This window comes from Cryptomeria japonica, chromosome 10 (genome assembly GCF_030272615.1).
Source record: "Cryptomeria japonica chromosome 10, Sugi_1.0, whole genome shotgun sequence".
Classification (NCBI taxonomy): domain Eukaryota; kingdom Viridiplantae; phylum Streptophyta; class Pinopsida; order Cupressales; family Cupressaceae; genus Cryptomeria; species Cryptomeria japonica.
Genome location: NC_081414.1, coordinates 816,383,840 through 816,455,928, shown reverse-complemented (window position 1 = coordinate 816,455,928; position 72,089 = coordinate 816,383,840). Strand labels below are relative to the sequence as shown.

Here is a 72,089-nt window from a genome sequence, read left to right as displayed (position 1 = left end):
TCGTTGACGGAGTCAGAAAGGTCAAAATTCATAAATTTCTTCAAAGATCGACAAATCAACTTTGCATGGTCATACGTAGATATGCCTGCATTAGATCCAGATTTAGTAATGCATCATTTGACGGTTAAACCGGGGGCAAAACCAGTGAAACAGAAATTAAGAAAGATGCATCCACAAGTCGCATTATTGGTCAAAGCAGAGCTTGAGAAATTATTGGACGTCGGATTCATACGCCCAATGGATTATCCTGAATGGATCTCCAACTTAGTGCCTGTCAGTAAACCAGATCACCACATCAGAATATGTACAGATTTCAGAGACATCAACAAATCTTGTCCTAAGGATGACTTCCCATTACCAAACATAGATTTGATTGTAGATCTTACAGTAGGTCATGAAATGTTATCGTTGATGGATGGATTCTCTGGTTATAATCAAATAAAGATCACATCTGAGGATCAACATAAAACATCATTCACTTGTCCTTGGGGAACCTTCTGCTGGAATGTCATGCCCTTTGGGCTAAAAAATGCAGGCGCTACATATCAAAGAGCCATGACTACTATCTTTCACGATCTCATGCACGTAACTGTGGAAGATTATGTTGATGACCTCTTGGGCAAATCAATAGACAGAAATACACATTTGGACATACTTTCAGTCGTCTTTGACCGGTTGGAAAAATACAAAGTAAGATTAAATCCCAAGAAATGTGTCTTTGGGGTAACCTCCGGGAAGCTCCTAGGATTCATTGTATCAAAAAGAGGAATAGAAGCTGATCCAGCAAAAGTCAAGGCCATCCTGGAGATGCAACCACCAAGAAATATCAGTCAACTTTGGTCTTTACAAGGGAGACTCCAGTCCATACAAAGATTCATAGCGCAACTTGCAGATAAGTGTAATCCTTTTCAGCACCTGCTACATAAAAACATCAAATTCAAATGGGATGATAACTGTCAACAGGCTTTCCAGATGCTCAAAGATTATCTTCTAAATCCGCTAGTTTTGATGCCACCAGTTCCAGATCAGCCTATGTTACTATACATATCAGCTACTCCAACAGCACTGGGGGCACTCTTAGCACAACAAATTGCTGAGGGCAAAGAAAAAGCAGTATACTATATCAGTCGCACCTTGGTGAGATATGAGCTAAACTACACACCAATTGAGCTTGCATGTCTCGCAGTGGTCTTTGCTTTGCAGAAATTATGACATTACATACTCACTCATAAGACTAAGTTGGTTGCAAGAATTGATCCATTGAAATACCTTCTTAATAAAGCAACGCTTACTGGGCGACTGGCCAAATGGGTAATGATCCTAAGTGAATTCGACATCGAGTATGTGGACAGAAAAGCAATAAAAGGACAAGCCATCGCAGATCAATTAGCAGATGCCCCCATGATCGATGATGTTCCTCTAAGTTCAGAATTTCCAGATGAATCCATTTTAACAATGTCACATGCAAAGCCATGGTAATTGTACTTCGATGGCTCATACACACAGCATGGGGCAGGAGCTGGCATCCTTTTTATAACTCCTCAAGGGGATTCTATACCAAAATCATACCGCTTATCCTTTCTTTGCACTAATAATATAGCGGAATATGAGGCATTAACAACTGAATTACGGGTTGCATTTCAGTGGAAGATCCAGAAACTTTGTGTTTTTGGGGACTCTCAACTTGTAATCCGTCAAGCAACTGATGATTATCAAACAAAGGATGAAAAATTAATGCCTTACAAAAAAATGGTGGATGACCTGAAACAACATTTCACAAAGATAGACTTTGAACAGATACCAAGAGAGTAGAATCGAGTCACAGATGCCATGGCTACAATTGCTTCACTGATCGATCTACCTCCAGATGAGACCCGCTATGAGTTCTTAGTGGATAACCTTTTGGTTCCTTCGTATGAAATCACTCCTACTGAGATGATATGTGTCGTCAGTCCTGAGTCCCAGTTATATGGTTCCATCTTCACATACCTTCGTGACAATACCCTATCTCCTGATCTATCCAATAACCAATGTCGCACTTTCATTCGCCAATCTTCTCGATATGTCATTTTAGCTGATATCCTATACCAGTGAGGTCTAGATGGCACTCTTCTTAGATATTTAGAAAGTGACGAAGCTCGGATTGCGTTACGTGAGGTACATGAAGGGATATGTGGTCCACATGCTAGTGGTCCTACCTTAGCCAAGAAACTCATCAGGACTGGATATTACTGGCCCAATATGGAAAAAGACTCATATCAGTTTGTCAAGAAATGTAAGCAATGTCAAATTCATGGAGACCTCATCCATGTGCCAGCGCAAGAACTTCAACCAATTGCGTCTCCTTGCCCCTTTTGTCAGTGGGGACTTGATTTGATAGGCAAGATTCACCCTCCTTCTTCCAATGGTCATAAATTCATTATCACTGCCACAAAGTATTTCACAAAATGGATTGAAGTCGTGCCTCTTACACAAGTCACTGGAAAACAGATTGCTACGTTCATCCTCAACTATATTATTTGTCGATACGGTATTCCTATTTCCATTATCACTGATAACGGGCATCCCTTCAAAAATCAGGATGTTCGTGAACTCTGTGATCGCTTCCATATTTCCCATTGTTTCTCCACACCATATTACCCCCAAGGTAACGGTCAAGCTGAGGTGTCTAATAAGACAATACTTAAAATCCTAAAAAAGATAGTCGATGACGCTGGCCGTAATTGGCATATCCAACTTAATCCTACACTTTGGGCATACCGCACAAGTGCCCGCACACCTACAAGAGCTACACCATATTCACTTGTCTACGGCGCTGAAGCCATCTTGCCTATTGAGGTTGAGCTACCCTCTTTACGAGTCTCTTTGCAAAACATTATCAGTGATGAAGAATATAGGGTCTCTCGCTTACAAGAACTTGAATCATTGGATGAATGAAGACAAACTGCTTTTAATCACCTCAAGGCTTATCAACAACGAATGAGTCGCAGCTGCAATCATAGGGTAAAGCCTCGCACATTTGAGGTAGGTGATTTGGTTCTCAGAGAAAACACCAAAAATCAGCAAGACAGAGAGAAGAAGAGCAAGTTCGAACCAAATTGGCTTGGTCCTTACATCATTACAACAGCATATGCATCTAGGGCATATCAACTCTCAACTACAGAAGGTGAACCTTTGGAGGATCCTATCAACAACATGCACCTTTACAGGTTTTACACATAACTCTTCAAAATATCCTAATTCAAAAAATACAAAAAAATCAAAAAATTCAAAAATATAAAAAAAATATAAAACAAAAAAAATCGTTACTTGGTGAAAACCTAGCAAACAGGCACCTTGTGACACAAAAAACATTGAAAAATCGAAAAAAGTAAAAAGAAATAATTTCGTCCAATGGTGAAAACCACTTCGGTGGCGCCCTAGGCAAGTACCATGGTGAAAACTCGGTCACCAGCGCTATGCATAGAGACATTGCTCCTCCCTCCTTCAGGATTCCATTTCATCCTGCACTTTGCACACACTCACATCATATACATTCATAATAAACTTACCCATTCCCATCGTGGCTTGTTATTGATCTACCCAAGATTGGTTAGCCATTCATAATAAACCTCCCTTTTCACCTCCCTTTCCATTCATAATAAATCAGATCCTATCTGTGGCTAAGGCACATCCTACGTCTAGTGATGGGTGTGGAACTGAAAACATCACATGTTTCGAGGAGTACAGTTTCTTACACTTCCTTCAGTCTATCCGCGCACAATTCGCAATAAAGCAACATTTGCATCGCCAGTTCGCAAAAAAGTTTCATCTTTTCCATAATAAAGTATCAGTTTCATGGATTCAGTCAGTTTCAGATGAGATACAGCAGCAACAATAGGCTTCAACAAAATCAAATCTTTCAACAGACTCAGACAACATATGGTTCAGTGCTATCTATCCTTTTTGTGAAAGTAAACATTGTAACCACAATCAAATAAGACTTATACAAGTGACAAGAGACACTAAATTTGAGGACTACAGTGGATGTTGGTGTCGAGTCTTGGTTTTCTTTTGATTTTATCTTTTGGTGACATGTCTTTTAGCTTTTTCATGATGTCTCTGACTAGAGATTCTATCTTCAGGATGTCTTTGACTAGAAAGGCGAGGATGGGGTATCGTCACCTATTTGTATTTGTTGTCTGTGGATTGTCTCTTAGTAATGCTATGACTTGTCCAAGGATATGAGAACACTGTCAGTCTACTGTGAACTGGGGCATTCCTTGTTTGTGATTGTCTTATCTCCATGCAAATAGGTACAATGACTTTCTGGGTCGAACATATGCCTCGATTGTCATAACCTACTTGCCATAATAAAGCTTAATGATGATAACGCACAAGAAGCTCTTTCACTTTCATATCTTCTATCTTTCATCCCCCTTTCTTGATTGACTTCCATCATCCTTCTCAAGTCCGCGTAGCCTGCTATCACATAACTGAGTATAATGACACACCAAAAACATTTGCATTTCATGTAGTTGCACTTGCATTACCACATATAAGCATTTCATACATACATATAGATATCACAACTGCATCACATCCTGCACACAACACCTGTTATCACAATTTACATTTGCATTATCATATTCATCTGCATTACATACATTCACATTTGTATCATGCATACACATATAAAACATAAAAGAACAAAAAAATATATTACATTGCATCATATACATATTTGCATCCATATCATAAGCATCACATAGAAACATACATCACATAGGTACGCATGCATATAGCTATCATAAAGAAGAATCATCTCATATATATATATATATATATATATATATATATATAGTGTCATGATACAATGATGTCAAAATCATATGGCTACAATCACCCAAAGGTGTCTACATAATCATACAAAAATGGTACAATACTGATACATAGGGAGCCCTCTACAGCTATGATGAATTCCCTCCCTTAGAGCCAGATGGCCTCGACGGAGTCTGAGCCCTAGAAGGACCCACCCCAAGATCATCTCTCTTGGCCCCTGTGTCCTCTGCAGCCAACCCTTGTGTCGCTCTATCCGGATAGAGGAACCCACTGATAACTCCTGCCAATACTGTCGGTAGTGCCAATCCTTTCCGTGTCATGGTATCCCATGCCACATGCCCTGCCCTCATCTCTAGTCCTGGGTCCCAGAACACTCATCTCAGGGCCTCCCGGTCTCCATCTCGATCATAGGGAATCGGCTCCCCATCGGTATCCTCAAGATCCTGTATACATCCTCCAGGGTGACTGTCATCTCACCCATCGGCAAATGAAACGTGCATGTCTCGGAGTGCCACCTCTCTGCCAGTGCAGTCAGCAGTCCCATCTTCGCCCGAAACTCAAGCACATACAGAATATGTCTCAGACCCATAGCCTTAATAGTAGCTCTGTCCTCGAACGTCAGCTCAGGTCGCAACCTCTGAGTCGATGGGAATCTCTCCCGTGACTCCAGCATAGACAAATACTCCTACAGTTAAGCAAATCAATCATGTCAGTCATAGTGGCATTCACTGTTCATCACAAAATGCTACTTTTTATCTAAGTGCATATGGTACTCTATCCTAGTGACACTCACTGTTCATCACAAAGTGTTGCTTCTATCCTAGTGACACTCACTGTTCATCACAAAGTGTTGCTTCTATCCTAGTGGTACTCCCTGTTCATCACAAAGTACTACGTGTTTTGCACTCCCTGTTCATCACAAAGTGCTGCCTATATTTTAGTACTCCATGTTCATCACAAAGTACTGCATCTTGGTACTTACTGTTCATCACAAAGTGCCTTGATCTATCCTATCCTAGGGCCTCTGCTTGAGTGAATCCTCTTGAGTAGTTTCCTAATTGGCAACGTATGTTCTATCACAGAATTGTCAATCCTAGCCCTATTTGCAATCCTAGTCTTCCCTAGAGGACCTGCTTGAGTGTATCCTCTCAGCAACTTATCCAATCGACAACGTATGTTCATCACAGAATTGTCGATTTGACTTAGAAGACACAAATTCACATTTTTTGGACACGCACGCGCTTTCCTGACATAAACGCGCTTAGAGACTGCATAAACGCGCATGTTTTACACAGACGTGCCTATGCTCTACATAAACGCACCTAGATGACACAAACGTGCCTACCTGGCACAGACGTGCCTGCACAGCACAGACGCGACCGCATTATGCATAGACGCTTTTTCCTGCACAAACGCGTCTGGCACAAACACAGACGCGCCTAGCGAGCACAAACGCGCCTGGACGTTTTTGACATTTTTTGGACCTAACCTAGAGCGCATTTATTTCTCTATCTACCATGCATTAATGAAAACAATAAATGCAACAAAGTACGAGGAGGTTTTGTGGTACTTACCGGCTCTCCTGCCTCTGCTGGCCTCTGGAATCGACGAACGCGATCGAATCTGTGAATCAAAGCCATCACTGTTGACTACTGCTGCTCTATTTTTGCTCTGCACTCTGCTCTCATGGATGTGTGGATGACAATGAGGATGTATTTTCCCTCGTGGTCTATCTTATAGACTACCCTAGCCCTAGCCCTCGTCTCCCGAGTCAGTCTTCATTATCCCGTGACTCTATCACTTTATCCGGTCAGTCCATTCTATCTCGTCTTTCTTATCGAGAGATTGTCTGCGATCTTTCCAGACATTTTCATCCAATCTCTCGAGGGGACATATCATTCCCATCTTGGGGCAACTCTGTATCAGTTCATCTTATCTTTTTGAAACAACACGACAAGCCGCATTGTCTCAAAGAGGGGCAAAATGTAAACACCTAAAATTGTCATGTCTAATTAAATAAATATTTTATTTATTTAATTACTTTAGCCTAATTCATCTATTAATTAAATAAATCTTTATTTATTTAATTAATTCATTTATCCTCTTCTAACCTTATTTCTCATTTAAATAAATACATTTATTTATTTAAATTATCCTTTTCCTAAATTAAATAAATATCTTGTTTATTTAATTAATCCCACTTCTTCTATTAATTAAATAAATCTTTATTTATTTAATTAATTCATTAACCTTTTCTACCTATGACACATGTCATTCATCTCTTAATTCATACACTACCTACCTCTTTCATTATTTTATTATTTCTTTTACCTACCCTCTAAGCATAGCCGACCTCCTTTTACACCTGTCAATCTTATCCCTCCATTTCATATTGTGTCTTCTATATAAGGAGATGCTTCCTTCATTATCAAGCCCTAATCAATCATCCTAATGACTTGACTACTTGATCAATTGACTACTTGGCATATGCGATCCTACTTGCAACCACATTTTGTTCTTTGTTGAGCTCTTGTGCACATAAAATCTGAGAGCAAATATATCAAGCAAGATCAATGGCGATAGGAAGAATGGAGATCAAAACCCTATTGGACATGTGATGGTATAATCTTTGTGATTTCATTTGATTTGCATTGTCTTAGGTAATCTTCATATGTTATGGTGGATCTTTGTTGTTGTTAGGCTAGGGTTTTGTGGTTGAATTCATTTAGCCTTTCAATATCGTTATTATTGTTATCCATTTTCACCATATACAATACTTTGTACACATCACCTTTGAGAAAATACCAAGGTTGGACAACAGAGCGGTCAATGCAATGGCCACTATCACTTCACTGCTACAAATTCCAAAGCAACAGAGTCATTGTGAGTTCCTGGTAGAGCAACTATTTTCTCCAGCCTATGACAATTATGCATCCCATGTCATATATGCCTTAACTGGTTCAAACTCCCCTCTATACGAGACAATCTATGAATATCTTAAGAACAATACCCTACCACTTGACCTATCTCATAACCAAAAACATAGCTTTATCCAGCAAGTCACCCGTTATACCTTAACCATTGACACACTTTATCGTCGAGATCTAGATGGTACTCTTCTTCATTGCCTTGATCTTAATGAATTTGACTCTGCTTTATGCGAGCTTCACGAGGGTGTCTATGGCACACATTCATGTGGTCTGACTCTCGCTAAAAAAATTCTAAGAATGGGATATTACTGGCCGACAATGGAGAAAGACTCTTATCAATTTGCAAAGAAATGTCCTAAGTGCCAAATTCATGGCCATCTTATTCATGCACCAGCACAGGAGTTGCAACCATTTACAACATCTTGGCCTTTCTGTCAGTGGGGACTTGATTTAGTAGGGAAAATCCATCCTTCCTCTTTAAATGGACACTAGTTCATTATCACTGCAATAGAGTATTTCACAAAATGGATTGAAGCAATCCCAATGACCACAATAACTAGAAAACAAATTACCTTATTTATTCTCAATTATCTCATTTGCAGATATGGCATTCCAAGTTCCATCATCACAGACAACGAGCATCCTTTCAAAAATCAGGATGTACAAGAACTATGTGAAAGATTCAAAATCCAACATCGCTTCTCTACACCTTACTACCCACAGGGGAATGGTCAAGTAGAGGCATCAAATAAAACAATCTTGAAAATCATCAAGAAAACAGTAAATGATGCAGGTAAGGATTGGCATGTACAACTCAATCTCGTACTCTGAGCATATAGGACTAGCATTCAGACACCTATAGGGGCTACACCATATTCATTGGTGTACGAATCAAAAGCAATTCTACCTCTTGAGGTATAAATTCCCTCACTCAGAGTATCTTTGAAAGGCCTCATACCAGATAAGGAGTATCAGGTAAATAGACTGCATGAACTAGAGCTTCTGGATGAAAAATGACAACATGCCTATGAACATCTCAAAGCCTACCAGCAGTGCATGTGCATAAGCTACAACCACAGAGTCATCCCTAAGGTTTTTTAAGTCGGTGATCTTGTACTCAAAGAAAATTCCAGAAATCAATAGGATCGAGAAAAGAAGGGGAAGTTTGAACCTAATTGGCTGGGTCCTTATGTCATCATATCAGCCTATGGATCAGGCACCTATCAGCTAACAACTTCAGAAGGAGACATGCTCGATGAACCAACCAACAACATCCATTTGAATAAATTCTACACTTGAGTCATCTAATGCACAAAAAAAATCAAAAAAATACAAAAAAATCAAAAACAAAACAAAAAAGTGCAATAAAATCAAGTGGTGAAAACCTGGCAACAGGCGCTATTTGTGAGAGAACAAATCCTCTATCTATCACTACTCATATCTTTTACATCCATCCAAAGTCAAAGCTAATGGCCATTGCCCAACACTATTCACACAGCATTATCCTGGACATACTTAGCGTAGTCACTGTCCTTGAATATCTAAAGATCAATTCATCATATCCCACCATGGCTTGGTGATCACCATGTATATCCATATTGATAGATATCTATGGCTAGGGGCAACATTCCTCTCAAGTTAACCATTCCAAACAACGAACAAACAAGGATCACAACACGCTAAGGAAATCCTATCAACAACAGCTCATCAAGCTAGAAAATAAGACCATTATCCAATTACAACTTTAACACACACATGATGGATGATTTTATGAATTATAATTTGTTTACATCTAGCATGAAGTTTTAACTATTTTGTATCTTAAATTTTTGAATCATTGGATCTCCTGAATTTCTTGAAGATGCATTGAGCTAGAGAAAGCAACGGGGGAGTCTGATATTTTTTTTGTTTTGTCTGTGAGGTGATCACTTGTATGGTGCAAATTTGTCTTAAGACATGATTGAAAACATATCATTGAAGACATTGTTCCACTTTGCGCATAATGGTTAACTCTTGTCTATATTACGCAAGCAACACTCAGGTCGTCTTAGTTCAATTATACCTCGATGCTGGTGTCGTCCTGCCATATCAAAATCTATGTAAGTGTTACTCAGGTCATTATGGTTCAATTATACAATTATGCTTGTATAAACTTCCAACATATCAAAGCTCAATGATGTCAAACCACAACAGAGCAAAAACAAGTGACTAAACAGGAATGACAATGACATAATGAAGGTGATCATTTAGTTGCATATCATTTTAGTCTTGCATTTAGTTTCATATCATTTTAATCTTGCACTTAGTTGCATATCATTTTTAATCTTGCATTTAGTTGCATATCATTTTAAAAACTTGCACACATCATTTTCATACATCTCATTTTCAAGATACATCTCACATCATTATCATTATCATACATCTCATTTTCAAGATACATCTCACATCATTATCATATCATACATAGAAAAAATAAAAATAGCAATGCATCATCATATTATCATTTCATCATGGCTCATACATCATAATCAAAATCAAGAGCATTATTATCTAAGCATTACATCATTATCATAGAAACATCATATCAATGCATATCATAAATCATCATCCATAACACATCACATGTTGATCAGAGAAATCAGTGCTATACATACATATGTGTGTGTGTGTGTGTGTGTGTGTGTGTCTCAAAAATGGTCGAAATGTACAAGGGATATCATGTCTATCAAAATACAACAGAGACAAGTCTCAGGTATGACTATCTCCTGAGGCTGACGGTCTCGCAGTAGATGTCTCAGCTCCTGGATCTCCACCAAGTGGATCACGTCGAGGAGGCCCCGTAACACCTCTGCTCTATCCCCGTCTGACTATGAGCAAATCGACTGGCTGCATAGCTAGGAGCTTTGTGCTCTCTAGGGACCAACTCCTCATATAAACATTTGTAGTACTCAACCTCCTTGGTTGTGTACCGTATCTCCCTCAGTATATCCTGCATCAGGGCACCACCTGTCGCTCTCTCCAATCTCTCAACAAGCTCCTCTGCCTAGCCCTGACGCTTTCTCTCTGTATTTCGCTTTGCCATAATTTGTGTAATCAAGTGTTGTTGTGCTAGCACATGTGCTTGTAACTCCTACACTGTGACCTGTAGGGCTCTAATCTGTGAGTCTTGTCGATGGGTGGGTACCCTAATCTGAACGGGTACCTGTGTCGTGGTCCCACCCATACCTATCCCTGTCGGAGGTGTCAGTGGAGGTAGAAAATTAGATCTCCTCCTCTAGGAAAGTCGCCTAACATCCTTTATGCCACCCACCACCGCTAATACTGCACCTACCCTACCAGCACCCCCAACATCAAGGAGAAGTCCTCCTCTCCCTCCATCACCCCCTCATCCTCCATCTCTCCCTCGATCTCTCCCACCATCACCCCCTCATCCTCCATCTCTCCCTCTATCTCTACCACCTCCTCCATCATCTCCACCTCCATCTCCTACCTCCTCTCCCTCCTCATCTCTCTGTCTAACTCCCCCTCACCTCTCTGGCTGCTCATCCTCATCATCATTAAAAGCAGGTAACATCTCTATTGGATTCAATATTTGTGCCACTGCATGTGCCACGAAGTAGGTAGAGAACTCCTCTGTCACCCCATCATCAACAACCCCAACTCCATAATCCCAGATATGGCCTGCCAATATCATATCCTCCTCTACCACCGCTACACTATCCACTATGGGTCCCCACTCGAGCACATCTTGTCTCTGGTGAGCATATAAACACACTCCCTATGGTATCCCCTGTTGTCTCCCATACTGTTGTTGAACACGACTATGCAAAAATCACTTAATGATAAAGGGCGTCCGCTCGATCAAATATCTAGACATATATACATAGGGCATCTCTAGCCCGTCCTCAACCCACACCTTACAATCCATATACAATCTCCAAATGACCGTATCAATATCATCCAGCACTCTCCGCCAGTGCTCTAGTTTGCCCAGCTTACACTGGACAACTATACATGTATACCCATAAGCATATGCTTGACCAACTAGCCCATCCCTATTTGCAAGTGGTCTCGACATAGGAATGTGCTCCCAGGCCCACACCTATAGTAATGTCACCCCCACGGACAAACTGTTGTATCCTGGATACACCACCTAGTGAACCTCTTTGTAAAGGTGGGCTAACATACAGGACCCCCATGCAAACCTACGTCCATGTGTCACCATATCCTCCAAAACCAATCCCTGTCCCACAACTAGTCCCTTCGACCTACGATCAGGACACAAAAATCCACCAATAAAACCTGCTAGTACCGAGGGCAAAGGAGCATAATCCAAATCCACAAACTCCTGCCATGGGATCTCATATCCACAGATCTGATCATCTTGGAAGATGCGATGGAGAGCCTCTGTCCCACCCTCCTCAGTCTGCTCATATGGCAACAAGGCCCCCACAATAGGAATCCGAAGAATGCGATAACAATCCTTAGGTGTGATTGTTATCTCGCTAGTAGCCAAATGGAAGGTGTTCATGTTCCTGTGCCACCTCTCCGCCAAAGCTGTCAACAAACCCTGGTTAATGATATACCGAGGCATGTCTAGTAAGGATGATAAACCACAGTCATGGAAATCGCTCTCGTGACTGAAGTACACCAAGTTGTGCCTACAAAACAACAAATGTCCATCATCAGTTGCCACATCTATCTGATATATCCAATCAAAACAAAATCAACTTGAAACAAGGAAACATCCCAAGAAAACATCATATCAAAAAATTGAAGACTCATATCGATAATCTGACTCATATCAAGAAATCATATCAAAGACCCATATCAAAAATCACAGATCCAAGTCGAAAATCACAGACCCATATTGAAAATCAAAGATTCATATCGAAAATCTGACTCATATCAAGAAATTATATCAAAGACCCATAACGCAAGCATCGTATCAAGAAACCATATCAAAGATCCATAACACAAGCATCACATCAGGAATCATATCGGAAATCAAGAATCAGAACTCATATCAGACATCAAATTCATATTGCAAGGCAAACCATCAAAGATCCACATCAAAAGAAAATCAGAATCCTCATTCAAGCAATCAATCAGCCTGGCACTCCATATCGAGAGCAAATTTCAAAAGACTCCAAAAATCAGAAATAATCACAACAGGCAAAACATTGGCTCACGACTCATCTTAAAACACTCAGCAAGCACCTATCCACCCCTCAGCCATCTACCTCATCTATTCCCCCTATGACGCATTCTTCCAAGTCTTTTATACCCATTTTTGGCCCCACGTGCCAAAACAGGCCTCCTATGCACTAAGCTGCTACCTATGCGCTATCTTTCTTCACCAATGTGCTAGACACTTTACTCTACATGCTAAAACCCTCTATGCGCTAACTAGTTTTGCCATTGCGCTACCTTGCTAACCCGAAGCACTAATCTACTCGACGCGTTATCCTTTTCACTCTGAGCACTAACCTGTCTACCCTATGCGCTAATTTACTAGACGTTCTACCCTAACCTGCCAACACACTACCGAATGCAACTTAAATGCTAACCTAGCTAGGTTAACCCTACACACTGTTGTTCCTATTGTAGGCGCTAAAACTATACTCCTACACGCTAAAACGACAAAATTTCAACTAAAAAATGAAAAATGTGATCAAAAAAAGCAAAATCAATTAAAAACATGGCAAAATTTAGATCACTTACAGGTGGGCCATACATGGCGGGCCTCTGGTGTTGACAAACGCGCTTGAATCGGTGCGAAGCATAGGGAACCGACATTTTTGTTAGAACTCAAGTGTCACAATCACAAGGAGACAAATACACAAATGATAATAATAAAATCACTTTTTACCTTTTTATAGGGTAAAAGTCAACCAGGTTAGTAAGTGGGGCATGTATTTTCCTCATTTTTCTCACTTTTAATCTTATCAACATCATTTCTGGGAGATGAATCAATTCAAATGCATTCAACATAGTCAAAATATTCAAAATGCAATTAATTCAAAAACACTCATCAAATCAACAAATTTTTCAAAATCCTTAATTCATCTCCCGAGGGGGCATCATCAATATCGTTCATCAAATCTGGGGCATCATATCAAAATCTGGATACATGACATCATATCAATCAAATTTTGATAGTATATCCGACAAATTTTCTTTGAATCAACATGTGCACACACGTCACTTCAAAGAGGGGCGAAATGTAGACGTATAAAAATGACCACTTTCCTAAGTGAATATTTAATATTCATTTTAACCTCATTCCTCTATTTTAATTAAATTCTTTATATTCATCTATTTGATTAAATGAAATACTCAATTTATTTAATTAAGTTCATCTAAACCTTTCATAACCTTTAATTAAATAAATTACTTTATTTAATTAATTCATCTTTCTCCCTTTTTAATTAAATTTACATTTAATTAAATTAATCCTTGCAAATAAATACATCTAATTTATTTATTTAAATCCCCCACTTGTACTTTATGCAAGTTGCATCTATTTTAGTTGAAATAAAGTAATTTATTTTAATTAAAATTCTCCTCCATCCACTTACATTTTCCTACATCTCTCACTCACCTCCCTAAACCCCTTCTATATTCTTCTAATCAATTATAATTTAGCCTAATCCATCTCCTAAATATTGTCACATCCCTAAGCAAAGAGAAGTCACTTCTCAAACCCTCGAAGTCTTCAACAACCATTAAAGGCTTTATGTCTTCAACAAGTTAACCCTCAAAGTCTTCCTAACCATTAATGGTTAACTCAACCTTCTTGCATGATTAGAGACTCTCTCTAACTCAACCCTCATCTAACCCAATGGTCTCATCAATAATTCATGGCTTTAACCTTGGTTATCCCTTTAACCATTGCACAAAAGTTTACCCCTTGGGTAAAAGCTTTATCCAATTGATAATTTTGGTCTAACCTTAACCCTTACCTCCTAAGGTAACCATCATGTCTTCTCAAGCATTTAATGCTTCTTTCATCTCATCTCAAGCAACCTCTTGTTGACAATTGTCACCATTTCATTGGTGAGAATTGTAAACATGGATTGATAACTTTCAATCCTGGCCCTTGTTAAGATTATCCAATCTTGACCATCCATTGCCCTATTTTGCCTATAAATGAAGCTCTCATTCTCTCATTTTGAGATATCCAAGTTTCATGCATCTAATCTATAGTCATTTTACTAAGCATTTAGCCTCTCTTTGATAAAATCATCTTAATAGCATTTAGAAGTAATTTTAAATATCACAGCATATCCATGTTAGACTAGTATATATTGTTAGGAGAGGATTACTGATCTTTATCATAGCATCACCTTTTATGCTAGTTTAAATCATCATAGATTTAATATCACACATATCTCGGAATGCATTCATGCTAAATTAATCAAACATCACTCATTCTTAGAGTTGTCATTCCTAAGTTACTTTGCTTAGTGATCTGAGAGCAAAGACATTGACTTGAGGGATCATGTGAGATAGAGAACAATGGAACATCCCTTGGGAAGTTGAGCTATTCAATATAGCTCCATAACTTGCACCAAGAGTCCCATTGGTGTGTGGATCTTTTGGAACCTGAATTTTGTGTTTCTGCTATCCACTTTTCTCGTACACAATATGTATATGTGCAGTTCTATGTACATGTGCATATGTATGGATATGTATATGTATGTACTTATGCATTTGAATATGTATGTATGAATGTGTAAGGATTGTATGCACGTTGTTAAATGTTAAAGAAGGTCAAAAAGTTGTTCTGCATTCAATAATGTATGGATGATTTGTTGTTACAACGTTACGCTACCCTCGATTATTACAATTTTTTGCAGGCGTGCTAGAGAATTGAGGGAAGAACCATACTTGTGGAAGATCTTCATATCAATGTAAATGTGTTTATTAACACACTTTAATTCTTTGAAGATTATGCCTTTAATGCTTACATTTTATCTTAATTTATGTAGATATCTTAGGTAGTTATGCATTTCTTATTAAATGTGTTTCTTAACACACTTTAGTTTGTTTTGCATTTTGTTGTGATTGTTATGGAAGGCAATTACAAACATGATAAGGAGTCGCTATGTCAAAGACAACAACCCTTCCTCTCAGGTAAAGTCAATATGACTTTACTTTGGCAATGATCTAGTAGACAATGCAATTTGTGATTTGTTTATATTTCAATTTGTGAATTGTTTATGTTTCAATTTGTGAATTGCTTATGTTTCAGTTTCTAAATTGTTTATGTTTCAATTTGTTTAAATTCCTCACTCAGTTTATATGGCTGCAATAAACACACTTAGCTCACATTAGAAAAAAATATAGTAGAAAATACATTTTGTGAATTGTTTATCTTTCAATCTTCTCTTTGTGGGACTTTACTATGGCAATGATCTAGTAGACAATGCAATTTCTGATTTGTTTATGTTTCAATTTGTTTAAATTCATCGCTTAGTTCATATTAATGCAAGAAACACACTTAGTTCATATTGATCAAAAGGAAGTGCCCCATTTGAAAAAAAAATCAGACAAATAATTATTTTATAGTGCCTTAAAAGATGTTTTGTTAGATACTGGCAACAAGGAAAACTTAGCACCTAACAAGGTATCTTGTAAGGCACTAGAAAATAGTTCTTTGTCTGGTGCCCTTTTACAAATAGGACACTTCCTTTTATCATTTTGATGTAATGACCTAGTATTAGACACTGCAATTTATATATGATGATTGCAATTTGAATACTTATAAGTGATCAAATTTCTCACTATCAAAAGAGGACATATCAGTGGCATCTGAATAATCAAATGCCACTGATATGGCCTTTTTGATAGTGAGCAATTTGAACACTTATGTGGCTTGTTTTGATAGTGAGAAATATATGAGATCAGTTCAACTAATATACGAGAAATATCACATCACAAAAAACAAACATATGAGATTTACAACAACACCATCAATTCATTGGAATATCCATCTGAGATATCTGAAAACAACAGAGTTCTGAAAACATTACAAAATGGCAGTAAGTCATTCTATAATCACATCACAGTTATATCAAAACTCAAAATCTGCTCTTCGGAGGACTCACAAAATATAATTGATCACAGACTCAATCAATTCTCCATATGGGTATTAAATGGAGGAGGTGTCACAAATCCAACCCCAACAGACTGTGGCCTACTAGGGTCCGGCCCGACAATGATGTTTTCTTGGCTGGGAGGGGTTTATAAGCAATTTTCTATTTGAGCAAGCAATGCCTGGTTTACACCTGAAGTAAGTTGCATGGTGTTTGAGGATCCAGGTGCAGTCCCAACTTGCATAGTATTAATAGCTGCAAAGGCTGGGGACAAGAGGTTCATCATTTCCATGAGAATTGGGTGTCAGATGGGTAGAGGTTCTGCGACTATGGCCACATCTTTCATCCTCTTTGCACACTTGGTTACCTTTTTATCTTTCATCCTCGCCTTCTCAAGCTTTTCTTCTGCATCTTTCTTTGCCTTCTCTTGTCTTTGAATGAACTTGTCTTGGGAATCCTGCAATTTTTTGGCTTGTTTTTCCACCCTCATAGCCTCCTTTTCTATCGCTTATGCTTCACGTTGTGCCTTCCTCTGTCTCATTTGTTCTTTCTTTTGTTATGCTAATTCCTCATCGCTTTTCCTTTCAACCTCTTTATCTTTTTCCCTTTGAATGTATTCATCATATGTCAAGATCTGTGACTGGTTACTAAGACATAGCATCCCTTTCCTACCTCCATATGAAGATCGATTCATTCTCTGCACTGGAAGTCTTAAGAATCTAGTGATTTGCCTTGGCACTTGTTGCCCATCCTCTTGTGTACATGGCACAAACTCAAGTCCATCTTCACTTATGTGAACTTCGTCTTCACAATCAACACCATCTTGCTGCTCCTAGTTGACTGCATTGGTGAAGTAATGTATCACATATGTTGGATCAATTTCTAGCTGAATTGACATGGAAAGGGTTACATCATCACAGTTGGTTGCTTCTTGGGTTCAGTCTGGTATGACAACTTGTGTTGGCAAAGACATGCCTACTGATGTACTTTCCAAACCCTCATTTGGCTGGCTGGTTTGTGGGGGCAAACCTGGTTTGGTAGTTTGTGGTGTCAAACTTATACCCTCAACGATTTCTTGTGTTCTGCTATGACATTCTACAAAATCTTGAATGTCTTCCTCACTATAACCAACCAATTGCAAGCAAGCTTCAACTGCCATATACTCTGGTTCTTCATCCCTTGAAGTGGCATCATGTTCTGTTCTAATAGTTGGTTGTATATCAATTGCAACCTCAAATGCCTTACTTGGCCTCATATCATTCTATAATGCAGATCAATTAAGTGGCCAAATCCCTATCCTACGGAAGCCACTGATTATATTAGCCGGTGTCAATGCTTGGGTAAAGGCCTTGCTCGCAAGAGTTGCCAACTCTTCCCTTCCAATTTCAATTTGTGGGTACTTTGACATTCATATACTCCTCTATTGTTTAAAATAATTCTTGAAATGTGAGAATACAGAAACATCAAGTGGTTGCAGTTTGTGGCTTGTATGAGCAGGAAGGGTTACCAAATCTATACCTATCTGCCTTGCTTCTTCAATTGTCTTGAAGACTACATGGCTGCCATGACCGTCGAAGATCAATAGGGCCCTACGTGAGGGTGAAACTCCACCAGGGACTGAATGTGCAAAATGTTCCAACCAATTTAAGAACAACTCCTTTGTCATCCATGCATGTTCTTGGACTGCCATGCATGCTCCTGGCTCGCAGTTTGCAATGTAGTTTCAGATATGCTTCTTAAATTTGAACAAATAAAATCCACATGCACTAACACATGCCAAAACAGTAATCCATTCTCTACTCTTGGAAATTAGGTACGATACACACCTTTGGCCCAATTTGGCTATCACTCTCATTCCACAATTCCTCCCAGCTTGCACACCAATCTCATCATAATTCCAAATCTAACTGCTACCATAGTGATTGAGGTTGTACATTACCTCCAAGTTGTCATAGAAAGAGGCAACAATACAAGGTCAAAGCATAATAGCCCTATCGGAGTCCACTCCTTCTGCTATTATCATCATCAGATCAGGGTGCCTTCGTCTAAAACTTGCCCACCATGACCTCCCTGACATCCCATTTTTGAATGGATTGGGCCTATTCTCAATGATTTGGGCAACGATTGATTGAAGTTGACTCATTTGGAGATTGTGACCAATTTCATCCATGTCTTTGCACCATTGGACAACTTCATCCTCCTCCTCTATTGATAAAATGGTGCGTGGACCCCTCATAGTCATGGTTATGGTTCCCATCAGCCATGCCCTCAAAGAGGCAATGAGGATACCATACTTGATTGATGTGCCTCTAAGAGACATGTGCTTGTCTTCTATGCATGATATTGTTTCTTTCATGTCAGATATGCTCCATTTTGGTTTGGGAACCTTTGAGGCCACCTGTACTTGTGGTGTTTCTGGAATAGGATTACAAGTTGCAGTAGAATGGTCATGTAAAACAATAGTTTCCACATCAGTTGCATTGTTAGGTGAATGGTCATCTACAACAGAAGTCATTAGGTCTTCATTTTGGACAAAACTATTTCCATCAAGGAAGTGCACCCCACGAGTGACTCTAACTATTCAACGTCTAACACATCTGTTTCCCTTTCTACCTCGTGCCATTATGTTCAGTGAACTTGCAACAATAAGGTACCAATGATAAAATGCAACTGTGTGTGACTATATAAATATATATACAGAGACAGATCATTGAAATGAAACCCTCAATGCCATTGAGATATATGATGAAAAACAAATCAATTTATGTAGGTACCAATGAGTACAAATCCATCATTGAACATCTTTGAAAAAAATAAAATGGTACTGTGTCTCTATTTCTGTATGCCTGATAATATAGACAATAACCATATAGTCAGAGAACTCGAAACAACCATGCAGGAGTTAAGTATGTAACTATGATGTGATTGAAAACTGGATATTGCTGATATTCTATTAGATAGTGAACAATTACATCATTGAACATGTTTCAACAAAATAAAATGGTGTTGTGTGTGTATACACACACACACACACACACACACAAACACACACATAGGTACAAAACTTGAAACATTATATAACAAGGAGAGAAACTAGAAGCACAAGATGCATGAGTGAAAGATGTAACTGTGATGTGATTAAAAACTAGATATTGCTGATATAATATTAAGATGCAGATTCATTTATCAAATGACTAATGATTGAATGATGTTGTTGTATTTCTCATATAAAATTTATTGGAAGTAATATATTGTATGCCTGATAATATTATTTACAGCGAGTATATTAACAAATTGAAGGCAGAGAAAACAATGAAAATGCCTCAAAAAATCTTCATTTCCCAAAGTTTTTAGGGCAATGTAGTTGGCGGTAATTTGTGCCAAGTGGCCCATAACGTGTATGTGAAAAGGTTGCTATATGTCGACAATAACACACACACACACATATGTGTGGACAACAACCTTATAGCTAGTATATAGTCACTATAAGTAATAGTATCAGACATACACATTATTGTAATGATAAATAATGAAGGGGTTTCAAATAATTATGAACAATAATCATTTTTTTTACATTCTCTGTAATTATTTTGGCATTATAAACAAAGAGACACCATTTAGCAACGCAGCCATAAAATGAAATGATAAATAATGAAGGGGTTTCGAAGAAAACGAAGAGATATTCAATTGTTTTGCCATTCTCTGTGAGGATTTCAACATTATTAAACTGTAAGAGAGCATTGAAATGGAATTGTAAACCGCATACAAAGAAATCATCAATAGACAAAACATAATGCAGCTACGAATGAGCTAAACCATCATTAAACATCCAATATGGCTGTTAATATTATTTACAGTGACTAGATTGAAATAAATGTTGGTTTATTGAAAACAATATAATTTCAATTGAAAGATTTATAACATTTAACGTTGACTGCAAAGGGAATTTAGTTATTCTGTGTGTACCAACCTGAATATGCACCCTCAAATAAGGAATGTGCAGAAGGTATTTGCAGAACTCAGGAATATGCAATGAATTGGATTGTAATGAAAGTGACACGAATTTTTTTGTCTTATAATATAATTCAAATGTGCAATGCATTCGATTATAGTAGCTAGCTATTTTCAAATTTGAATTTTTGTGGAAAACAATCGGTCATGTCATATTAAATATGTAGTCCTCCATTGCTTCGAATTGTTCAGTTTTCTTCTATGCTTTGAATGAAACTTGGTTTTTTTAATTTGATTTTATGCAAATTCTTGAATACTGGGGAGCCTTACACCAGTTGTTGCAAATGTAGGTACCAAATGCAGATCCATTTAATGCATGAAGTTGTGAAGTGATATTTGGAAGAATGTACACTTGAGTGTCTAAGAAATCTAGAGTTGATTGTTTTTATGTCATGTAATGCACCAATAGACGCACAATCACTGTGCATATGTAATTGTAATTGGAGTACATTTGTACTTTTTAGCCACTTGCATAAAGTGGCAAATGTAAACATTAAAAAACTATAAAATGTTTATTATTTCTGCAAATTGTTTTGTATTAAAATAAGAAATGTATCTATAATTATATTCATTTGTGAGCATATATTGATGTTAAAATAAATATTTAATGATATTTTTATATTTATATTACAATTATTTTTTTATATTTTGAAAGGTCAACTATGTTATCTATTGTACTCTTCCCCTAACTGTAACAATCGGACGCAATATCTACTTCAATTTTTGTTGAGGCGTCGTGAGAATAGCACGGTTCGAGTCTCAGCCCTCAATTTAGGGTTTACAGGCGCGAGGAACAGCAGAAGCAGAGCGATGGCCAAGAAGAGAAAGGCAGGAGAGGAAAAGTTAACTCCTCAGCCCCAACCTCCATCGGAGAAAATTATTAAGAAAGAAGAAGAAGAGGAGGAAAAGATTGACAATGGAGAAGAAGATCAAATTTCAGAAGAAGATTTTAAAGCCCTAATGGAGCCTTTCAGCAAAGAGCAGCTCTGTCATATTATCCGCGACCTTGCAGCCAACGACGCCAATGTTTTATCCGATATACGAAAACTCGCCGACAAAGATCCCGCTCACAGAAAAATCTTCGTCCGCGGTATCGGCTGGGACACCACCTCCGAAATCTTAAAATCTGTATTTTCTGAATACGGCGAGCTCGAAGAATGCACAGTGATAATGGATAAGGGGACTGGAAAATCCAAGGGCTATGGCTTCGTAACCTACAAACACATGGATGCTGCGCAGAGGGCTATGAAAGAACCCAGCAAGAAGATCGATAACCGGATGGCAGCCTGCCAAATGGCTTGTCTTGGTCCCGTGCCGCAGCAACCTACTAGCGATCCTGCGGGACGCAAGATTTATGTAAGTAATGTACCCGCTGATATGCCTGCGGATAAATTGCTCAGCTTTTTTTCGAAATATGGTGAAGTAGAAGAAGGCCCGCTAGGGTTTGATAAACAGACTGGGAAGTCCAGAGGGTTTGCGCTTTTTATTTATAAGACCGCAGAAGGAGCTAAGAAGGTTCTGGAGGAGCCTAACAAGAACATTGATGGTCATTCTATGCATTGTAAAAGAGCCACTGAGAATCAAAAGCCGAAGATTAATGTTACACATACAGTACCTTCCGTGGCAGGTCCTCTGGACCCTAACGATCTGGCACTTACTTATGGTAAGGGTTCGAGTCTCGGAGCAGCCTACGGAGTATTTCCTTTTAATCAGGTTGCAGCGCCGGGGTTTAGTAATGCCTTTAATGCTATTTTGGCTAGCCAAAACCAGACCTTTGCCGGCACGAGCATGGACCCGTCGCGTCTGGCCTCCATGAATCCTTCTTTGGCATCTTCCTTAAACTCTTCGTCGCTTTCACAAGCCTTTTCGCCTTCAGGGCAAGGTTCTTTGGGCCTGGTTGGGTCCTATGGAATGCATTCAAGTCTCGGGCCCTATGGCTCTCAGCAGGGAGGAATTGGGGGTGTTACCCCACAGATGTTTGGAGGTTATGGTTCGCAAGGGGCTGCTCTGCAAGGACTAAGTCCGTACCAAAGTCAGCAGTTGAGCCAGTCCGGATTGTCCAGAACATCGCAGCAGACTGGAGGCAGTTCCTTAGGAGGGATGTCATCATATCTACCATACTAGGTTAGTGCTATCTTCTTTTCGCCCATTTGATTTTGTATTTCTGTCCATTGCAGACAATGCTTTTTTGACAATACAAAAATGTACACTAAGAACTTCTTACAGTAATGTGCTTTAAATTCCATATTTCGTTTGATTTGTCTCTTACGTTGGTTTTTTTATATTTACAAAAGTATAATCAGAATTCAATCTCTAGACATATATTGAAGTTGCCATCTTAAATGAGAACCATAACATATTAGATTAAAGACAATCACAAGACTACATTTGCCAAAACTTTACTGGATGAACTGCTTAAAAGTTTTTATACGGAAAATATTTGGTAAAATGGTATAGTTGAAACAGGAACTGGAATTATATTCTCCCATTTGGCATATGTTCTTTGATTTCAATTGTGCCAAGAAGTGTTGGCTCTAGAGTCACTGTTTTAGATAGTTTGCATTACGAAGATTTGTGATCATCTTGCATTGGCAAAAAAAATATGGTTATAGTTCACCGTGATTTGTGGGTGCAAATATTTAGTTGTAGTCACTTGTCGACATATTGAGTAGTAGTGCCCTGCATGTGGTAGATTTGCACTCGTTCCAAAAAAATTGCTGAAAGCAGTTTTGTGATGTTACTCTATCTATTACATAGTTCCCTTGAAAATATTCACTTTAACATTTTGTTTTGTTTGGAGCTGTGTACCAGCTGCATTTTGGCTGTTATTTTATTTTTTCACTTACTGAATTTTGCATGCCAAACATTTTCTCTAGTGATCTGAATGAGATGTTTGAGTTAAATCTATGAAGGCATTTCCTTAATTCGAGTGTATGACCCATTTTGATGGCAGACAGGAAGTTCATTTTACTTTCTGATTGTAAAGCATTTTATGCCAAAATTTTGGGCCTTTGTTGAGTTCCTTCAGCATCTATTTGACCTTGGTAATAATTTGTTTCTTACTATTTGGCAAGCTATTTAATTTTCTTGGCCAACTTTTTGATACTGGTTATAATCAAAATGCTTTATGCCATTTATTATGCAAATTGCATTTTTTTCTTTTCTTATTGATGCATTACTAAAGCTGCTTATTAATTTTGTCCGTTTTGTTTTGGTACAATTTTTCCAATCATCTCAGAGACATGCAGCTGGCTCTCTAAAGCATGGTGATGATTCATTGTTGAAGATATATTTTGTATGGGCTCATTTGCTTGGAATTTATTAAACTTGAAGAGCTTCATTGAGATTTGGCAGCTTTTATCTTTTCTATTAGGTTTTATTCTCGAACTGTATGGTTTCAACTAGCTTATGGCAAGTGCCATTGAAATTTGAAGCCGTTGATTTTTCTTAAAATGTATTGGCCAAGCAATTTTTTTCGTTATTTCTGTTATCTGACGTTATGCTTTGCTGATATTTGTGCTGTTGATCTTTTCCTCATGCTTTTGCCATGTAAACATGTCTTATGCATAAACCAGAACTTGGCAAAAATTTGATATGGAAATTGTTTAATGTTTTATTCTACCACTTGGTGAAAAAATTCAGAAGATGGTTTTCTTATGATCCACATTCATTTTTGTTGCTCTTCTTGCTAGATGGTAATTAATTACTTGTTTAAGTTGTAAGAGCTCTCAATTCATCTATGGTTCTAACTTCAGACCTTTTAAGTTTTCTTGTAATTTATCTTCAAAACATTACCTTGCTTCATATTGATTATCAAATGCTTTAAACTTTAAAGTGATTGCTTACATCTGTTTATTTTTATTAATTGGTTGGGGAAATCTATATAGGCACTTGCTGGAGAAATATAAAATAGAGTACATATAAACATATGGCTAACAAGCCATAATAGGCACTATGGAATTACATAGAGACAGAAACTGCCAAAACCCACAAAAAGACCCATCACCCTAAGGGCAGAAACCAAGAAAATGATTCAGCAGATTCCCATGGACCAGACAGCACCTGTACACCACATAGAAACCATGAACTATACACCACTAGTGAGCCCAAATATAAACAGCGAAAAAGCAAAAATAGAATAGCAACGTCACAGATCCATCCTCCAGGCCAAAAGGCCACTACTATGAGTTATGAATTAAAAATTGGTATGCTATGGTCTCTGGTAAATTCTAGGTGACCTTTGCTATGAGTTACCGTCAAACCAAACATTGCTTTCCCTATATCTACATGGTAGGCCTGTATCACTTGAACCTTATGCAGCTACTCTGACACACCATCTGCATCAACAGCACTCTGATCACTAATAGGCCCCTCTGCTTTGATCCCTGAGCTGTCCATATCTATCGCAGAGGGGACCAATGAGATACCATCAAATTGGTTTGGCAACAATAACTGCAAAATTTAGCCCTTTTGAGATGCATCTAGAACACTTTGAGCCAGTTTGGGTATGAAATCGTGATGAATCATGGCTTGTGTATGAGAAGGACCTTGCAAACCTAAACCAGCTTAACTGAGTCCTGCCTTGATAAGCACTGAGGTTATAATGGCAACTAAAAAGTCAAACTGAGATTAGCTGATCATCAGAGACAACTTTCTTCTGCATTGGGTCCCTACCGTTTTTCATCTTTCAATTATGAGCCATGATACCTACAAAAACACAAAAAAAAAGAGGAAGTACACATAATAAGCACCTCTCAACCATCCAGTGTGAAAACATCACCAATCAATGCCTACCCTTTTCATCTTTTAATTATGAGCCATGACACCTACAAAAACACACAGAAAAAAAACAGAGGAAGTACACATAATTGGCACCTCTCAATCAGCCAGTGAGATTACATCATCAAATTAATGCCATCCTACTCTGCCTTCCTCCACTTCAAATAAAAGAGTCACACATGCTGAATAATTGCAATTAAAATTCTGCATGTTTTATGCTAAATCTCTGATGCCACTGGAAATAACACTCTGGTTGTATTATTGTCCTTTGCGTCCAATTACAAAGCGTATCGTAAGGTCAGTAAAAAACAAAGATTAATCTTTCGTAATGTGGTTCGAGTTTAAGATATATGTTCTGCCCCTTCCCCAGAAGTGGGAAGGAGGCTATATCGATCAACCCCAATGTTAGCCAAGAAAGCTGTCATGGAATTTAACTCATTTCTACGATGGGATTTCACATTAGAGAAATTTGTTTCAGGGCCCAGCCTCTTCTGCATAGTGCCATAATCTCCAATTTGGACAAGTTCCTTTCGATAAGACATTTATAATCAACATTGAATTGCATTCCACAATAAGATTTTCTATCCCCTTGGAAGATGTGTTGCCATCCTTGTTACTACAATTTTCTATTCCACCTCTTTATTATTTGTTGACACCAAGGAAGAGGGATCCACCATATACAAACCTACCTTTAGAGTTCTATAGAACAAAGCCAACTGCTGCATTCCTCAGGCTGCCCTAGATGCACCGTCAATGTTCACTCTCACATCATATTTGTGGACGACTTCCCAAAGCTTCTTCTGGTTGCTTGAATTAACTTGTTTCTGATTGCTTTTTTAATTTATAGTGTAAGCTGGTCTTAACACGGTTGATAGCTTGCATCTGTCACTGCATTTTTTTTATTTTTCTTTTAATTGCCCAGTATTTAGTAAATGGAATTTTTAATCTTTGCTCACGTGCAAGCTTTTTTTTTTTAAAATTGTGCATATTGAATAGCATCTCTTTGTATCTCCCATAGGATGGTTCTATTCTTGGAATCCATTTTCATTGATGTTCATTTTGAAGGTTTTATGTGCAAGCCAGAGAAACGAGAATTGCCCAAAATCGCCGAGTTTGGGCGATTCCCGAGTCGAGTGAGGGTCGCCGAGTCTATTGGGCTCGGACTCGGACTCGTTTGGCCCCCAAAATCGCCCAAAATCGCCGAGTTTGGGAGTCGGGACTCACCAAACTCGGCCGGCGTAAGGCAACTTAAAGACACAAAAATAAAAAACATATTTTAAAATGTTATTAACTTATTTTTTTTGTTTATATTTTGCTTTGCCCCTAAAAGTGAACTTCATTTCATTCATTTGGCAAAATAGGAGGAGAAAAGTGAGTTGTGAGGAGAAGCGATAGAAAAATAACACCCGACGCCTAGACCCCACAAGGGGTGCTGCCCCTTGACCCCAACTTGGGGGCCCTGCCCCCAAACCCCCATCATATAAAATTAGGGGGGAAACTACGCCGATAAAAGTAGGGAAATTTTAACCTCCGAGTCTAATTAGGCTCCATATAACAACGTATACTTTTATTTGGTGCATCAAGAGTTGGAAAAGAAGAATTTGCATCTCATTTGATCATACGACGACATGGATTTTTTATTCCATGAGTTTTGTAATATTGTATACATTTGACAATATTTATATATCTATGTTTGTTATTTCTTTCAGTTACAATTTGCGTTTATGCTTATGCTTCTATTTGGTGATGTTGTTGTGTCTTTAAGGTGTATTTAATAAAGGGTGCATGAAACAAGTTTTAAATCCTTAAAAATCTCTAAGTTTCTTGAGTTTTTCACTTTGCCCAGTCCAGCTAAGTTTCGACTCCGAGTCCCGAGACGAGTTGGCCTCGCCTGGGTCCGAGTCCCAAGTCTTTTTTCTTTGGTTCAAGCTCGTTATTTTTTAGGAGGAATTTCCATTTATAATATACAAGGTTTCCTTTCCCTGACCAGCTAAATATTTGGCTAATATTTGTTGGAGTTCTGTTGATTCTTTGTTCAAATTTGAGAGACAATAAGAACCGTCATTTACTACTGAATAAAATGTAGGCTCTTGTACATTTACCATTTATTGTCTATGTTGCATATATTCTCAATTTTGATCTATGGAACGGAAGGACTCCACACAGATTTGATGTTTGTTTGCTGAATAGGTTTTTGATGATGAGTGTTATCAGTGCTTTCTTATTTTAAGAGTGTTTAGTGTTCTTTGTATGGGCTACATGTACATTATTGACTAACTGCTTTTGTACTTTGAATGATAGACAGCATGTAATTTTTAAAAGACATTGGCTTTCGTTCATAGCTTTGAGATAAGTACGCCCTTGCTGAGAGAGATGTTAAACTCTAATTTAATCTTAGATATGAGCCCAACAAGTCCTGAAGGCATTAGAAAAATAGTAAATGCAAGAACCCGATGCCTGTTATTTTTCCTCGAGAGTTCTAATGGAACATGATAATTGCCATGTAGAAGCATATCTAACACGCAACCACATCATGGCAATAACACTGACTTTCAGATGAGCACAAAAAATAGAGCAAACAAGCATTTCTTGGGTCAATTTGAAGACCACTGTATCGGATTTCCTGTGGCTTGAAATCACAATATGCATATTTTATTAAAGTTTAACAACTGTCTATAAACTCTTTAACCATATGAGAATAACATGTATGGCTGTCAAACTTTTGAGAATGGAAAGAGCCCACAAAGTTTCCAAGCAAGTGCAATGGCCTAACACTAAATAAGCAATGTGGTCGGGCTTGAATTCCAGGCAAATTTTGCAGAATCTATAACCGACTCCTGGCAATAAGCGGAAGCAGATTTATTATCCATGCAATAAAAATTAAAAAGATTACTGAAATGGTGAACTATCTTTTCTTCCTTTGTATTCCCAAATGCTGTTAACTGTTATCATTTATACATCTGTTGGCTTTATGCCCGACCGCCACATATAAATTGTTCTAACTTAAAAATAGTTTTGGACGATCCATTGAGAGTAAATCTAAAGTCCCTTCTTGACCTACTCCAATTAGTTTTGAGGCATAAAATAAATTTCTACTACCCTTTTGGTCCCTTTTTGTCCTGTTCCAATTAGTTGTTGAAGCATAAACTAGCTCTGTGTTGCCCAGTTCTCGTGTCTATAATATGTGAGTGCAATGGGGCATTAGGGTGAGGCTTACAACTTGACTGCAGCCAAACCTGCGCTTCTGACATGGAATAAGCTACATGGCCTGAAGTTGGCAACCAAAACAATATTCTTGTGTCAGAGTACGTTGGCAATTTAAACAATGTTATCTTTTGTTGTCAAAGTTAGTTGAAGACACCATGGCACGATGATGTCTTTGTGTTTTTCAAGCATTGTAAAAAAGTACCAAGTCTAGACATGGAAAAAAATTTCATAGGTGTACCATAACGTCAAATGTTAATTATAATTTCATACTATATTGTACAGATAATCACTTATCCAACTCTAGTACATAAGAGGGAAGTCAATAAAGAGGAGAACGAGTAACGTGAAATGTTAATTATGATTTCATACTATATTGTACAGATGATTACTTATCAACTCTAGTACATACTCTAGTACATAAGAGGGAAGTCAATAAAGAAGAACGAACTATGATTTCTCGTCAAAACCAATCTTGTAATAGTGGACTAAATGTTTACTTGCATTGACCGTAACAAAAGAATATTAATTAAAATGCAGTGCATATCAAAGTGGGTCGAAGCTTCTGCACGATCAGTCTCGAATGTTTGTAACATATGTGACCTTTATTGCCAGTTATTTATATGATATCAATATCAATGACAAAGGCCTAGCCTTTTTTAATGCCACTTTTATTTTCAAGTTTTAGGTGACATTACCATGCGTACATGGTAAGAGTTTAAAATCTTATGCCCTAGAAAGTAGGTGACAGCATTTTCGACAAAGAAAAGTTGCCACTAAGTCTGAAACTTGGTTTTAATTTTTAACCAGGCCATATATTTGCAGATTATGAGATTTTGGTTTGTGGGTCGAAGCTTCTGCACAATTAGTCTCTAATGTTTGTAACGTATGTGACCTTTGTTGCCAGTTATTTATATGATATCAATATCAATGACAAAGGCCTAGCCTTTTTCTATCGCACTTTTATTTTCAAGTTTTAGGTGCCATTACCATGCATACTTGCTAAGAGTTTAAGATCTTATGCCCTAGAAAGTAGGTAACAGCATTTTAGACAAAGAAAAGTTGCCACTAAGTCTGAAACTTGCTTTTAATTTCTAACCAGGCCATAGATTATTAGATTATGGTTTGAAATTAATAAAACATTTTGTTTGGTTGCTAACAAAAATGGTGTGGCAAAGTGACCTTCTTACAGTAATCCAAGTATAAATCTTTTTCAGCGTCAAACATGGTTCATGTCAAGAAGATATAAAGATACAAATTTAACACTTGAGAAAGCCTGTATATAGCTTATCTACTTATCCCATAGGAGATGGGCAAGTGTGATTTAAAACATTGATATATAGATAAAGAGATTAAAATTAAAAAAGTTGTGTAGATGATATTTATATCAATTTTCTAATTCACAGTAATCTAAAGCAAATAAGCTAAAGCTTTTAATAAATTTTAATTTAATTTTTTTGGAGTTAATATTGAAAGTTAATGATTTTGTTGTAAAATCTACTTAAATTTGTCAAGCGTGTGATAAGGTAAGTAATCAAAGTGTATTGGAAGTAAAAAAAGTTCATTCATACATTGATGCCTCAAACCATATAAAGGCCACAAATCATTATATCCAACTCTTTAGTTTACAATTAGTACATGTGCAAAGTGTATTCATGTCTATGTATTATATAAGATTAAAAGTAAGTTATATATGAATGTAATTCAATTCTTCCATAGTAGTTACTTCAATTTTTTCATATTGCACCACTTTTGTATTTGATTTAGTAGGCGTTAAAACTTAATTTTTGACAAAAAGAGAGATATATGACATTGCCTTAAGTACTTGAATCAACACTATAGTTATGTAATTTCTTATTGAATCTTATTATTGTCTATAAAGAATATTTGATAAAATGAGTAAAGAATGGTTTGCTTGAGGAGTTTGAATCATTAAGGTAGTTATTACTCTGATAAGCGGTTTACAATGGTAGCAGGGTTTATAAGAGGTTGGCACAAAAAGCATGCCCATTGTATGAAGCATAAATTGGATTTGATTTGTTTTTAATAGCCTTAATAATGATATCTATGGTTGCATTTTACATAATTTTTTCTAAATATAAGCATACTAGTGTAAATTCCTAATCAAATATATTTTTTTGTTTTGTTCAAACTTTACTATTTTATTTCACAAGTTCATTTCAGTTTTGATACTTGAAAACGCAATATTTATAAAATAGTGTAAATTCTTAACCAAAATTTCATAGAGTGAGTCACGACATTTTCTTGATAGCATGATAATTTTGTAAATTCTTATGAGATATCCTTAATTTTGTTTTGATTCACTATGCCAATTTATTGTTTGATTTTACATTAGTTAAACCCAACTTTGATACTTAGTCCTTAAATCAACCAAATAGTTCTAAAGATCCTTTAGTTTTGTTTGATTGTATCACTTTCTTATTTGAATTGGTAGAGTTAATTCAAATAATTAACTCTATTTGCATAACAAACTTCACTAAGTCAAACAAAAATTTATTTTCCTTTTTTTTTCAAACACCTTTTATAGTATTATAAACAATTGTCTTTGTTTAGGGGTGGTCTTGTTATAAGATGATTTTCTTAAGAAATATAATAATAAGATTGAACTATCTTATATTTTTGCGATTCCAATGTACATTTTATTCAAATTTTAACAAATTATTTTGGATGGTTACTTGGGAAGATCTTATCTTGATCTTTGATTTAATTATTTGATTGTATGATTATTATAATCATGGGTTATGCAACTTGTGCTTTTGTAATATTCTTGATGAAAGAGAATTAATGAATCTTGGGAAATGGGCATTTTGACATTTTGGGTGGCTCAATTCTTTCTCTCAATTTTTAAGGACTCATCTTTGTGTCAAAGATAATGAACAAATCAGTTTGGGGTAATAAAAATGATCACATCGTAGGATTGATTGGTGCAACCATCTTTTATGAGACCTACAATATCGTAGGAATCATGTGCATATGCACAATTTGGACTAGGATTTGGGAGATCTATGGAGATTCACTAATCTTTTGTTCTCAAATGATAATCAAGAGACCTCTCTTGCAGACCACACTTCTCCATCTAAGATCACAAATGCATCTTTTAGCACCACATAAGGGTTTAAAGAGTTTTCAATTACAATTTTTAGTGATATTTACAACAAATAAATTGAAGTCTTTCAAATTGAATTTTGTGGAATGTTTACTTGATAGATATCTCAAACTTGTTTTCGTTGTCACACATTTTAATCTAGGAGAAATTTAACAAGTCATCTCTACTCTTTGATGATAGCCATATCACAACTATATGATCACATCATCTTTGTTTTTGGCTCTAGTTCAACACTAATTACCATTTGATCTTATTTTCTTACTTTTTTTGATTGGGCACGTACATAATTTGATTGTGATATGATTAACTAGTATGTACCAATTCTTATTCTATTAGCACCACTCCTGTGTCTCGATCTTTTGTTGGGTGTTGCTAGTGGCCCTAGTTTTGGTATTGAGGGTGTTTTTGTTGGTCATCCTTTAGTAATGACTCATAGTTTTGCCCAATCTATCGAGTATGGTCTTGCTCATCCTTAACATATAAACCAACCTCTATCATATGTCAAACCATCTCTCGTGGTAGTTTGTGGTGTGAATCTTGATAATGAGGATTTTTCTTGGTGTAGAGGCTTGGTGTGTCATTTTTTCAACCTTTGGCCTTCTCTTCTCAACTTGCATAGATACATCTTGGCCTTTTAGAAGCCTATCCGGTAATTTTGAGCTCTTCCCTTATACTAAAGGTTTTCTCATTGCTTCTTTTTCCGCATCTGTGAGTAAAAGCTTTGATGTTGGGATAACTTTGGGCTTGGGGAGAATAATCTCGATTAAGCCTCATTCTTCATTCTTTAACCCTCACATCAAATCACAGTGTGTGTTTTGTTTGGGTTAGACTTTTCAATTTTCCCCTCAAGTCTTGAGAGGATTTTTTTTGTGTATCATGTTCCCTTCAAGAGACTTCTTCAAATGATGATACTTATGACGTGATTGAAACACTTTGTAGATGATTTGTTATGGAATATTAAGATTAAGAGGAATATATATATATATATATATATATATATATATATATATATATATATATATCTGTGTGTGTGTGTGTGTGTGTGTGGAACTAGAATGTAAGAATGAAATTTTCTTGTCTGATATAGTATTCAATATGCAAAGGAATCTACATTCATTGGAAATTTTGATTGTATTGATGTTACAAAGTTATAGAGAATGCTAAATTTGTTATGTCTTTATGACCATGCGATAAATTGGTTCATAAACTTGATATGAATAGTATTCTTCGGTTGCTTTTACCAATATAGATTTATGTTTGTGCAACTATGATGTTGCCTATAATATATTCTTTCAATCATGTGCCCTTTAAACTTGCGTAGGATGGGTATCCCCCTCTTCTTACTTGATTGTCTGTTGAATCATGGGAGCACTAAAGTAATATAGAAATAACTAAGCAAAATCCGATGATGTATTTGCAATGAATTGGTTACTTATACAATTTGTGCCTTTATTTTTAATTGCAATCCTTGTGAACCACTCCATGATTATTGTGGTTTGCATACATTGATTCTTTTAATCACTTTTGTTTCTTTTCTATTACATTGTCCTTAATAAAGTCGTTGCCCTATCTTATTCTATTATATTTGTTGTTTGTTCATAGTTTTAAATATAATTGTGCTCCCTAAGTGTACTAGGGGTTGCAGCCTTTAAGCTGATTCAATCGCTACAACCTTCTATGATTCAATCGCTGCACATTAGTAATAGTCACCCTTCAATAAGGTGTAATCATTGATTGTTAATGCATGATAACTTGGCCATTGGTTTTCTTTATCTTTGTAGGCTTATTCTAATATTGATTGTTGTGAAGTATAGTCAAAACACAAATAGTGTTTCATCATTTCTATTCAGCACAAACCAATGCATTTAGCAACAACTCATTTCTTTTCAAACTCGTTCCTTTATCATTTTGATTAATACCTTGTTTTCATATTTGACTAATAAGGTGAGCGGATTGCTTGAGCAATGAATTCGAGTGTCATTATTAATGACTCAACTAACATCAATGGCTCTCATCTTTCCTCTATAGGTTGTCTCCTTAATGTTAGCTATTTCATTATTTATGAATTGATCTTGCTTCTTTATTAATTCGAGTCATATATAAGGTATATTAACCATTAATCGACAATGACATTCTTCCCTACATGAATCAAATGAATTGGATTTGAATATCATCATATATAAAGATAATACAAGGAGCATTCTCAAAACATAGTTGTTTGTTTGGTTTTCTTACGGATTGGATGGAGACATCACAGTGAGGCCATTAGTTGACGATCCCACTTCTTACATAGGACATTCCACCTTCACCCACATACTGATAGATATTGACATCTCCAAATCCCTTCACGAAAATGTGGTTATAATGGTAGGGACGAGCATTGAATATATTCAATAGATTATGAGGGCCTCCCCTTTAGATGTTGCTTTGATACTAGTCATTTGGATTCAGACCAACCTTTTTTGTGTCGAAAAGGATTTTCTAATGCTAGAGAAGATCACTTGACTATTCCATCTTTTTTTAAGATTACTACTTGCTAGGATTAAGAGTAGGAGAAGAGCAAACTTTGGTTGTTGTTGATTACACTTTAGGTGTCACCTCTTGTTTCCCCTTCAATGGGTTTTTGGATGATACTATTGCTTGGATTAAAGTTCATAGGAGGAAACATCCTTCATCTCACTGTACTTTTTCATGTGTTGTGAAAGAGAAGTCTGATAGAAGGATGAGATCGTTGTATCTCGTTAGTCCTTTGCTCCAGTAAAATATTTAAGTCTTTTGTTGGGTTATTTGCCTTGAAGGTTGCTTTTATTGTTACAAGATTGGGCTCTTTCTCAAGCTTATGTAATCTAAACATTGCCTAGTAGCTAGGGCCAATAATCATCTTCATCTTTGCATCATTTGCATTTATTTACACTCCATAGGTTGAATTTAAAGGGGACTGTTGATGTGAAGATGGGCTTTCCTTTTATTTGATTTACCCCTTAGTAGTGTGAACAATGCATATAAGTTGTTCCTAGTTAGATCCTTCTTACACAAGTTCACATGTTAAGTTTACATAGGGAGCTAGGAAACTTTCTTGTTGGTCTTGGGATCTTGACATTTACATTACATGTTCCATCGCATAGGATTAAGACACCTGTCACAATCTTAGCTAGTCATATCTCTCAACCTTGCCTATATAAGCAATGCATTGTATGTATATATTGTGATGTGAGGTAGAACATTCTTCAGTGTAATCCATTATGCCCTTAATTAGATAATATTTTGTTCTTGATGCTCTTTTATGGAAGACATCTTTTGTTTTTGCAAGTGATCTTGGAGAATCGTTGTTGATGCTCTTGATGTTCTATTTTGGTAGACATTGATATCTCCAAACCCCTTTATGGACATGTGATTTTGATGGTATTCATAGACCTTGGGTTTAAGTAGTAGGACTATGTAGCTCTACCCTCAAGATGTAGACAATACTTTATCATTGGCCACCTTGTTGTTGATTATCCACATTCTTAGTGCAAAGGCATGACAATATGGAGAAAGCATGCATGGGTACATTACTCCTCTAAAGATGTCGAACCTTCTTATGATGGTAGATCTCATGTGATTAGTTGACATTGAAGAGTCTCGTGCTTATCGACCATTGGATAATATTAGTAAGTGCCAACCACTTTGTGTTCTACTCCCTCAAAGTGTCATGCCTTCAGCTTCAAATCATGTGGTGGTCGTTTGATGTTTGACTACTTTGCCTCAACATGCTAATGGTCCTACTACACATAGATGGGCCTTCTAAGGATTTGAATAGGGTTAAACTCGACATAGAGGTTTCTTGTTTCCTTTTTGGGTTGTGTAGGCCAGATAAGCTATAATTGTATCTCTCTAATTAATTGATTTTAAGGCAAGAATCCATTGTCGTCTACCAATTAATTGCAAAAGTGTAATATTGAAGAAAGTACTTCCAAATATTATCTCAAAGGAGCAAAGTGAATTCACTCCAAATAGATCTATTGTTGAAGGGATTGCACATGAGATGATCCATTCCATTAGAAAGGCAAAGACAAGTAGAATGTTGGTCAAACTGGATATTAGAAAGGCTTATGACCATGTTAATATATCCTTTTCTCTTCAAGTTCATGCAAAAATTTGGATTTAATTAAACATGGTAAGAGTGGACAAGAAGTTGTATTTCATCACCATGAATATCTGTACTGGTTAATGGCAGCTCGCAAGGGTTCTTCTCAACCTCAAGGGGTATCTGACAAGGAGATATTCTCGCTCCTTTCTTATTTATCATTTTGGCAAAGGCTTTGGGATGAATGATATCTAGACTCATAGAGGTGGGTAGGTACACAATTTGCAAATGACACATTGTTGATGGGGGAAGCCAAAGTATTAGGACAAGTGATGAATTGGCATAAGTCATAAATGTATTGTTTCAATACCAATGTCGGTTGAATTTATGGAGCAAGCTAGTTGAAAATTGTTTAGGCAAAATCGAGGGGTGAAAAAGCAAGTGGTTTACTTCGGCAGGTAGAATTTTGATGTTAATATCAATGGTCTCTTCTATTCCCTTATTCTCTATGTCATGTTTAAGAATCCCAGAAAACTCTTTTGGAATGGTAACCAAGATAGAGATAAGATCCCACTTTTGGCGTGGGATAAAATTTGTAATATCAATGGTCTCTTCTATTCCCTTATTCTCTATGTCATGTTTAAGAATCCCAAAAAAATTAATAAGCTAATTGAGAAAGGGATGAGGAAATTCTTTTGGAATGATAACCAAGATAAAGATAAGATCCCACTTTTGGCGTGGGATAAAATTTGTAAACAAAAAGAAAGAGGTGGGGCAGGGAATTTTTAATCTAGTGAATGAAGCAATGGGTGCCAAGTTAGTATGGAATATGCATAAGAACCCAAATGAAAAATGGGTTACAGTTTGGAAGTGGAAGGACCTTGGGGAATTGGGGTTGCCAAGTGAAATGGAGATCAGATTTAGGGAAATGTTACAATCCAAAACTGTAAAGTTAATGGGCGAGGAAGATCAAATCGTTTGGTGCGGAGCTAAAAGTGGCAATTATGCGGTAAAAATTGGTTATAAACTTTTGGACCAAGATTAGATGGATAATGAATGGCCAAATCATCTTCTTTCGAGCAAAGATTGTCTTCAAAAAGTAGGATCCTTTGCGTGGCTAGCCATAAGTGAATGTGGGATAATGTTATTCTATCTGTAATTGCGTTTTTGGAGGTTTCTCTGCAACTTTTAATGGCGTTTTTGTATTTTTTGAAACTATGAAACCTCTATTTACCCATACCATGTAGGGAGGATGTTCTACACATTCCGTTTGCCTTTGCTTCTGCTTTGTAATGCTAAACTTTAAACTACTAACGTCTCCCCCTTCCAACACCACGTGCTTGGGAAAGGAGGACGTTGGCAGATGGAGTGGAGTTGTGTTTGCTGGGCAAGGGCGTGGAACTGCTTATAGATCCTCTGCTTTGCTTCCAAAGCCACGTAGAGGGGAGAAATGCTTGTTGGTTGGGTTTCACGCCTGCCAAAAACATTTGCTGTGGAGTTTCATTAAGCTCTTCTCAAACATGCACAGGAGGTTTATGATTGCCAATGGCATTTTGTTTCCATGCCATGCCACGTGGGGAGGAGGAATTTCGACTGGTCTGCTACACTCCTTTGCCAAAATCACAATCTGCCAAGTCAATGGACCGCAGCCCCTTTTGCATACCATGTCCTCCTTTATGGTTCAGCTGCAAAGGCGTGAATACCAAGCTTCAGTGCCTTTTCTTGTTCACTCATAATACAACCATCATTAAAGGGTGGATAAACAACACCAGTTGAAGGCAATAATGGGCTACCATGCATCGAATCAGAAAAAATGGTAGTTTTCTTTTTGACCTCCACATTTATTTCCTTCATAAAATAGTCTCCTGCCAAACCAAGTAGTTGTTGAATCTTGTTTGATGCTTCACAAACTCTTCTTCTTATACATTTGATATGTACACCTATTACCCTACTAGGAAGATCAGCATTGCCAAATTGTGCCACACTAATGGCCTTGTTACTAAGAACCATACTTATGATTACTCAAGTAGGGTCTTGAATTCTATCCAATTTCTTCCCATCATGACCTTTTATCTTCTTTACCATAGAAGACACCGATGGAGCACCGTTATCATAAAAAGTAATTGATACTCCATCTACTTTTTTATTTTAATTGCGAAGGCCAAACCACATCCAAGCAGAAAGTGTGCTCCAACAGTTTCACGCCCACCATTAGACATGTTATCCATCTTATACAAATGCATCGAACCTCCTTTTCATTACATTTAAATCACATAACATGACTGTAAAATAACAATTTAAACCTTGCTTAAAAGACACTTGAAAATGGCAAGTCAGGTCGGGCCCCAAAGTGGGTCCGACTAAATTTTTTTTTGTTTTCATGCAACTGACCTCTGAAAAACCTCAGGAACCTTAAAATCACCTCACCTTTGGAAACGATCAGCACCATTTTCAAATCATAAAACTGAATTTTTCAACCTTCAAACAATTACGCCACATTTTCGCATTTAATCGCGAAGACATAATTTTCAAAGTGGTCAAAACACCTTTTTAGACCTCGCCATCTGACAGGCATGTACTTTGATATACAAGCATGAATTCTACCAAACGGTTTCTCAAGACGAGTCCCGAGCGAAGAGATATTAATTGGCGAAAATGACCAACTGGCAACACATGATGCCTTTCTCAAAAATATCAAACGACCTCCGTAGATCTTCAAATTTGAAACACAGGTACTTTAAGTACATACTAAATCTTTGAATTCTCAGTTCCACCAAAAGCCTGACTAGATGCAAATGGCACGCTCATAAAAACAACTACTTTAACTGATATAGCACTGAAAGTACGAATAACTGAAAACGATGGCTAAATGAACCCTTTTGAAAACCAATCAAACGGATTGGCAGAGGCTTGAAATTTGAAACTTGGCTCATCATTTATACCAACAATAGCCTGGAAGAAACAATCTGGCATAACACTCAGTGAGGCAACTTTTACACTTGTGCAAAATAGGGCTCCGACTAGCTGTTGAAACAAGGACTAGTCAAAACACACAAACTGAGCAAATGGATTCGTTAAGACTTGAAACTTTGTACGCTGATCCACATTTATACATAGAATCCAATCCGTTTTGAAATTCTTCATGACGATCAACAGGGCAAAAGATATAAACGCTCAAAGTAGGCTACTCAATGAATCCAATCCATTTTGAAATTCTTCATGACGATCAACAGGGCAAAAGATATAAACACTCAAAGTTGGCTACTCAATAAAATCTGCATTTGTGCCTAAAATGGACTTTCAACTCACCCCTCGAAATGGGTACTTTGAAAACTTATCCAAATTGAATTCTGAAAGTTGCATATCACTGAATAGGCCAAATGAAAGGTGTAGGACATGAATCCTGAGCCTTACCCCTTGAAAATCAACTGACTCCACTTTACCCTCTCTAACTAGGCTATTTAAACTGACTCATTTAGGTACTTTTATGACATGCAGAGCAAAATTTTGAAATGGCCCTCTAAACTTGACTCAATTTTAATGAGTCCCAACAGATTCCTCCTGATAAAGAGTGGATAAAGGTGAACTTTGATGGTGTGACAAAGGGTAATCCAAGTCAATCAGGAGTCGGGTGTGGCAAGAAATCATGAAGATGCGATTTTGGCGAAGCGCTGACAAGACTTTAGGACTTACCACCAAAAGCAATTGCAACGTTGGCTATTTAGATGGCAAAAAGACTTGGCATTATTGAAGGGGGAGGCATTTTATTTTTAAAATTGATAAGATAATACAGATCATTATTAAACTATTAAAAGGATATTCAAAATTTAAAGTATCCCATACTCTAAGAGAGGGAAATCAAGATGCTCAAGCAAAGGAAGCAGTGGATTTTTTACAAGGAGAAATCAAGTGGAGTGAGGAAAAGATGACAATAGCAAAGCTCTAAGGTGTGCAGTATGTAATTACTCATTAATTCCAGTAATGCAAGGAGAGAAGTATGTCACTCTCAAGTGTGGGAGTTTGAAGGGAGTACATTGGATTGGTGCTTGGATGAGGTAGAGGTACAAACAATGATGTCCATCAACAGCAACATAGATGATACGTGGCAAACATCAGACAAGAGATCACAATAAAGAGTTTGAAAACCAAAAAACCTCCCTTGCAGTTGTAGTGCAAGATCCCTATTCAAGATTTGTTGCCAAGATGGAAAAGGAATTTAAGTAGTAGGGATATTAAAAGACAATTATATACCACCAAATACAAAATGTCATTTGCATTGTTGGTGTCTTGGTGAAGATTGAGGTGGGGTGTGTGTTGAGCTTGGAGATGGAGGTGAACTCCTCACTTCAAACCCACAAACAACTAGCCTTTTGGGGCCGAATGAGTCATGATAGATTCAACAATGTCTTCATCTTCAAAGAGAGAACATTCATCACATAGGTGAAAATTATGCACTAATGGGAATATCGCCTCGATAATACGAAGGCGGAGATCATGAATAAGTGTGAGGAAAGAATGGTCGGTGGGGATGGAGAGTTTTTTTGGAAATGCCTTGTGATAAGGAGTCCTCTCAGGCCATTTCTACCATGGAGTGCAAACTTCACAACAAAGAAATGAGGGCGACCACCCAAATCGCGATGCAAGGGGTGAAATCGAGGAGACCAGACTAGAGCAAGCAAAATGGGACCATATGAGAATTACTAGGCGCCCTCTGATTGTCGATTTGAACCAAAGATTGTGAACCAAAATGAGCAACAAAGGTAAAGTAGTGTTGGAGGTGGCGAAACCTTTCTCTGTGTTTTTGTTGATATATGTAATAGGTGTTGTTGGGAAGGGGATTGCAAGATTGCAATATTGGCATTTTGTTGTGAGGGTTGTACATGTTGGAATTGATTTTTGTCTTGATATTAAAATCTAACTTGATACTATGTAATGTACATATGTTACAATGTCACAAACTTTATGTAGCATCTTTACGAGTACAAAAGAAGTTTCTTCTCTATTACTAATACTCCAAGATTGCGGAGATTACAAGGCTCTCTTATTTTTGTGTATACAAACTTACTCATTTGGTTGTTCAACAAGGTTTTTTTTCAACCATGCTCTCAATAAGTCTATAAAGATAGATGATCATCTTATAAAACAAAAGACAAACAATCTCCATACAAGTAAATTGACAAAGTGGAAATTTTACTAGCTCAATTATTTGAAACTTATCAATCTAAAATGTTGAAGTAATTATCATGTTTTCTTAGTAAACTAATTATTGCATCAAAATAACATTTAAATACTCATGGACAAGGTCAACAATTATGCAATTTATCTTTCCTATTCTTTCACTTTGGTTCATTCCCCTTAAAGAACTTAAGGCTAGTTTGATCATCTCTATCTCATACTTTTTGTTAGTATGGCTTTCTTATTGACTATATGGAATGTGTTGAAATACAATGATAATTATCTAACTTTATAAAATCAATAATAAAAATAAAATTAGCAAAATAAGTACATTTTTATCAATTCTCAAGAAAAGGTACATCCTCAAAATAACACAAACACTCCTCTTTAACAACACCCCAAAAGCTCATATACTCTACAATAAATTTTAAAAACCTTTTATATCATGCCTACAATTTATGAAGAAATTGGAGATGAACAACACATGATTTTATAAAACGATGTACCATCAATCTATTGTGAAAATTTTGCTACAAATAGCTTAGTTGTCATCACTACGAACTTAACCCCCTTCACAAATGCATATAACGAACAATGTCAAATTTCTTTAAAAAAATGAAATACAAATCATTTTTCCTATTACACCCTAAGCATGGAATGACACTTTAATCTTAACATTCTCCCACTTGATATTATATATTTACAAATATAAATATATTTTTATCAACAGAATTAGGGATTGTAGTATTGCAACACTAAAATAACTTAAACGTGGTCATTGGATTCGTAAGTGAATCTATAACATTAACTAGAGTGGCAATCTTTCATTACAAAACCTTTCCATTTCAACTATTTCTTGCACAAAATGCAAACATCGACACATTCCAAAGCAAGCGAAGAACAATTTATCACATCCAATTTTATTAGTTCTACAATCAAAACTAATACATGTATTAATAATGACTCATGTTTTAAGATAGGCATTCAAAATTATTATCCAACTTGTTTAGAACCTATCAACGATATTAAAAATGCTTCACTACATCTTTCTCATGTTGAAATTAAAAAATATCCATAAATCATTATTTTATTCATAATAAATATGTATTAAATATTATTTTCCAATTACATCTAGAGCATCGGACAACCTTCCCTTAAAAATTAACAAATGATGTCAATTTATTAAATCCCTACATGCCTATGGAAGAATTGACTTCAAAAAAGCAAAGAATGGAACGAACACTTGAGAATCAATTAAACATGAAAATATCTACCTCGATTGTTTGTCCCATGGGCATATCTCCAATCAATGGCTTCAATTGAGTTTAATCACAAGAAATTTGATATATACAAAAATAAAACATTTTAAGTTAAACAAAACATGGAGTGAACGGTATACATACATTTTTCTATTTACTCAAAAACAATAGCTTTAAAAAGAACATATTACCCCATTTCTATACCATTATTATCTTTACAATGACACTTAAACAATCAAAGAGGAGGTCTTTCCTCCATTTTAGAAAATTTTAGTACTCCTAAGGTTATTGCTAACAAAAACTAAGCTTCATAATTAGATGGCTACTAACCAACTTTTAAGAACCATGTAACATCACATTAGAGGATTACTTTGTTGTGTATAAAGAAGAAGCAATTGATAGTCATCAATTGAAGACTTACATCTTAATTAAGGAATGAAAAATGTATTATAGGTACCAATTGAACTATTTCACACCTCTTATATAGTTCATACAAATGGCATCGATACCAAGAAGAATCAATGACCTAAAAGTTGAATGCTAAATAAATCCTTGGTAATTCTTTTCTTACTTGAAAAGGTGTTGAATGTACTAAATAAACAATAAAAGATGACAATATAATATTTATTCAAAAAATTGCTAACATAGTTCACATATTATGTATGTGCATTGTTTTTCATTCACTCATAAGTGTCTAATGTAAGATTAAATCTACAATGGCTTTAGTAGATTTCCCACCCATTTGGGTACTTGCTAAATAAAAACAATAAAATAGTGTGATATTTCAATATACCTTGACATTCCCTTTGCAAAAGCATTGCTTTCATCAAATTTAAAGAAATGGTACTTGCATAAATTGAAAGCCAAACTTCTATCAAGCTTACATCTTTATTGTATTGGCTTCCTTCCAAAATTTTGATAGTAAGCTTTATTTGTTACAAGCTTACTATGGACAAGACAGGATAATATGAACATATGTTTGGTACTCAAGGTGACATTATATTCAACCCAATGAGACAAGTTTTATAGATTGTAGACCCACATATACAAGATATTTGTTTTATGGCTAGGTGGATTACTAAAGCTTTACAAATTGTAGACCACATCACAAAATATTTGCTTTATAGCTGCAATATATATGCAAATTATTCAAATTGTTTCAACTAAAAAGCCTACAATTAGATGATTGGAAAGACAATTTTATATACACTTTTTTTCAAAATAACACTAGTAGTATTTGGAAAGCATGTTAATTGGTTACGAAATTATTAGAATAGAAAGATCAATCCATCATACATAATCTCAACTTATATGAAATAAATCCTCTTTCACACTAAAATATAAAGTTCTAGAGAAAGAAAAATGCAATCATTTAGCATAAGACTTTTACCTTCGACTAAAAAAATTCACCTTTCAATATCTTGTTTCTAGAATGGACAAGGAAGAGACTTCCATCGACAGTAATTAATTCCCCAAATTCAAATGAGAGTGTTTGACGTGCTACAGTAATTACTAACAATAATATGGCAAAGAAATCTACACGAACTATAGGAGACATTGTAGAAGAGAAAGAAGCCTAAGACAAACTTCCTACTTCTACTATAAACAATATACTAAAATGAAAAGTTAATTGATGTTACACACAATGCATTTCCCGTCAAAAAGTTGCACAACTTTACAAGGATGGATTAGTGCCAAGAATGAGAAGGAAAGAGTATCATGTTCAAATTCACATACAATAGCAAGGTGTTGATGTAGATTTATATACAACTTGATTATGAGGGAGGGAGAACCCTTAATGAAGAAATAATGAAAATTACAAAAAGAATCTAAAAAAATAAACAAATAAATAAGGACAAATTAAATAAATGAAAGTGAGAAAAAACAAAATATGCAAGAAGGGAAACCTTAATAGTAGTTTACAAATCCAAAGACAATTCAAAAGGTGCAAAAATAGAAGCAAACATAAGCTTATTTTTTAGGGAAAAAAAAAGAATTAGTACTCAAAGGAAATGACAAAGTGGCGCACAAGCCTTTTTGAGAATATAAAAATTGCTTTAAGTTTCTAATGAAAGTCCTATAATATTCTATTATAATAAAACATGTCACAACAATTTAGCCATCAAACTACACTATTGTTTTCCTACTTGTCATTATCTTCAAAAGAATTGTGGTATCAAAGCCAATCCCTAAGTCTACCAATAGAATATTGAATAGAACGTTTCGAACTTAAGTTATGTGGAGATAATCTCTTGTTAAATTGTTAGTTGATTTTATCCTAAGTTATTGATATAATTATATAAATTTTGTGTTGAAACCAAATACCCTTGAGAATTTGGTGTATCATTCTACTTTTAAGTAGTTTAGTAAGCTTAGGATCAAAGTCACTAACTTTGGAATATGGTCCCTCTAAGACCTTCCAGACGAAGCTCCTTCCAATATTTCCCAAATTTGAAGTTTATATTAGGAAACATGTAGATTTTAATTTTATTCACTTTTAAGCAATATTAGTCTATGTAGGATCATGTGTCCCTAAAAATATAAAGCATGTCCAGCATATGTCATTATGTCACAAAAGACAAACCTATTCTAAGCATGCATGCCAAATATATGCCCCCACTTAAATAAAAATGTTATTTGTTTTTAATTTTATCTCAATCTTATAGTATGTTCTAGAGGTCATGGTTGTTAAGTTAGATATGGGTCTCTTGACAGTTAGGGCCTATTTTCATCAATATATAGATTAGAGATGTTTGAGAAATTTAAATATGCTAGTGTACAAATCCAAGTATTATATATTATGACAACACAATAAATCCCAAAAGATTGAATACCAATGCATAATTACAAAAGGAGCACATGAATACTCTAGTCATACATGTTAGATGGAAATTTGACTAGTTAATAAATTTTGCTCCTAGGCTAACAAAAAAACTAGAACCAAACCATAACACAAAAGGAAATATTATCAAAGTACTTCCTCAAAGTTAATCTAGCAAAGTTTCACTTTCTCCTTATCTTACTTTTGTACCACCAAGATCTTCATTAAGAAAAAGAGAAAGTTAAGATAAAAAGGCCCAATTATATGCTAAAATAGATAATAAAGAACAATTTGTTAATGAAGGACCATATCCTTCTAAGGGAAGAGAAAATTCAAATTCACCATCTACTATTATGATTATGACTCTACCTAGAGAAAGTGCCTTATCTTATTATGAAGAAAATGGTGTTTTATTCTATAAAAATGGGCGATAGCTTCCCATGAAAGGTCATTATAAATCACCTAATGGATAAATTTTGGCATTTTGAGTATGCTTTTTAGCCCAACAAACTTGAAGACAAAGAACCTAATCAAGAGTTTAAACACGAATTATTAATATAGATTTTCAAGAAAATTTTGATAATAATGGAGATTGAGAAATTGAGGAAAAGAAATTTAAGACAAGGATTACAAATTAAAAAGGATAGTGGAGCCAAATAAAAATCAGCATGAAGAGTTGAAGTATTAGAGAAATTGATTATAGATCTAAAAGTTCAGATAGAAGATGCAAAAAGGGTTGAAGAGGAGATTAGAAACCAACTGAAAACAAAAGAGAAAAATTGTGAAAAGTAAGAAATCGTTTCCCTAAGAAAGGAATTGGCGAGGACAATAGCTCAATTAAACAAAAACTTGAAGAACGAGAAGTGTACAAAACTTTTGGACATGATTAAATCTTGAAAGCCTCATTCAATAAGAGTAGTATTGACTATTAATGACAATGTTCTAAATCATTGAAGAAATCAAATGAAGAGAGGAAGTATGTTGATGTCCTTAAAAGTCCCATCAAAGAGAAATCAACAAAAATGAGAACAAGAAGCCAAGCATACATTCAAAAGCTAAAATGACGTGGTCACAAAGACCTTTTCATCAAGGCACTCTCATACACCTAAGTTCTATTATTTGATCTTTACTTATTACTTTTTGTGAAATCAATTTGATCATAAGGCAATGGTTTGTAGATTGTATCCACAAAATAACTTTAGGTGTAAAGCAACGGATTATAGAGCACAATACGCAAGACTTGGTAAATACCTACAACAAGAAGGATCCAAGAAAGGAACTGTAGATAGCAATCTTTATATCAAGACTAGATGAAAATCAATTCATAATTGTGGTGTATATGAATGATACTCTATTTGGGGGAATTAGCGACTGTGGGGCTACATAGCCTTTACAATTCACTTACATAGGGGCAGTGGGTGAATCAATATAACAACAAAAAATTTAATAAACTACAAATGATTACATGCTCTAACATTCTTTTGGATCAATTATTTATGCATACATACTAATTTCAAAATTTAAATCAAAATTATACAAACATGTTGATTTCAAGAAATGAAAAAAAAAATATATACAAAGAATTTATACCAATATCACAATTAAGGGTTGCTGGTTCAAGCAACCACCAAACATGCTAATCTATACATAGGGGTGAGGGTCGAATCAATATAACAACAAACAATTTCATAAACTACAAATAATTGCATGCTCTAACATTCTTTTTGCTCAAATATTCATGCATACATGCTAATTTCAAAAATTAAATCAAAATTATACAAACATGTTGATTTCAAGAAATGAAAAAAAAATACAAAGAATTTATGCCAATATCACAATTAAGGGTGGTTGGTTCAAGCAACCACCCAAACAAGATAAGAAAATTTCAATAACACGAGAATAGTGTCGAAGAAAGAAAAATCTAAGTATAAATTATTTAACTAACAAAATGTTGATGCAACTTTCATCACATATGCTCAAACTTTCAAAAACAAACCAAACCTATTAAAAAAGCTTTATTATGAATATCAAAACTATGTACAAAAAACTGCTCTACCAAAACTCACACGTCTCCTTGAAACTCTACGACCTCATTCTCTACTAAAACCAACAAATTCCCCCTAAGTTGTGATTCTTCACCAAAAGACAAATCACACATGGGTAATCATTCCTCACTTATATATTATCAATCTTTAGAGACAAATTATTGCAACTACATTCTCTCAATGTGCTACAAGCAAGTCATGAATCCTACTATACAAACACATCGCAAACTTATTAAACTTGAGGAATGCCATGGCCGGCATTCAAGTGATATGATTATAAAGAAATGAACTACAATTACCATGATTCCCTAATCCCACTCAAAATTCACTCCTTAGATCGTTTTCTCTCTATGATCTTGCTAACAAATCATCACAACACCTATTTATGTACCCCACAAACTCTACCAATTGGATCACCTATTTATGTAATTTGAATATATCTAATGGTGTCAACCAACAATGCTAAATAAAGGTCATAAAAATAGGCAACACCCCAACCAAGTATGTAATGCCCATCTAACACCAAAAGTCACCAATCTTAAAATAGAACTCATGCTCCTACATCATGTGCCAATCTTTTTTTCTTTTTTTTTGGTCGGTAATAATATTTTATTTTATTATATAAAAACTTTCATACATCATCAAGATTTCAGGCTTTCATATGTCCAGTTAGCCTAATATTTAACTTATAAACCTGCAAGAGCCTCACACTTTGAGCATTTACAACCAAAACACCACCAAAATAACAAAAAACCACCCATCAAGTCATCTCCCCCAAAACCCATAGGATGATATACAATCCTATTACAGATATCTAAATCTACTAAACAAACCCTTAACGGGTTTACATCGATAATGTTGCTCTTGTAATCCCTATTTGAACTAGACAAACAGCATTCATTACTTAACAAAAATTAACACCCACCAAGCCCTTCGCCATCATCAATCTCCAGTCAGGAAACCGCTGAGATTCATCTGCTGCAGTCCATTGCCTCGGAATATCCTTCGCTTCCTCAAACCTCTATGCTTTCCTTTAGGGGGAGCCTTTGGCCATGCTCTAACCAAGTCATTTTCTTCCACCTCATGCTGCTGAATCAACTTCTTCAGGTTCTCCCATGCTCCCGCCCTTTCCAGCACATAGCCTTCCTTATCTGCCTTCCCTATCCAGCGAACAAAGGGAACCATTCCAAACTCTTCAGCGTCTTTAGCCTCTGCAAACCCTTCAGAGTAATCGAAACCTACCCCGAGCACTGCCCATTCTAGGATGGAATCGAGCCCTTCCAGCATAGCATCATCAAAAATTGATGTTGCAGCCCATTTCACTGTGTCAATGTCTTATCCAAGTTCTAATCCCCATGCTATTACCATTGATATGATATCCAAGTTTACCTTCCAACGCACCACATTCTCCATAAAAAATGGGCCAACCACCTTCAGCACAATGTTTATCATTTCCTCTTCTTTAAAACGGAGGAGCCCTGCTCTTCGCCCCTTTAAATCCTTTTTGGTGTTTTTTAGTAGTGACTATAACGTCGCTTCCATGGTGGCAGCTCCTCCTAACCCTTTTTCCTTCACAGCTCCCTCTACTCTAGCAATCTGACCCTAAATTATTTCTCCACAGTCGCTGCAAACATTACATCTCTTGAATTAAACCCCGCAGTTACCCTATTTATGAGCTTGGCATGTTAACCATCTAATAATGCATTCGCACGTTTCTTCAAAACCCCTGTCAAAAACGTTTAATCTCCATTTACGCAATCCGAACACTGATGTTATTTTATGCGTGTCGAGGGGTCGCTCATCATTATTAATGCAACTTTCACGATTTGCCGCTGTTTTAAGCTTTCCTTTATTTGTTTTCATTGAGATTGCGGGGCTTCCCCCGTGCGAACTTTCTCTTCAGCCGATCCATTCACAGAGTCCCATATGAATATGACATCATCCTGCTTGATATCACTCCTTCCACTCCCTCTCTCCAATCATTAACTAGTCATCTCTCCAAAAAGTGATAATTCCTAAAAGCCGTCCAATTTCAAAATACCTTCAGCATCAAAAGACAAGGCCCATTTGGATAGACTGTCTGCGGTTTGATTACCCATCCTAATATGACTGATTTTGAATTCTTCAAAAAAGTTAATTTCGTCTAATATTATTGCCAAGCACTTATTTCCCCATTCATAATAGCTTGAATTAGATGCCAAGCACTTATTTCCCCATTCATAATAGCTTGAATTATGATTAAGGAATCTCCTTCTAAATGCAGTTTTCTAACCCCTTCTTTTTTTGCTAATTCTATACCCAGTCCGCTTGGGCTTCTGCCTCATTGTTGGTGCTCCTCCGAAGTCTTTTCGCTCCATATTTTAAAAGATTTCCATTATCATCCCATAATGCAAATCCGGCCCCTGCTAACTGCCTTGATTGTTGTGCTGCTCCAGCAAAATTTACTTTTACCCATCCCTTCTCAGGTGGTTTCCATTGGACCTTTTCTAAGTTTCCCTTACTTCTCTTATTATTTGATGTTGCACCATGTCTGATTTTGATTCCTGGTCATGCTTTTTGAATAATTCTGTCCATTGAAGAAAAGGAGTTGGATAATGAGGAGGATTGTGAAGCTGTTGATCCCACCACCTCTTCGATAGCTCTATTGATCCTTGATAACAATCTTCTCTCATCTTCTATCTTGTCTTGAAATATTCGATGGATTCTTTCCTTCCAAATCTCCCAAACAACTATAGAGGGGCTTACTTTCCAAACACATGAGAGGGTTGACCTCCTTGTTTGTTTTGGCCAGCTCTCAAAGACCTCTTTTAATGAGCATTGGAGCGGCCCCTGCCAATTTAACTTCCTCTAAAGTTCGGACCAGCATTTCCGAGCAACTTCACAGGTTAAGAGCAAATGATCCACTGATTCTTCTGCCTGATTACACATAACACACTTTGAAGGTCCCTCCAAGCCGAGCCTCTTCCTTCTTTCCCCTGTTAGGATTCTGCCTTTTGTCGCCAACCATGCAAAAGCACCTGCTTTTGGGAGGCATTTCTTTGCTCTAAAAAAGGGTCCATGTTTTTGAAGGAGCCTCCTCCCTCCCTTCTATCAATTGATATCCTAGTTTGACTGAATACTTACCATCCTTAGCCCCACACCAAATCACCTTATCTTCCTTACCTGTGAGAAAAACCTTCCTCTGATTCAACACATTCTTTAGTCTTTGTTGCTCCTAAGCAGATAAGCCAATTGAGGATAAATCTTTCCAATGCCATTCTTGTCCTAGGTCACCCTCAGAACTCTGCATGTAGTCCTTTACTTTATCTCCCCATACCTGCAATAACACTTCCTTTGCCACTGAGAAATCTTCCAGCTCTCTCAGAGTCGGTAGTCCTGCCCAAGAATCCTCCCAGAATTTGGCCGTAGCCCCATTCCCAATCTACCATGTAAGATGATCTGATACAACCTTGCGACTCTTCAAGATAAAGTTCCAGATTGCTGACCCTTTGGGAGGGTTTCGAATCGTGAAGATTTTGTGGTCCTCTGTTGAATCAAGATACTTAGCTCTCAACACTTTAACCCACATCTAATTTGAGTTTGAGTAAATATTCCAGACCAGTTTGGCTCCTAGAGCGTTGTTCATTTTTTGCCAGTCGCTTAGACTAGCCCCACCTCTTTCCTTGGCTTGACAAATTTTATCCCACGCCAAAAGTGGGATTTTATCTTAATCATTTGCCCCATTCCAAAAAAAAATTCTCATCTTTTGTTGAATTGAGCTGATGACCTTTTTTGGAATTTTAAGGCACATCATGGAGTAAATAGGGATCGCTGACACAACTGATTTTAACATTAAAATTCTACCCGCTGAAGTTAGCCATCTGCTTTTCCACCCTTCCATTTTATTAATGCAGCTATCTATAAGTTTCTTCCACAACTTCGACCTGTTTGCTCCACCAAAGAAGGGTATTCCTTGCCTGGTAAGGATCCCACTCTCATTCCCAAGAGTCTGCATATTTCCCTTTGCTTGCCAGGTTTACAGTTAAAGAAAAAAATCTTTGATTTGTGTCAATTGACTTTTTGACTTGACGCTGATTCATATAGATCTAAGGTTTCTTTCATGACCCTTCCTTCCCTGGCCGATGCATCTCCTGCTAGGAAGGTGTCGTCTGCAAATTGTAAATGTGTTAAGGGGTTTACTCCTGTTGCTATTCGGACCCCCTTCCACACACCTAATTCCCATTTTTTGGTGATAAGACGTCTGAGCACTTCTGCCATTATTATGAAAAAGAACAGTGAGAGAGGATCTCCTTGCCTTAAACCATTTTTCGATTCGAAAAAGCCTTGGGGGCTGCCATTTACAAAGACTGAGAATCTCGGGTAGCTAATGCAACTTTTGACCCAAGAGACCCAAGCTTCACTGAAACCAAACCTCTGGAGGACTTTTATAAGAAAGTCCCGATTGACCTCATCATAAGCTTTCTTAATGTCAACCTTTACCATCATCTTCTCTGACTTAGCTGTCCTAATGGAGTGGACAGCTTCATGGGCCAGAATAATACCTTCAAAAATAAACCTGCCTCATGCAAATCCACTCTGTTCATTCAAGATCACTAAGTCTAAAATTGGTTTTAACCTATTGGAAATCACTTTTGTAATGATTTTATAAATGGAATTACATAGTGAAATTGGGCGAAAGTCATTGAAGGAGTTGATTTCCACCTTCTTTGAGATCAAAGCAATGAAGGTGTTATTGAAATCTTTTACCATAAAACCTCCCCTTCTTGATTCCTCTACAACTCCATGAATATCAACTGCTAAAATGTCCATCCGGCCCAAGAGATTTGTTTGCTCCTAAACTGAAGACAGCCATTTTAACCTCTTCCTTTGAAACCTTTTCCATTAACCTTTTGTTGTGATCCTCCATTATGCATGGAGGAATGACCTCTAGAATGTAGGCATGTGTTCCACCTGGTTGTCAACCCTGTTGAAAATCTCAAAGAAATGCTCTATTGCTGCCTGATTAATTTGTTTTGATTTGTGAGTATGTTTCCACCTTGGTTTTTAATTGAGAAGATCTTGTTGTGAGCGCTTTTTACTTTAATTGAGGTATGGAAGAATTTTGTGTTTCTGTCACCCTCCTTCAACCATGTTTCTCTTGATTTTTGTCTCCAATAAATCTCCTCCCTAGCTAATACTTCCTCATATTGGTTATTGAGAGATTTTTCCCGTTTATACAGGGCTTCATCCATTCCATTCTTAATTATCTGCTCGTGTAAGTTTTTTAGATCTTTCTCTAAAATAATCTTGTCTTTGAATATATTTCTAAAAGTTTCTTTGTTCCACTGCTTAAGTTGATCCTTCACGAATTGAAGTTTTTTGAAAAAAGTGAAAGCCACCATTGGTCTATGAGACTTTTGATGTTGCCATCCCGAAGCCACATTGCCTCAAATTTAAAGGGGCACCGCTCTGGAGCACTGTCATCCTGCAGCCTTAGACTTATAGGATAATGGTTTGATCCCGTGAAAGGTAAGATCTCCGCCTTGCTGGTCCAATGACACTCCAACCAATCTCCTGCTATGAAGAACCTGTCTAACTTTTCAGCGATATTTAGGAATCCACTCCTCCTGTTGGTCCATGTGAATTCTCCCCTTTTGAAAGGAATTTCAATTAGACCTGCACTTGTAACAAAGGAGTGGAAGTCTCTTTGACTCTGTCTGTTCCAACCCATGCCCCCTTTCTTGTCTAAAGGTCTGATTAGTGCGTTGAAATCACCTCCTAGGATGAAAACATTTTCCTTGTCATTAGACAGAATTTCAAATAACTCACTCCACACTTGCTTTTTCAAATTTGAGTTGATCAGCCCATAGATGTTGAAGAGGAAGAAACTAGTCTGCAATTGCATTGATTTAATTTTCAGCCATTGCCACCAGCGAGTGGCCCTAACAACTGTCACATCCACAACTGAACCCTTCCAGAGCACAGCTAGACCTCCAAAAGCACCTTGAGCTCCTACCAAACTACAATTCCATGAATGAAATTTCCTAGAAAACAAACTAAAATCCTCCTCTTTGATCTTTGTTTCTTGTAAGAGAAGAACATCCGGTCTCACTTGATCAAGACATCGCTTGATCAAGCGGATCTTGTCAAGGGCATTGCAGCCCCTGACATTCCACGATAGGGTCTTCATTGCCCTCGGGAAAAGGCATAGCGTTCTCACGATCTCAATTTGCTTTGGCCTGCTGCATTGCCCGCCAATTCCAATTTGAATTTTTGAGACTTTCGACCTCTTTTCTTTTTCTCCCCAACTTGAGCTTTGGTTTGGAGGGATAGAGTAGTTTCCAAGGATCGATTCTCTAGCACTCCTACTTCTGCTATCAGACCCAGCTCATCCACTTCATCCTGAAAACCTGAGGATTCATAGTCGTAATCTGATCCAGTAAAATTTCCACCACTATCCTCTACCCCTTCAAAAGCACTGTTTAGATTTCTGATTGGGGATATTTGGATATCCTTGAATATTGGTTCCTCCCCTGTAGGGTCTAAACCTCTTCCCGTCTTTTCTAAGTTGCCCATAGATTGCATTTGTTCTGAATATGCTTCAATTTCCTGGTTGGGTCGAACTATGTTGTCCTCCATTAAGATCGTTGCATTGGGTGAGAGATTGGTTAAAGTTGTCCCCTGTTTTGTAATCTGATCATTTATCATGCGCATTAGGGAGTCTGATGTGTTCTTCTCTTGTAGTGGGGCCTTGTTTTCCCGAGGGTGATGTTTGTTGCCCTCCTCTCTTGAGCTCATCTCCCTCCACCCGCCTTCCTGAGAGTCCATCTCTACCAAACTTCCTTCCCTCCCAGTGTTTAGGAGGAAGCATTCCTCCGTGCCTTTCTCTGAGACCTTTTTCCTGTTAATAAGAGCAACGGATTGAGCCTCTGCCATAAAAGTCTCGTCAATGATAGATTTTTGATATTCTATGTTGTCCACCTGTGCCCCTCTTCCACCAAATCCATAATATTCTCCAGTTGAGTTTATCTCCCAATCTTTTTCTATCCACTGACTTTCGCCATAAAAACCTTTTGTCAATCTAATAATCTCCTTTTCCAGATGTTGTTGCATGTTCTCTTTTCCTTTTTTGTCTGGATTGCAAAAAGCCGAAGGGTGCATTCTGTTATGGCATTTCGCACAAGATTCCATTTCTTCCTCTTAGCTCTAACTTTTGTTTCCATATTCCCATCCCTGTTTTAATCTCAAGTGTGTCTGGCAGGTTATGAACTGTCTGCCAATTTACACATAATCTGGAAATCATGCTGAAATCTAAAGGGTCAACAAGCTCTTCCGATTTTACGAATTCCCCCAAATGGTTGCCTATTTGTTTCAGGGTTTCCACATCCTTATACTCTTGTGGTAGCCCCCGAAGCTTAATCCAAATGAGGGTTTTCTCTATTGTGGCTTCAAAGGGATTAAAGTTTGGGGACCAGACTGAGATGTTTAAACCTTTTCCTTCAATGAAAAAGGGGCCATTGTCTAAAATCCAGTCTCTGTCCTGAGCTTATGGCTGACTACTAAATAATATCCATTGCCCAATGTTCTTAAGTCCATGCCTTCCCCCCAGTTCTGATCACACTAGTTCCTAAATTTGGAAAAAGCCGACCATTTCCCAACCCATTTAACAAAAAGGCCTTTATTTTTAAGGAAATCTAGAGATTCTTTCCAGGCCTCATTTGAAAGTTCAAATGTCATAAGTCTATTTATTTCGGCATTAGGGTTTACCTTTAGGGTCTTTGGCCGCCAAAACTTCTCCTGCACCAATCTGAAATCCACCTTTGTTCAGGTTCCGAGATCACGATATCTGCGGAAGGAAATTGCCTTTTGTCTCCACGATGAATTGGGGTCCATTTCTTGCCTTCGGTTCCAGAGCACGACATTCCCCGAAGCCTTCCATGCCCAAGAGCCTGGTCATTGGGATTGTCGACCAGACGCCTTCCATCTATGGTCGTGGCTTCTCTTAAAAGGCCATCTCCTCTCTGCATCTTTTCTGTAAGTAAAACCCTCATGCCACCGAAAGCTCGTGAACCTGCTCTGCTCCGCCATTTTTTACCAATCTATATATATTGCATCTATGTACTAGTTATCATTAAGATCATCACTTTTAAAGGACAATTAATCTTTTATTATTATTATTAAAATACTTTTGAATTTTATCTAACACTCCACTATGAACTTAAAGAAAGAAATCAACGAGATCAAGACAAATTCTTATAGTCTCTCGAGTTATTGCGACAAATCTTAAGTTTAATGTGATTCAAGTCAAAACAATCACCCCATATCTTAAGCTGATTACTAGCTAGTTTACTCAACCTTTGGTTTTGATGTCAACTGCAACCATGTCAGAAACATTATCATATTTTCAGACGTGAGTAATGCCTATAATCCTTGCACATTACTGGCTATAGCTAAATAAAACCTTTAAAATACAGCATTATTATTGTAACCCAATCCATGATACAATTTTCTTCAAAAACTCTTTTTACATTCCTAAACACCAATTCAGATTAATGCAATAGCCAGGCTTACCTTTTGGGAATTGTAGCATACTCGTGGCATTTACTCAAAACTAATTTATACAATGTACCATTGTGTCTTGAGTACCTCCAGCAAATTCCTCTATGATAAGTTGCATATTACCATCTTTACGATACATATTTGAACAAGTATTCATTAAATATTTTTCACATTATGTACTTGAGCAGCTTACTTTATGTACGCTTACTTGATATATCCATGACTGAGACAGAAATTTGCATGAGTTGATTTGTTATTGAGGCTACTTCTCATAGGCAAATGATATTAAAAAGCCTAGATTTTTTAATCACTGTTGAAATTTTTTTTATTTATAAAATATCACAAACAAAACAATGGCAGGCCAGTAACATTGTTCATACTCCCAATAGATCGTGTAATTGAAGCAGCTTTGGCTTCTTCACCGAGCTGTGAATAGCTACCTTGGAAGTTGATTCTTCTATCATTATATCCTTTGCTTGAATAAGCTGGATTGCCCAAAACGGAAATGTGAGTTTGTTAGATAAAGCTGTCATCATATAAATCCTTTAATAATATTCTTTCTTCATTGCTTCTGGAAATGCAACAGGTTTGCAAATCTTTTAGCCAATCAGGGTGCTCATCTAACCTCATGCTCAGCGTTGGTGAGAGACACTCACCAAGGAGTGTTGCTGGCATCATGCACTGGTTGGGGGGGCAGAGGGGGGGCTCGACAAGAATAGGCTGGTCGATTGACAGGTTTCCATCTCTCTCCCTTCCTTCTGCCTTAGTCACTCATTCTGCAATCCCCAGCCCTGCTCAAAAGAATTTTGAGGGCCCAGTCGATAAAGTAATCTTCCATTCTCCTTGAACTGGTCCTTGGGACCCCTGGACTGCTTACCTTGTGTGTATTATTGGTTGGAGGTGTTTGTTTTGTTTGGAGAATTTAGGATTATTTTCGCCAGTATTTTTTTGAAAGAATAAACATTATGTAATGAAATAATCCTTTCCAGCCATTTATGAGATTTTAATGACCAGTCTTTTGCCATTTTTGGTCGTACTTTTGCTTGTTTGATGTTGTATCTCTTTTCATGCAAGGCTTGTGGTACAAGCAAATATAGAGGGATTTCAACTTGGCTTTCCAAGTTTTTTTATTTGCCTGGGTGCCTCTCTATTTTCCGCATCTTTCTTGGGTGTGGGTATGGTTTTGTTTGTCTATGATTTACTCCTATGTCAAAAAGGTTGTGTTTGTGGATTCATACGCTCGCCTGTGCTCCCAGGGAGGCAATAGGTGTAGAAGTCTTATTTTCAATTGTCTAGATGCATTCTAGGTCCTCGAGGTATCACTGATGGAAGGGATGTTAGGTCAGGAGTGTCTGTTTTGAAAACTTTTGTGAAGAAGCTGGAAGAAAAAAGTGGCAGACAAAGTGATTCAGAAACAGGTGGTGCACATGTAGCTGCCAGATAATGAGGCTTCCTCTCCATTACAGAATGGGGAAGCAGAAGTTGTTATGGAATTCAAAGAAAGAAGGTCCTAAACAATTGGCGGTGATGGGAGATTTGATTCAGGATTTATGTCTTGATCTTCAAATGGTGGTCAAGAATTGCTTGTCACTACTAATACCAAGTGTAAGTTCAAGGTAAACAGTTAGTTTGACCTCCCTTTGTTGGATCACAGAGTGTTGCGTGTTGTGTTGGGCTGCTAAGCCTATGGAGATCGTCCATGGCCTGAAATTTCAACCAGTTAAATAACTGTCTTTTTCAAAAAGACAGAAAATGGAAGTGGTGAGAAGTAAGGTTTATTTAATGAGTGCTAAAACTTTGGTAGGTGTTGATGGTTGGGGTATCATTCAGCTGCAATTTGAGGCTTTTGGGTTTTCTCATGCTTCCTATAATCCAGGCTGCAAGTTGACTGGTTATGGTTCGTTTCAGGTTGTTTCTGTTGGATGAATTTATGTATGGAGTTTAATGTTTCTTCCTTAGCTTTGGTGGCCGTTTGTAAACACCTGTAGTGTTTTGGTTAGTTCAGTCCTTTTCTGTTTGTCCTCTTGATCATTTTGTACTTTCTAGAGTAAAACCCACAATGGAACCCTCATTTAATTATAAAATAAATAAAAATTTCTTTGCAACCTATACACTATCACAATAGAATCAACAAAATGACAATTACAGTGCATAGAGTTGAGGAAATGCAAAAAAATGTTAAATTCCAATAAACAAACAGAACACAACAAAAGCTAAGAAAATTGTTCGAATTTCTAATAATGTTTCCACAGAACCAAGAACATTGCTATCACTATTGAAATCACAAAATGACAGTCGATCCTGATAAGAATTTTTAAATTTCATATCCTACACTCAACCATATCAAATGCCTTGCCAATACTTTATGCTAATTTCATTTTTTAATGTGATGAGGCAGTGGATTTTTACACTTATCATTTATCATATGTCTTAACAACCCTTCTAACATTTCTCACAGCTGTGATTAAAAAGCATCAAGCACTGAATACAAAAAAAAGAAATTATGAATTAAAAAGCATGCATCCAAAACTTAAACCTAATGATTAATTGAACACACTATTATCGTGTGCCATCTCAGAGGTCAACACTAATACTTGCTATATATATGAATATTTAGTCCCATCTTTGTTTAGATTGGGAGCCTCTTTCGCTTGAAATATTTTAAATAGTTAAATTTGGTCTAACATAGGTTTCAAACCCTGCAAAATTATGCTGTATATATTCATGTAAAAGATTCAACTCTCCCAATAACCTTGTTTATCCTAGGAAGATGATAGTTTTGAAAGAGGTTAGAGTCTTTAGATTTAAGAGATCTACCAAATAACACTAGAAAATGTATTTGAATGACTAACACTTTAAATCTCAAAGCAAACGCTGCTCCAGATACCCAGCAGCTTGCAATGTCCCCTACTAGGAGGCTGCCAGTTTTTCAATAATTAACATATATCATTATTATGCCTTAAATTAAGCGTTTGAGATTATAGAACAACTAATTCTGCATAATACAATCAATACCCAATTATATTTAGGGTTTATCCTTATTACTTCCCTAACCCTAGCAGAGGATGGGGAATTACTGTGCTAGGGCACTTAGAAACCAATCCACAAGCAGGCTCCCCCAAGGTTTCAGGGACACAGGTCCATAGCCCATCTTGGGAATTCTCCCTCAAGGTTTCAGGAACACCTGTCCATACCCCATCTTGGGACTTACCTGTCGCTACACAAATCAACCTATCCTCACGAAGGCATTAGTGAAAGATCAAGGACTAGACCATTTAATATATCGGTCTTTCAAGTATTACGAATGTATAAGAAATTTGTTCTTTATTCTTAATGTTCCATATCATATAATTGCAAATAGTCACTTAGCAATAAGTGAGATACACCATACCAATCTATTGTCACAGGCAGTAATGCTCAAACTTCCTCTTAATGAGTGTAGATTACCCGTATTGTTCCTCTGATCTGATTCCATGCTGATTGAAGTGAAACCAGCTCCCTCCTTGTATCTTGCAAATGAATTGAGGAGTCGTGTTCCATGCAACATGTCTCATGTCTAGATACCATCGCCTCTCTTTCTTAATGTAAATTGCACCATTTCACATGTAACCGTTTAGTATCTTGTCTTTCCAAAGTCATGATGATTAGATTGCTGTTATTAATCCTTTATTTGTTATCGATTAGGCTGCCTTCTTAATCGCTGTCATTAATATCATGCCTCTCTATAGGTTATATCCATTAACCGTTAACAGCTTGTCTTGTATAATTATCGATGAGTCTGTTTACCGATTGTTTTACTCAATGCTGGGATCGAGTCATGATGGGAACATGACACAGCTTTTATTCGATCATGAAGTTTGAGAGCACATATGGTGATCCAAATGCTACTCTAAATGGTTCTAAAGATTGCATTGACATGACAACAATTGTGACGGCAGCATATATAGAAAAAGCACCTACAGGTCAACCCACTAGATAAGGCAATCAGTATGGCAAATACAAGCAAACAATTTTAGCAAATAACAATTGTGACCAACAAACTTGTAATATGTACGCCTCAACAAAACAAAACCAAAAAGCATGACAAACATAGAGAACTTTAACAAACAAATTAATAATCATATGTGCCTTTATCTAGGACTCCTACCATTTAGGGAAGCCAAAACATCTTCAGACAAAAGCAGTGATATACACATAACCGATAAAGCTGAGACCATCAGAGTACCTACAGATCTTTGCATATCTTTAGCTTGTAGTAGAATGAGAGCCCTGCAGATTTAAACTAACTGTGCTTCCATGTGAGGCTCGAGGTTTAATAACATGATACCATTGAGTTATTAATTAATAATTTGAGAAGGGCAAAAAACATTCAGTTGTGCCAAGATATGCCAAAATAAAACAAAAACACAGCCATACCCCCATCACCAATATTACAATAGCATCTGTAAATCATCACCAATAAAGACAAAGACACCATTAAGTATGCCTAAAAATCTTTGCATATCTTCAACCAGTACAAGGAAAACCTTGCATATTCAATATCATTTATTTCCATGTAAGACTCGTGAAGTAACAGAGTGAGACTGCCATAGACCAATACATGCAAAATACAAAGAAACATTATATTCAAATTTCACAAATTACTTTAAAATAAAAACTAGCAAAAGAGAAAAGGTGAAGAACGAAAGTTTAAAGATTGGTAAGTGCTGGAAGGGTACAAATTAAAGACTTGTGGATCAGAAAACGTGAAAGCACAAAAGTAGTTAGCAATTTAAAGCTGTCATGAAATTACGATGAGAAAATATGCATAGTTGTAATAACAAACTAACAAAAATTCAAAATGTGAAGGCCAAAGATAATCCAGCGATCTCGCAAATTACACCAATCACAAAGTGAAATACTCACTAGTGTCTAACAGGAAGCATAAGAAGATGAATTAGAAATTTAAAAGAAATCCATAAAGAGTGCATTGGCGAAGAGGCCTTATAAAGTATTAAACCATTCTTACATCAAACTTTTTCCATGTGCATATGCAAAGCATGGGGAGAAGTTAAATGACTAAAATACCAATAAAGCTTAACAACTGCTACTTAAAAATGTCAAAAGTTTGCTTGGCAAGCGCAGTAAACAAAAATGAACAGCTACAAATATCAATGACTCTTCTCCTTGGCTACTTGAAAACACCAGGAGTATGTGTGAGTAAAACATTGTAAGAAAAGATGAAGACTGCCCAATATAAAAAATCTCTCGAAGCTCAACAAATCCACATCAAATGGGCGCATAAAAAACATATCTTCAATATTGCATCAGCCTCATCCTCTAAATAGCCAGCTGCACAATTCTGTAAAACAATGAGAAACTTTGTACAGAAGTAGGACTTTGAAAAGTAATGTACAGCCTTCACAATGCATCGTCAAGAAACAGTGGAATGATGCAGTTGACAGCACGCATTAAAAACTCAATTATAACCAAAGCATAAAAAATATGTTTAAGAACATTTAGTCATTTGTCAAAAAACCAAAAACCAAATTCTTACCAACCAAAGTACAGGGGATCATAAATGGAGAAAACAGTGGTAAATTAAGATTACAATCAAGACATAAAGCACAGATTCAAAATGGAGCATATGCTCACTTAATTGGAAACCTGTCACTTAAAGTTCAATCAGATGCTAAGCAGCTAAACTGGATAAATATGGTGAATAATAACCAATATGAATACAAGCCAAGGTTCCAACAAAAACACGTGTTAAAATCGATAGGAAAGCCAAAGGCACAATGGCAACCCTCCTTAAATACCATGCCACAACAAAAACCTTAACTATGCAGCATCGTAGGCTCTCGTAACAAGCCCATAAGTCTCTGCAAACACTTTCCATAATATTGACTCATTGAGACTACAAACAATTCTATCCTACTGACCAAACGGAGAACCTACTAACACATACAAAACCAAAGAGAATTTGCAAGGTGCGTTTTGGTTGTCCACAAAACAGGTTGCTAATACAATTGATCTAAGGTTTTACTTCAAAAATTCCAAAGTTACCTTTAACTGCTTGAACTGTGACTATGGTTTTGAAAGATCTCAAATACAAACCTATCGTATCAATGAATATATAGTGCACAAGAACCCTGAAAACACCAAATTGACCTAAGTTTCTAACAAATTGGCTTCAAACGAAATAAATCTAGCATGAAAAATATACAAACATGCAATGAGAATATCATTTTCCCTATCTGATTCATTTTACCTATACCTTACACAGGAAATGAAGCCAGCACGGAGTAAGAGCTCTTACCTAACGTTGCAGATATGATGGCAATCCTCCCAAGGAACTGCCTCCTGACTGCGATGTTCTAGGCAATCCAGACTGGCTTAGCTGCTGATTTTGATATGCATTCAGTCCTGGCATTGCTGATTGTGAACCGTAAATGCCAAGGGCCGCTGCATTAACACCACCAACTCCTCCATGTTGAGAGCCATAACCCCCTCCAAAACTAGGATGTACTCCATACGAGCTAGCCGAGCCCAAAGAACCTTGGGCTGAGGGCGAAAAGGCTTGAGAAAACGTAGAGGGATTCAGTGAAGAGGCCAAAGAAGGATTCATAGAAGCCAGAAGTGACGGATTCATCCCGCCAAAGTTCTGGTTTTGGCTAGCTAGAATAGCATTAAAAGCATTACTGAACCCGGGCAATACACCATGGGCAGACCCAAAAATAGAGCCCTTGCCATGAGTGAGTGCCAAGTCATTAGGATCCAAAGGCCCCATCAAGGTAGCCTGTGTATATGAACTAGCATTCTTCTGCTTTTGATTATCCGTGGCTCTTTTACAGTGCATTGAATGGCCATCAACGTTCTTATTGGGCTCCTCCAGGGCCTTCTTAGCGCCTTCCGCGGTCTTATATATAAAAAGAGCAAACCCTCTGGACTTTCCAGACTGTTTATCAAACCCTAGCGGCCCTTCTTCTACTTCACCATACTTAACAAAAAAGCTAAGCAATTTTTCAGCAGACATATCAGCGGGTACGTTACTTACATAAATCTTGCGTCCCGTGGGGTCGTTAACAGGCTGCTGCGGCACAGGGCCTGTGCAGGCCATCTGGCAGGCGGTCATCCGGCTGTCGATTTTCTTGCTCGGCTCCTTCAAAGCCCTCTGCGCAGCGTCCATATGTTTGAAGGTCACAAAGCCGTATCCTTTTGATTTTCCGGTCGCCTTGTCCATTATAACTATGCATTCTTCGAGTTCACCATACTCAGAAAACACAGATTTTAGGGTTTCAGAGGTGGTGTCCCAGCCGAGGCCACGGATGAAGACTTTCCGGTGGGCTGGGTCTTTGTCAGCGAGCTTTCTTATGTTGCCTAATACGTCAGCATCCCTGGCCACAATGTCACGGAGGATGCTGATTAGCTGCTCTTTGGCGAATGGCTCCAGCAGGTTTTTTATGTCTTCCTCTGAAACTTCGTCTTCATCTCCGCCGTCTTCTTCTTCCTCCTCTTTACCGCCCTCCTCGCCGTCTGCATTTCCATTTTCATTTTCTTCTCCTCCCTCTTCATCTTCCTCCTCCTCCTCCTCCTCTTCTTCTTCTGCTTCTTCTTCTGCTTCTTCGTCCTCTTCGTCTTCCACTTCCTCTTGATCTTCTACTTCCTCATTTTTTAGGGTTATGGATTCTTCTTCAACTTGCTCTGCGACCTTTCGCTTCTTCGCCATAGCCGCCAAGCTGTTTATTGCAACGAAGAACGAGCCTGCAAACCCTTGAAACCCTGGAGAGTTAGACCACTGTATGTGTTTCTCGTGGTCTGTCTCACCTGCCGTTTTAAGTAAAACGTAAAGCTGTTTCGCACACCGGCTTGTCTAGGTAGTTGGGTTGTTTCGTTTAGGCGTTTCGAACCTCCGAACGATGGATATTTTAAATACAAGTAGGAGTTCTTTCTTTTAATTTTTACAAGTTTTAACTTATGTTTTTAACATCTAATTTTTGAATTTGAATTTGAGGGGTTCTAATAATGTTCGTGGCTATTTTTCATATAAAATAATACTTGATTAAAAATACAAATTTGTATAATACAATTGTTTTTCAGCAAATTTTTTACATTTTTACAACATTGAGAAAGCAGATTAAGAGGACCGAACTAGTAAAAATCTGTTGTGATTTGCAGATTTTGTGTTTTTAATTAGGTATTTTTTTGTATGGAGAATAGACAGCCCCTCTAGTAATTAGGCATTGTTTGTTTTTTTAACTTTTTATTATTGAATAAAGCAAATCAAATTATGTACATAGATCAGCCGATGTGAAAACAGACAAGGTGCTAATACAGTCGGAGCTAAAATAAAAACATCATCAAATCTATTACAAGCAATGTTAAGGTGAACAATTGCAAGAGTAAATAATAGTAACCGAAATAGTTGTTAAAAGCACCTCTACTAGCTTAAAAATCTTGCAACAGAGGCAAAATGGACAACAAAATAGTCCACTTGTCAAACCAATAAACAAACAATAAATCATTAACCACAATGGGAGCAACAAGACTAGCACCATAGAACAATTATCTCGAACAAGCTACCCCTTCCAGCTAAGAAGAATCAAGTTATGTCATCTATAATATTGGAGGAATAGAGAAAAGGCACCAGATTAGAGAGTGAGGCAATAGATGAGATCTTGTGTTGAAGTTGTGTAAGAAGACATTTTGTTTGTAGATTATTTTTTTCACTGGTATTATGATGCTCCTATTGGAAGCATGAGCTGGTATGGTTGTCATTGATGTCAAACCTAGTTATCCAGATGGATGTTGGTTCGGATATGCTCTTGGTTGTTGCAGATTGTGTTGTGTGTTGCAGTTAATGTTTTTGGTGTTGGTTGTGACATCTTGTATTTAGGATGGTTCAGAAAGCTTTTGGTACCCTCTGAATATGTTTTTGGTTGTGTTGCGGTTTAGTGGATCATATTCTTTTGGTCTAGATATGTGTTGGAACTTGTGTTGAGATGCTTTGGGTCTCACCATGGTGTGTGGAGATTTGCATTGAGTATTTTGCATCGAAAGAGGTTATGTGGTCAACTAGTTGTTATTTCTACACGTTACATTTGGTAACAACTTCGAAGAATGTGTTTGTGTGTGCTTATCGATGTATCAATCATGGAAGGATGTATTGCAAAAATTTTTGGTTCTCTCTTTCTCCCAAAAAGGACTAATTTAAGTATTTTAGGTCCAAGTGGCTTAGTTTGTGTAATATGGCTTATTTTATTTTGACCGACCCTTAATTGGGATTTTGATGTTGTATCTCATATTTAAGATGTGCAAATGGATGAATTATGTGGTGATGAAAAAGTGGACTGTGTGAGAAGTGTATGCAAATGATTTGCAAGCAGATTTGAGTTTGTAGTTGCGTGGAAGTCAATTTGAGAAGAGCTTTGAAGGTGACATATTCTGCAAGACAGTGTGTTGTGACAGTGAAGATTATCAGAGACATTTTCCATGATGTTGGTCACTTGATCCAGTTGTTGAAGGACAATTTCATGTTCAGGTTAATCCTTCTTAATTTCAATTCAACTACTTCATTCATTGTTGACTGACAATGAGTCCTTTGGCAATAGTTTGTATCTTGTCCTAAAGAAATGATCTTCAATTGAGAAAGTCCTCTTTGTGTGTTGCCTAAGGTTGTGTGCCTTAGCTTTGCAGGTCCTTTAGCTGTTGGTACTCCTTGGTAGTAAGCCTAGAATGTTGTAAACATTGTTATTCATATTGTGAGTTAGATTATCATTTTGGGTTTTCCATATAAATTTGGTGTTCATGTGTTGATGGTTGATGCTTATGTGTTGTTGATTAATGTGTTATAGCTAAGTTGATGTTGTTTATTATTAATCTATTTTGAAGTTCTGGTATGATTCACCCCCATCTCAATCTTGTAAGGTGTTTAACAAATCCTTTAAAGATGAAACTATGTTCACCATTTGGATACCTTAGTGAAAATTTTTATCTTTATGTGGGAGAAGTAGTGACACAATGCAGCTTGGCAATGAAATTGTTGTCATGAAAGTTTTCATCCTTGCTAAGTTACCAACTTAGCAGCCTCATGAAACATGGAAACAACCCCAAAGTGTGAGACCTTGCACAAAGGGGTTGAACCTTCAGAGAAGGCCAACTTCCTTCTTAATCCAATTGTAGGTGTTGAACCAATTCAACACTCCATATTCTACTTCTAAACCTATCCCAATAGCTTGTAGAGGAAAGGGGAAGAATGAAATGCTAAAATGAAAGGAGGTGATGCACCGAGATAAGAGATTTTCCTCTCCCCACCCTCAAATGACACAAAGAATCAATTGAAATAGCTTGAAGATGCACAAACTCCAGTTGCATGAATGATCCCAATGCATGTATGGAGGTTAGAATTTGCTAATTGTCAAAAGGGGAGAAAGTTTCCAACGTATAAAAAGTTTACCAAGGGGAGCATTAAGAGCATTGTGTGTTGATCATGCCATCTGGAAGTGTTGTAGTCTCCGGAGTTTGGGCATTTGACTTTTAGGAAAATGTTGCAAAGGGAGAAGAGTCAGGAACCTTGAAGTTCGAAGCGGTGAGAGGGAGGAGATAAGAGGACTTCGGATTTTAGGGTTGGAGGAGACATGATACCTCTTCCCAAAAGGGAATGGGTAGATTGGTTCCCCGAATCCCGAAATTCAGAAAGGAAGGGAAGTTCAGGCTTTGGCATCCAGGGAGACAAGTATACCTCTTCCCAAAATGGAAGGGGTAGACTAGTTCTCTAAATCTCAAAATCCGAAAAGGAAGGGAAGTCCAAGTTTCAAGGTTCAGGAAGACAAGATACCTCTTCCCAAAAGGGAAGGGGTAGATTAGTTCCCCAAATCCTAAAATCTGGAATAGAAGGAGAGTCTTGGTTTTGGGGTTTGGAGAGACATGATATCTCTTCCCAAAAGGGAAGAAGTGGACTGGTTCCCCGAATACTGAAATTCGGAAAGGAAGGGAAGTTCGAGTTTCGGAGTTTGGGGAGATAGGATACCTCTTCCCAAAAGGGAAGGGGTAGACTAGTTCCCCATATCTTGAAATTCAGGAAGGAATGAAAGTTTGGATTTCAAGGTTCGGGAAGACAAGATACCTCTTCTAAAAAAGGGAAGAGGTAGATTGGTTCCTCAAATCCCTAAATCTGGAATTCCAAAGAAGGAAGAGGGAAGGAGAAAGGACCAATGGACTCCAAGGTGTGAAGGCAATATACAAGGGTAAAGGGAGAAAGTCGGAAGTCCACCTCATGACAAGAGAACACTTCAACATTTTATTGATTTCTTGACTCCACACTTGATCAACTAGGGAAACGCTATTCCATGGAACATATCTCTGATCAATTCTTGGTAATGGACCAAGGGTGTCATAAAATGACAACATTTTGGCGACCTGTATGGGATTCTTGCCCGCTAAGCATGAGATCCAAAAACCTTGAGCATCTATTGGGCATTGAGTCACTGAGAGGACCTAAAACATGTGTGTGCCTACACTTGGAGGAAAGCTAGAACTAGAGCATACATTCTCTTAAGGAGGATGTAGTAGGTGTGAAAGCACTTATGAAAGCAAGAGATCCTATGATCTAAGATTTGCATTTGTCATCAAGACCCTCTTTGCAAGCAAGGCTTGAGATGAATCCTATTCACTGGAATTGGAAGAACCTCACCATCAAACTTAGAGAGATGAAATGCATTGGCCTCCTTGCAACTTGTGATGACATATGGACCACTCCAGATAGCATCAAATTTGGAGTGTCACACAAATTTGGCTTTGTCTACATCCCACTCGAGAACTAGACCTCCCTCTTTGAAGATCCTATTAATATCCCTTTTATCAAAGCTTATGCATTGTTTTGTTTCATATTTGTTGTAACTTACTTTACTTAATCATTTTCTCAACTTTCATGCTTTCTAGTTAGAAGCAATGTATTTTGAAAAAAAAAACGTCATAGACGGAAGCTATAGGTAAATTTGAAAGGAGAATTGTTATTGGCAAAGAATAAACTATCCAAACATTGAGATGTTTCTTATTTGAAAAGGTGCCACATAATTTAAAAATGAAAGATTTTGAAAGTGACAAATTAATATATTCCTTGAATGGGAGGAATTAATTGTAACATTCTTCACAACAAATGTATAATGGAGACTTCAATAATCCTTGACAATATTGATTATAGTAATTTTTTATTGCATGAAGGAAACACAAAATTTCTAAAGTTTTGAGATCTCAAAAGACTCATCTACCGTTCTAGGTTTACAACTTTCAAGAATCTCAAGGTAAGGCTCATAATAGCTTTTTATAAACTAAATTAACAAATAACCTTAAAGCCTTCTACAAGTGTTTTTATTTTTATTTAACAAACAATACACAAAAAATCTAAAGAGGCAAAACTACCTTGTATAAAACAAAAACCTTTTCAACTTGAAATCAAAATTGTTCTATGGATGTAATTACGCTTGCATACTCAAACTTTGATAATTTTTCATTGTTGTAGCATCATAAATTGTAACTGTGTCGACTCAAATTTCATCATCAGAATGCTAACTGCAACAAGTTAGTTTCAAAAAATACCAATGGAAATGCTACATGAAATCCAAACTCAACCAATGAAACTACGTGAAATACATATGAAATAAAAATACTAATATTACCTTCATGGTTTATGTCTCATTGTATCCTAACTCCATTGTTTCTGGTTGCAGATGTTGTGCTCTCAGACAATGCATTGATAGCTTCCAAGATGGCATATGAAGAATGGACTGATAACTGATAGTTAACTGATACTATGATATGCAATTCTACATGATTATGCTAAAATGCTAATTGCTATTTGCTTCAAGATTAAAATTCACGGATGCATAAGTTTTATAAATGATTTGCTTGAAAATGCACTTGAAGTCCCTTGAAGTCTAACTCTCTCTCAACTGAAGCTCTTGATTTTATAGACTTTGAGAGGATGAGATGATGTGGCTTAGATCAACAGTCATGATCAGATCTGTAGATTTGGATGGTTGTGAGCAAAGGTGAAGGTTGAGAGAAAGGGGGAAGGAGAAGACAAGTGTCACTCATCTCACCTTGACTGGGTTGCTGATTGAGGGAATCTAGGGATGGTTGGAGAAGATTTAAGCACGATAGGACAAGTGGACTCAAGTCCTTCCTAAGATGTAGGGAGTGTTGGAGAGAATATAGGAAATGGTTATGAAATATGTGTACATACACAATATTCATTGAATTTGGAGGTTGAAGATAAATGATGAATTAATATTTAAGAAATATTAATTTCCCTAGCCACGTGTTTGATGAGTTGGCAAAGGGTAGATGAAGTGGAGATGGAAGGTGAGTTGGAAAAGGGAGATTAAATAATTTAAGAAATTATTTAATATTTGAGACTACATGATAGGAGAATAACCATTAAATATTAGATATTCAATTGATTGGAGGAGATAATTAAATATTAGATATTAAATTAACTTGGTTAAAAGTATAATTAAATATCTAGAAGAATAGGATAGATGAATGAATTAATTAATTATTTCAATTAAATTAATTAATAGAAAGACACGAAATGAATTAAATAAATTAATCTTTTCAAATTAACTATTTAATAGAAGAATAATTATTAAATAGATATAAAATATTTATTTAATTGCTCATAACCATTTTTATGTGTATACAGTAACCCTGTATAATTCACACCTCATATTTGTGCTCCTACTTTAGCGTGTCCCATCTTCATTCCCCCTAGACCTGTTTTGGCCCCTTTTTACTCCAAACCTGATGTCACCTAGTTGCATAGCCGATTGGACCCCATCCCAAGGTTATGACTCCTTATTTGTTGGTTTGTTTGTCGTATTTTTGCAAGACAAGAGCATTGGGGAACCCCTATTTGGACCAATACATCCCCATTTCTCTGGTCCTCCTTTAAAAAGAACCATTTCAAATATGTACGAGCATTTCCCCTCCTTGATGGATTTTGGTCCCCGCAGCTCTACTTGACTATTGGAAGTTAACCTAGTCAATAATTTACCTAGGAAACCTTATATAAGGGCATCCTATAAATTCATTTTGACATCCACACTATATCACACTTATACCCCACCATTTGTGCATCTGTCAAGCATTCTCAAGCAGTCACACCATTTGTGCATCTTACAACCATATCCCAAGCATCATGGAGTAGTTGTGTCACATCAATATTTATGAAACATGTATGCTTGACTAGGTTGTTCATGTGTTTGACATGTTATTACATTCAACATTTGTGATCACATCTAAAGAGCATCACATCATCAATCTTCTATCAACCATTGCAGAATTGAGGTATATCTTCCAACATTTACTTCAATATTTACATTTCTTATTTCAATTCAATTCAATGTTAATTATTAAAATGGAGTTTGGCACAAGGCAAACCCCTATCCACAACCCTTTTCTCTCTTTTGTGTGTAGGAGATTGATTCAAGTGCTACAATCAAAGATTTTGACAGAATAGACAACGACAAATAGGTTTAGCTTTTGATAGCACAAAAAGAGGAAGACTAGGTAGCTCCCACCACCCTAGTCTTGAGAATTCAACCTGGTCTTCTGATAGTGAATTATATGCATCTTCCTAATTTCTAGAAAACATCTCGCCTGTCTACCCAAAAGTTACAGGACTAGGGCACCCTACCCTCCTAGTCCCAACAATTTGGTTTGAATTTTTTAGCTACATGTTTTGATCGATTTTCTCTTCTCAGAATTCTATCTAAGGCTCTGCGTGAAGTTTGGAACATTCTATTATTATTATTTTGATTCAATTCTCTATTGTTTTACCTTATAACTTTTACAACTTCAAATCCAATTTCAACTCAACTCAAGGAGGAACACTAGTCAAATCTGTATTCAATCTCTTAAAGAGTTGGATCAATTAGATTCACCTTTCCTCAATGTTGGTGTGGATATTAGTGGCCTTATAAATCATGTAGGTGGTAAAGCCCTAAAATTCCACCACCAAACTATTATAGTCATCTATGGTTTATCGAGTTGTGTATAAACATGGACATGAAACAAATGAGATACAACAATCTCTTTTTGCATGGAAAGCTTTTGAATAAGCAATTTGTTACATGTATCTAGAAAAGAAAAAGTAAGAAAAAAAAATTATTTGACTTTATGATGCAGAGAATCATGGAAAACCAACCAACCATCAAGGATCATGCTGATCCAATCATCTGAACAACATTCTAGTGGCATTTTTCATGTAACAACACACCTTATCATTGAATCAATAACAAATATGGTAGGTTCCTCGATCTTATCAAAGATACTTACAACCTTTACATTTCATAAACTTAAACATTCAATAAATAACCTTCAATTAATCACAAAAATTTCACCATATCTTTACAAACTCATACCGATCAACCATGAGTCCATCCAATTCATGCTTCAAATCACCTTCCAAATTTGTCCCAGTTGTGACAGTTTTGATACCCTGCATTCTGTTATTCACATCTTTCAAACCAAACAACATCTTTGAAATCTCTCTAGTGGAGATGTAGATAAATAGGATTAATAAAACATATCAAAAATTTAGAACAATCCAATGGTGGAGTTAAGAGTTATGGTCTCTGCACCGAGACTGTTTTGACTTATACAGAAAAACAAGAATCGTGCGTGTACAGTTCGCCAAGGGCATCAAATATCTCCCAAAATACAAACCCATTAAATATGAAATCAAATCCATCAAAAATAACCTTGAATCTACTCTCAAAATAACTAATATTTAGATTTTTCCCATGGTTAAAATTTTAAATATGATCAAACCCTTGCACACACCTCTATAAATGAGGGTTTACAAACTGTTTTTACAAAAACTAACATAACTCATTCATTCCTTCGTAAAAAAACACCAAACCAAAGCCAAAAGAAATTTAACTCATTGCCCTAACTTTTCATAACAATTATACACCATTTTACAGGCCTTGCATGTCTATACAAGGCCTGGAAATAGAGAAAATAACTGTTTTAGGACTACAAAACAAAGGTTTTTGAATTCCCAATTTCAATCAAAATATACTTCTTTCTTCTCTTCGGTTTGGATAGTGATTCCCATCCATAGGAACTCTCATAACTACCCTTTAACCAATTTGGACCTCCTCATTTATGCATTTTACATCCTTATTATCCTTATTCGGGTCTTTTAACACACTTTGAAACACTTCGACC

General features: G+C 36.8%; 3 protein-coding genes across 8 annotated transcripts; 1 reads left to right on the top strand and 2 right to left on the bottom strand.

Moving 5' to 3' along the window:
* Positions 1 to 21,539: 21,539 nt before the first annotated feature.
* Positions 21,540 to 28,449, top strand: LOC131036423 (UBP1-associated protein 2B). 4 transcript variants are annotated; one of them, XR_009104100.2, is made up of 3 exons: positions 21,544 to 22,987; positions 23,821 to 23,907; positions 24,102 to 24,527. XR_009104100.2 is itself a non-coding variant. In XM_057968312.2 (2 exons), the coding sequence occupies exon 1, from the start codon at positions 21,674 to 21,676 to the stop codon at positions 22,985 to 22,987; it is 1,314 nt and encodes a 437-aa protein (XP_057824295.1). In that variant the 5' UTR covers positions 21,540 to 21,673; the 3' UTR covers positions 24,102 to 24,527. The 4 variants fall into 4 exon arrangements, 2 of the variants coding, with proteins under 2 accessions (XP_057824295.1, XP_057824305.1); XR_009104099.2 differs by having other exon boundaries at positions 23,817 to 23,907; XM_057968312.2 differs by lacking the exon at positions 23,821 to 23,907 and having other exon boundaries at positions 21,540 to 22,987.
* A 24,231-nt stretch (positions 28,450 to 52,680) lies between these two features.
* LOC131036576 (uncharacterized) lies at positions 52,681 to 53,508 on the bottom strand. Its single transcript, XM_057968474.2, has one exon. The coding sequence runs from the start codon at positions 53,506 to 53,508 to the stop codon at positions 52,681 to 52,683; it is 828 nt and encodes a 275-aa protein (XP_057824457.2).
* Positions 53,509 to 60,188: 6,680 nt separating this feature from the next.
* LOC131036442 (UBP1-associated protein 2A) lies at positions 60,189 to 63,764 on the bottom strand. Of its 3 annotated transcripts, none has more exons than XM_057968345.2 (2): positions 62,176 to 63,764; positions 60,189 to 60,460 (listed from the first exon to the last, which is right to left on the bottom strand). In XM_057968345.2, the coding sequence occupies exon 1, from the start codon at positions 63,583 to 63,585 to the stop codon at positions 62,176 to 62,178; it is 1,410 nt and encodes a 469-aa protein (XP_057824328.2). In that variant the 5' UTR covers positions 63,586 to 63,764; the 3' UTR covers positions 60,189 to 60,460. The 3 variants fall into 3 exon arrangements, with proteins under 3 accessions (XP_057824328.2, XP_057824316.2, XP_057824321.2); XM_057968333.2 differs by lacking the exon at positions 60,189 to 60,460 and adding an exon at positions 60,790 to 61,218 and having other exon boundaries at positions 62,176 to 63,763; XM_057968338.2 differs by lacking the exon at positions 60,189 to 60,460 and adding an exon at positions 60,790 to 61,208 and having other exon boundaries at positions 62,176 to 63,763.
* Between the last annotated feature and the right edge of the window lie 8,325 nt (positions 63,765 to 72,089).

Excerpts from the sequence above, each read along its gene's own strand:
- LOC131036576 (XM_057968474.2), bottom strand. The coding sequence starts at position 53,508 with ATGAAGACCCTATCGTGGAATGTCAGGGGCTGCAATGCCCTTGACAAG.
- LOC131036442 (XM_057968345.2), bottom strand. The coding sequence starts at position 63,585 with ATGGCGAAGAAGCGAAAGGTCGCAGAGCAAGTTGAAGAAGAATCCATA.
- LOC131036423 (XM_057968322.2), top strand. The coding sequence starts at position 21,674 with ATGGCCAAGAAGAGAAAGGCAGGAGAGGAAAAGTTAACTCCTCAGCCC.